The sequence below is a fragment of the Miscanthus floridulus genome, chromosome 13, assembly GCF_019320115.1.
Source record: "Miscanthus floridulus cultivar M001 chromosome 13, ASM1932011v1, whole genome shotgun sequence".
NCBI lineage: Eukaryota > Viridiplantae > Streptophyta > Magnoliopsida > Poales > Poaceae > Miscanthus > Miscanthus floridulus.
In genome coordinates, this window is record NC_089592.1 from 331,327 (window position 1) to 402,178 (window position 70,852).

The window sequence follows — 70,852 nt, forward strand, 5'->3', positions numbered from 1 at the left end:
CATCGTATCCTAATGGTACCTTCCTGTAGGTGTGCAGGGCATGGTCCTTGATACTATGGTTGACTCAAATGTCCTGTCTTACCCATTGCTCATCATTATAAAGGAGCAGGGTGCAGTCGTCGGGCGAGGCAGAGCTAGCCTCGGGACGTCGGGTGAGGCAAAGCTAGCCCTCAGCCGTTGGGTGAGATGGAGCCAACCCTCAGTCATTGGGCGAGGTAGAGCTAGCCCTCAGCCATCGGGTGAGGCCGAGCCAGCCCTCAACCATCGGGCGAGGCGAAGCTAGTCCTCAGCCGTTGAGTGAGGCAGAGCCTACCCTGGGACATCGGACGAGGAGGAGCCAACCCTTAGCTGTCAGGCAAGGCAGAGCTAATCTTCAGTCCTCTGGGTAAGAAGTGTAGCTATGTTCTTGTCTGTTTGGAAGCACCAGCATTTGAATGTTATTAGTTCCACCTCATTGGGTACCCCAGTATTAGGTCCTCGATAGAAGTATATGGGACGCTGCACCTTGAGGGCGTGTCCCTCTTCTTCCTGTTCTACCACCAGGGCAGCGTTGACCACTTGTGTGGTGGCCATAATGTAAAGCAGGAGTGGTTCCCCATCGATTGGTGGGACCAGAATTAGGGCTCTCATTGGGATTCCCTTGACCTTGTCATGTGCCTCCTAAGCCTTAGGCATCCACGCAAATCGGTCGGTTTTCTTTAGAAGCTGGTATAGGGGGAGGCCTCATTCGTCGAGGCACGAGATAAAATGGCTAAGCATGGTGAGGCACCCCTTAACTCATTGTACTCCCTTTAGATTCTAAATCAGGCCCATCCTCATGATGGCCTTGATCTTCTTTGGGTTGGCTTTGATGCCATGCTTGAAGACGATGGACCCAAGCAGCATACCCCTCAGGACCCCAAAAACACATTTCTCAAGGTTGAGTTTGATGCCATTTGCCTAGAGTTTTGTGAAGGTTTGCTCTAGGTTTGCTGCAAGCTAGTTAGCCTATTTGGACTTGACCATGATATCATCTATGTAGCCTCAATGGTTCGCCCAATGAGGTCCCCAAAACACTTGATCATACAATGCTGGTATGTAGCCCCTGTGATTTTTAGACCGAACGACATTGTGACATAGCAAAACAATCTAAATGGGGTGATGAAAGAAGTCATGAGCTGGTCATATTCTTTCATCGCAATCTAATAGTACCTGGAGTATGCATTAAGGAAGTAGAGGGTTTTGCACATCCTTTGGACATGCCTTGTTGAGACTCATGTAGTCAACACACATTCTCTATTTCCCATTCTTTTTTCATATGAGGATGGGATGGGCTAACCACTTGGGATGATACACTTCCTTAATGAACCTAGCCACCAAAAGCTTCGTGATCTCCTCGTCGATGGCCCTGCACTTCTCCTCATCGAAGTGACGCAGGCGCTGCTTTATTGGCTTAGAGCCTAGCCTGATCTTCAAGGCATGCTCGGTGACTTCCCTCGGAATGCCTGGCATGTCTGAGGGTTTCCATGCGAAGATATCTCTGTTGGCGTGGAGGAAGTCGATGAGCGTGCTTTCCTATTTGGCAAAAAGTGTGGTGTCAATGCGTACCACTTTATCCTCGGAGCTATTAGGGTTTATGAGGACCTCTTTGATGCCCTCTGTGGGCTCAAAAGATCTGGTCGGCCGCTTAGAGTCAGGTGTTTCCTTGGCGGTCTCCTCCTTCATGACCACGAGCTCCTCAGAGGCGATAATCGCCGAGGCATTCTCACAGCACTCAACTTTGCACTCGTAAGCGCGCTGAAGGAGGTGTCGATGGTGATGACCCCATGCGGGCCTAGCATCTTGAGCTTCAAGTAAGTGTAGTTGGGGATGACCATGAACTTCGATAGCATGGCCGTCCTAGGATGGCGTGGTAGGCTCCGTGGAACCCGACCACCTTGAAGGTGAGGGTCTTCATCCTATAGTTGGCCGAATCCCCAAAGGTGAAGGCAGGTCGATCTGCCCGAGTGGTATGTCCTGTTTCCCTAGCATGATGTCATGGAAAGGTGCCCTAGTCAGTCAGATGCACGACCGATCAACTCCCATGGCATCAAGCGTGTCGGCGTACATGATGTTGAGGCCGCTGCCTCCATCCATTAGCACCTTGGTGAGTCACTTTGTGCCAACGATCGGGTCGACCATGAGCAAGTACCTTCCCGGCCGTGGGATGCTCTCTAGGTGGTCAAATTGGTCAAAGGTGATTGTGGACTCTAACCACCGAAGGAAAGATGGCGTGGCTGGCTCAGTCGTGTAGACCTCACGACACATGAGCTTTTGGCGACGCTTGGAGTCATAAGTTGCTATCCCACCAAAGATCATGAGGCAGCCATCAGGCGCCAAAAAGCCACCATCCTTCCCCTCGGTGTCGTCTGCTGCCAACTCAGGCTTCTTCCCCTGGTCCCCCATTTTGGAGCCGCCAGACAGGAAACGCTCCATGAGGGCGCAGTCCATGTATAGGTGCTTGATGGGGAAGGCGTGGTTTGCGCATGGCCCCTTGAGTAGCTTCTTGAAGTGGTTGGGAGCACCCTCAGTGGGTGCTCAGTCACCTTTCTGCTCGACAGCAGCCATGAGCGAGCCCCTGTTTCGCTGCTTGTTCTTCTTCTTGCTCAAGCGGTTGGAGGCGCCCTCACTGGCGTCCTCGTCCCGCTTCGCTTTGCCCTTAGGGGCGGTTGAAAATCGCTCTGACCACCTCCTCGCCTGAGGTGTGGTTGGTCACGATGTCGAGGAGCTCCTTGGTGGTCTAAGGGCCCTTGCATCCTAGCTTCTAGACTAGGGACTCACAGGTGGTCCTAGACAGGAAGGCTCCGATGATGTTGGCGTCGGCGACGTTGGGCAACTCGTTACATTACCTGAAGAAGCATCAGATGTACTCATGAATAGTTCCCCTAGACTTCTATCAACAATTCTTCAGATCCTAGGGGTTCCTAGGGCGCACGTAGGTGCCCTTGAAATTTCCCACAAAGATCTCTTTTAGGTCCGCCTAGCTTTGAATCTGGTTGGGCGGAAGGTGCTCTAGCCATGTTCATGTTGAATTGGCCAGGAACAAGGGGAGGTTACATATAATGAAGTAATCACTATCCACACCGCTAGCTTGACAAGCAATCTAGTAATCCTTGAGCCATAGGCCGATGTTTGTTTCTCCGAAGTATTTTGAGATGTTGGTCGATGGTCGATATCGCGGCGGGAAAGTCACGTTTAGGATGTGCTGGTTGAAAGCCTGGGGCCCTAACAGATTGGGGCTCAGGCTCTGGTCCTCGCTGCCATCATAGCATCCACCACGATGAGGGTGGTAACCACAGCCAGCCTCCTCTCTCTTGTTCCCTCGTCCATGCCTACGGGCGTCTAGGGTGTTATGTGCATCACGGTTGGGGCCGAGACACTCATGCACCGAGACCATGGCAAGCCCCCCGCCATCATGTGGTGCCTGGTGGATGGATACATCCCGACCATGTCGTCCCAAAGACACATGCTTACTGGCATCGAGCTCGTGTCATCAAGATAATGAGCTTTCTACCGTGCACTCGAGCAACGTACGGATCTCATGATGGGCCCGATGGTCTTCATGTGTCGTGAGCTCTGGGAGCCCTCAGAGCAAGGCCATCGCAGTAGCTATGTTCTGGCTTGCCTAGGCGAAGTGCGGGAGGCCTTCATTGTCCTCGATGATCCTCTAATTTACGTCGTGGGTGATGGCACTCACACGGCCACCGTCTCCATGGTGTTCGATCTCATGCTTGAGCTCCACACACTCCTGCTCCAGCTGGAGTCACGCATCATCGATCTCCTTGTGCCGTGCCCTCAGCTGCTCTACCCATAGGCCAGGCAGGTGCCCTGCATCTCCCTAGACATCATCATTGGGGTCATTCATAGGAGTAGCCCCTCCCTCATATATGGATGCTTTTAGCATGCCCCTCGGGGGTGCCTGCCATGAAGCATTCTCGCGAGGGGTGATGGCTTCCCCTGCTGGAGTCAGAGTTAGAGATCGTCTCTGAATCTCCCACGAGAAGGTCTTGGAAAGATTCCATGACATAGTTTATCATACCCATGAATTCATCGTCCATGGGGGATAGGTGCATGTGTCGTGCCGTGAGGTGTCCAATGGTCCTTGTGGCGTTGCGTAGACTGAATGGGAATGCTATCGGGGCGCTCCGGGTGAGGTATTCTAGGGAGAGCGGTTCCTCTCCAGCAAGCTACGTCATGACATTAGCGAATGAGAAGGTTAGGCAATGCAGGTCCTCCCAGGATGGTTGGGGTCCAAGGAAGGCATCGAGCTGGCGCTCTAGCCTCCCGTAATCGAAGCTGAGGAGCTGGTCACTCCTAGGGGCATGGGCCTCTAGGGAGTGCAACTATAGCTCTTCGAGGGCCTCGACAGTTGTGTCGAGGCTGATGGAGCGAAGAAGTTGGATGGGGGCGGGAGCCCACGCCAGCTCTCCCTTTGTGGTGACGAAGAAATCCAAGCTCCCAAAGCGTACGTGCGTGCCTGGGCCCCAGCTGACGCCGTGGCTAGCCATCCGTGGCCTGTTGTGGATGACGAGACGCGTAAAAGGCCCCTACCTGGCGCACCAACTTGTCGATGTTTTGAACCATCGACTAGTAAATTTGTGTTTGCACGTCTAGCCCGGATGGTGTGCTCGAAGGACACAAGGGTTTATACTGGTTTGGGTGGAATGTCCCTACATCCAGTTTGAGGCTGCTCGTGTTACCGACACTTGTTTGTAGTGGGGGTTACAAACGGGCGAGAGAGGGAGAAGGTCCTAAGTCTCTGATGGAAAGGATCAAATAGAGTTGAGTCTAGTTGAACTCGTTTAGTTGTTCAGCGTTGAGCCGGGCCCTTAACGGGGCGTCCTGCTTCCCCTTTTATAGTTGAAGGGGAAGATGCAGGTTACACGAGAGAGAGAGAGAGAGAGAGAAGCGAGGAGGAAGGCCTCCAGGGTCACGGCGCCCTTCATTTCCTTTACATGGATCCACCGGTCCTGTAGATGATGATGGGGATGGCTCTATGTCACTACCTAGTTCATCACTGGTGCTATACGTGTGGGCGTCGTTAGCCGGTCGTGGTGCTCCATTCTCCCCGGTGGGCGGCATGGTTAGCAGATACCCTCGTCGAAAGTCGTACGGGGATTAGGTAGCATAGCGTCGGCACACCTGACACTATTGGTGATGTGGTCGTGGGTCACATCAAGATGCGCCTACTCTCTTTTCTGGTGTTAGAAGTTTGACCCTGGGTTCATACTCTTAGACCCGTAGTGGTTGGAGACGGTACGGACCCCCGTCGGGCGAGGCAAAATCCCCCTTTGAGGGGTCTAGCGAGGCGAAGCCCGTACCCAAGGGGTCGGGCGAGACGGAGCCCGCACCCTCGGGGTCAGGGGTTAGATGTGACGGGGCCCATGCCCGAGGGGTCTGGCAAGACGGAGCCCGCACCCTCGGGATCGGGCGAGATGGAGTCCGCGTCCTTAGGGTCGGGCGACATAGAGCCCGCGCCCTTGGGGTCGGGCGTGATGGAGCCCGCGCCCTCGGGGTCGGGCGGGACGGAGCCCGTACTTTCGGGGTCAGGCGAGACCAAAATACGCTCTTGACCATCCAGGCGAGTTAGCATTCGCGTACATCAACTTCCTTTTTTCAAGTATCCCTAATACCGATACCCGACACGCGGTCACGGAGAGTTTTCGCGGTGCTACGGTGAGATAAATTTTTTCTTTTTTATTAGAAGGGTTGTGGGTGAGTGAATGAGCAGATAAGATGCGGTTATTGGGCTGCGTCGTGGCCCACCGTCGGCACCGTCCGGGTGGACGGATGCTCTAGACCCAACATTATCGTTGGGTTTATTGTACCTCTAGCAGAGCTAGTTTGATAGAGCTCCATCTGATTTTGATTCTCTATAGAAGCTGATTCTACGAGAGAAGTGTTTCTGTGGCTAAAAGGGATTCTCTTTGATTCTTTTAGCATAAACTCTCAAAATTATGATGGAGAATCACTTCACGGAATCAGAAGACGCTACATTTTTCAGCTCCCAGACTCTTAGTTTATTTCAGGGAATCATTTCAGAGTTAAGAGAGAATCACTTCTCCGGAAAACTGTTTGTCAGAGCTTCTACATGCCCACAGTCTAGCGCTGCCTCCTTTAAACAATAGAAAGAGATTAATGTAATATGTAAGGAGTCTTGCTATATATATATATTTTTTAAATCTAGCAAACCTTTTAAAACAAAACGGCATGCTGTTACCGGCAATCTTACATTCTTGGGTTGGTCGGGTCCATCAAAGACATATAAGTAGTCATCTTAACTCTTGATTGATTTTGTTTTGCGTGAGGGTGCATTATCTTTAGATCTTCTTCTGTCTCACATCCAAAGCATAGGTACGTGATCAGCTCAGCTCACAGAGCTATGGTACCGCTGTGTATAGGTGGGGTAGGGGTCCTGAGATTTTCTCTGTCTATGTGAAAAAATCTTCTTATTAAGCTAGAATACCGGAAGTTATCTGGCCACCGCAAATCAAGTTTTTTTATTATCTCAATTCGTTTTAGTAATGTTGTAAAAAACACGTCTTTATCGGATAGGGATGCAGGTGACTAACTTATGAACGTATCAAAGCCTCCTCTGTATAGGCGCAAGGGCGCTACTATTAGCAAAAATGACCAAGCCACATGCTCCCTGTCCACTCTTCCCTTTATCCATTTTTAATAGACCACGGCTTAAGGCCTCCTTTAGAATACATGATTTTTTTTCTACCAAATTTCTGTGTTCTAAAGGGATGCTACATGTATATGACATTATTGTCTACAAACATCTATTGGCTGAAACTCTAGATTACGCCACCTACGTTTAAAGTCATAACTAGTTGTTCGTATTACACTGGTGACCCAAGTTTACCTCATCTGAGTTTCACATTACATATCGTTACCCACGCTAAAGCGGCTACCTCATCGTTGGCCAATGCTGTCCACCACCTATCCCCGTCTCCTCCAGCTCACCCTACCTTAACCATCACCGCCACTAGGCCCCACTACGGATCCTTCTTATCGTTTGTCCAATGTCGCTCCCATGGTGGCGCCTTCGCTGCCATACGTCGACAACCACCGTACCATATATACCACCAACCTTTGAACCCTTAAGAAAACTCCTAAACCACAATCCATGTTGTAACGTGCCCCCATCTACCTTTTGGGTTTGAGTTGCAGGTCGATCACTCGCACGACAAAGGTGCCTATTATAGGATATAAGATAAAGCACTCTCGTTGCACTCACATTTTGAGTTCTTGACACGTGTCCGTGCGTATGTGACAAAAACTTGGGCTGAAACACGAACGCCAAACAAAAATCTGGATGTACATGGAATGGATCCTTGGGCTGCACCGCTGCATGCAGGTTAGTGGAGCGCGACGTGTATCTAGGGATGAAAATAGACAGAAACCCCTCTTTTGCACTCTTTCTTTTCTCTATTTTTCTGGTGGAAGCGAGATCTATGTTTGGAAGCCAGTTCGGCTGGAGCGGTTGGCTGGCTGGTGCTGGCCAGCCCTCTCACACGCGCACTGTTCACATGAACCATGTTTCCAGTCAGGAACAGTATTTTTCTCTCACACAAACCAGCCAGCAGTACTTCCTCACGAACTAGCAACGAAAAACCAACAGTTTCGAACAGGCTGTGGAAAAGTCAGGATAAAAAATGGGATCAAAATACATATGCATGTATGAAGTTACACGGTATTGTTAAAGTGATTAGTCTAATATTCACTTGTATATCATGTATGGTGGAAACCCCCTCTCTTCTGTTTTTTTTCCAAACAAAGTAGAAAAATGGAAAATTATGTTTGATTTCAGTGGCGGATGCAGAACATGATTGAAGGGAAGGCTAGTCGCTTCTTCTTCCTCTCTCTCTCTCTCCATTTTTCTTCTTTCCTCCACCTCTTCTTCTCCTTCACCCTCCCCATATTTCCATTGATGCATAGCCCCTCTCCATTTTTCTTCTTTCCTCCACCTCTTCTTCTCCCTCACCCTCCCCATATTTCCATTGATGCATAGCCGCCCCCCCCCCCCCCCCCCCCCCCCCCCGATCCACCCCTGTCTGGTTTCATCCCTACATGTACATGTACCCATGCATGCCCCTGCCATTGCCCACCAAACCACATGCACAGGTGCACACAAGGGGCGGATACTGCAGACATGGCAGATCGAATCATGCAGCAGCCATGAGCCCATGACCGTGTTGAATGAGTAGTTGGAGCACACCCTCCACCCGGCCATCTGCAAAAGACTTGACCGCTACTCCGATCCGATCCATATATACGTAGCCACATTGTTGCCGATCGATCGAGAGACATTACTACATGCTAGTAGCTTAGCTGCAGGTCGAGTGAAGGAGTTAAGGGTGTACGTACGGTGGTACACAGACGTACGCTACCATGGCTTTTTCCAGCAGCCGGCTCGCCGAGGCCTCGCTGCTGCTCCTCGTCGTCATCCTCCTAGCCGCCGTCGGAGTTTCTGCTTCTGCCGAGGCGGAGATGAGTGCGAAGACCGTCGCGGCGGTGGCTGCCCCTGCCCGGAGGAAGGACGATGTCGTCACCACCAGCAGCTGCAGCAGCAGTGGATCATCCTCGCCATCGTCGTCACCCTCTCCAGCAGCGGGAGGAGGAGGAGCAGAGAAGAAGGAGAGCAAGGACGATAACGGGAACAAGGAGAAGGAGAAGGAGAAGCCCAAGGGCAGCGCGACGTCGACGAAGAAGCCATCGCCGCCGGCCAAGTGCGTGACGAGCAAGGACTGCCACCTGAAGCGGCTGGTGTGCGCAAAGAAGTGCACCATGGCCGCCCACAAGAAGTGCGCCGCCAAGTGTTCCCATTCCTGCAACGCCCTCCCCATCTGCACCTGAATACCTGATGGGTGATTGTTGGAGCCCTTAGCTTCTTGCATGTACTGTACGTCCAATTGGATTCACAGCCAAGACGCATGCACGATACTGATCGAATAAGCTGGAGTCCTCGTTCTTCCTTCTCGCACTGGATACTGGAGTAGAGTAGCTAGCTAGGATCATCGAGTCTCTCCCCTTTCCTGTTCTCACCTTCGAGTGTCCTACTCCTACTTCCTGCCTCCTTATGTGTGCCAGAAATGTCTGACCGTGTTTTCTAGTATTTGCCTGCTGCTTTCCTTGTCTTTTGTCACTGCTAGTGCTGGATTGTTTTGCTTATTTTCCTATCCGGATGACGATTCAGGGGCAGGAAATCATGCAATGCAAGTAGTCATGCCTTTACAATTTCCCACCTATGACAGACTCAGGGGCAGTAGGTTGTCCTTGTACATACATACAAGATACAGCCTATGAATCCATCACCGTCATATTTACAGCTTACAGGTAGTTACGTCAGGGAAGCAAGCAAGCACAATAATCCATCCACAAGGCCATAACTATAACCACCTTGATTACTTACACCTCCACCCCAGTGATTCATATAAATAAAAAAGACATGGTCAAATAAAGCCGACCAACCAACATTACAGACAACACACCATTCAGTTTCAATTCTAGCTCTAGCCCTACTCGTATTTGGAAGACAATGCTTCATGGCCCCTGTGTCAGTCTTCGCAACTCGCTCTCCTCGTCCAGTGTCTCCATCAGTAGCAGGGGCGCATACTGTGCGCTCCCCTGATGCTCTTCCGAGTCCTGGCAGAATGACAGGACCATAGTGTCGATCGACATCTCCACCACTGCAAAGAAAAGCTTTGCAACTATATAACCCAGCGCCCATGATAACTGCCAAAAAAAGAGAGAATGTTGAGCGTTCATCACTCATCAGCTTCTTCATCCAAATTGCACCAAGATAGAGGAACTCAGCCATATGCTGCAAAGATTGATGATCACTTACCAGCACGGGGACTAGTGGCGATGATATCTTGTTATGGCCAGATCTGTACTTGTGCTTATCCAACATAAGGAAGGCAAACAGTGCACACAACAGGCTAACACAAAGCTTGCCCAACAAAAGAATCACATCCCCAATGACATTCACTTTCCCAATACGCAATATGTTGTTCATGATTAACTCAGTTGCTAGCACGGAAGCCTTGCAGAATCCTTTCCCTGTAATGGCAATCTGTAGTACAAAATCCCAAAATATATTTAGCAACCTATTGGGGTCAGAATAACAAGCATTTTCCATCATACTGCTACAAATGCACGCTAAACTAATTGGGAGGAAACTTGAAATTAGCACATATATAACGCCTTCTAATCACAAATCTAGCTATAGACACAGAATGTTGATACCTACCATGACATAAGCATTTTGATTCACTGATTTCAGGGTCCAATCAATGCAGCCTAAGCAGCACTGAGATGAGGATGATACTGTCTTCCCAAACCTGCTTTCACGGGCAGAATCAACAAATTTCAGCCTGCGGCGTAGTGACTCGAGTATGAATCGCACCCACTCTACGATGGACACAATCAGCGAGCCCAGAGCCACAGATCCCAGGCTATAGAGCAATAAGCGCTTCAGGGAAGATACCACAGGATGGAAAGGGATATCATGCTGCATCACAAATGTGACACCAAACATCAGTCACATGAAAAATAGTATCCCTCTGGTAAAGCCATAAAAGGAGCACCAGTGCATTGTGGAGTCATAAGTAGAGATATCAATGTGAGGAGAGGTAGAGGAAGACCGAAGCTGACATAGGGGGAGGCAATAAAAAGAGATTTGAAAGGTTGGGATATACCTAGAGATCTTTGTTTGGATAGGAGTGCTTGGAAAGCAGCTATTGACGTGCCTGAACCGTGACTAGGGGCTCATGTTGGGTTTCAACTCTAGCCTACCCCAACTTGCTTGGGACTAAAAGGCTTTGTTGTTGTTGGTAAAGCCATAAAGGAGATGAAAATCCTCAGAAAATTGAGATCTATTTTGTACTTGCAATTCTTTACCACAAACCAGAGTTAGGTTTCTGAGATACTTACCGATATTTCACCACGTGCCCAGTAGTATGAAGCAACTGATCCAGCAATTATAGTCGAAGAACACCCGATGAAAAATTGTGTTGCCCAGTAACAACCAAAAAGATGGAAAAGAATGGCGATCCCAATATGTGGGGTGTAATGGATACTATAGCCACAACAGCTGTCACAATTTACTTTACCAAGTTTGAGATCATAGGAACAGCAATCATTATTACAGTCATTTCGTATAACTTGACCGGCGCTGAAAAGATGAAGCGTTGCTGAAAACCAGAACATGTAAAAGATAGCGAGGATGAAGTATGGCACAACTGGAAAAATAATAAGTGCCTGGACTTCGCCAATGACCTTTGCAGCAACCTAAATCAAGTTAACTCAGATAAGTGCTCTAAAAATACAATGGAAAAGCAAATGAGAAAAACTTTGTAAATGATGTCATATGAACAGTTTGACGCATTGTCATGCAATCAGCTATGCATTAATGCATATGTTAGCTGTAACCCCCCAGTAAAATATCCATTTAATAAAATGGTTCACATGTGAAACCAATAGATTCAGCACTGTACATACCTTGAGGACAGATGTTGCTATCATAATGCGCCGAGCAATAGCTATTGAAGTCAGGAAAGCAAGTATCATTATCACTGTCATCAAGACGGAAGCAGCATGAAGGTGATTTATCTCCTGATTAAAGATGGACGATGAGATAATGAGCAGCTTAACAGGATATTGCTCAAAATGGCACCAACATCGGGCAGAAAACATACCCGTCCACCTATGCTAACATAAGGATCACTTTCACCAATTACAACAGTCAAAGGATCATGGCCAATCCAACCAGTTGTGACATCGTGTATAAGATTAAGTGTGTGAAACAATAACGGTCATACTATGATACTTAGTGTGTCTATAGTGAGAAGTATCCCACCTTTTATATAGAAGAACATTGTAACAGATATCACAAGAGCATTGAAGACCACCACTGTTATCCAAGACATCCCAGCAACAAAAAAGCGAATCATGAGTAACCAGATCACAGATAGGAACACAGGGAGTAATCCCCCACAAAGGATTAACACAGGCCAGGACTTCCCAATATCTGCAACATATCTCTGCAAAAAAATGGAAAATATCACTTTTAAAAAGGAAACATAGTTTTGAGTTCAGATAAGTTACAAGCAGACAGGCCGGTTGATATCTAATAAATAACAGTTTTGTTTTGCATATTCATCGCAGGTGTCTGCTACCATCTTCTTGTTCTGGATGATTCATAGAATCCTTCGTGTAACTTATAGGGAAAAACATGCCCCTCCTTATCAAAACACTTTCTTTAACTTCTATTAAACCTGTTGCACACATGTGAAAAGGAGCAGCATTTCTTTTGTTGCTAAATTATTGATACAAATAAAGTAAATTGACAGAGCGCAAGTAGTTCCAGGAGCATCACAAACCTTGATGACGGCAGATTTGCTGTTGATTGCATCATGAATTGTTTTATCTATTAGCATGTTTTCATCGATGCTGACACCACCCATGGCCTTCCAATGCTTCAAAGAGGCATTGGATGCCCGTGCAATAAACTGGCAGCTCCAGTAGACTGAAGTGACATAGAGATCAAAATTAGTGACCAGTGGTCAATTTCTTAAAAGTTGGTATGATGCTGCTAGACATCGAAGACCTGATACTCATGTGAGACTTACCATTTACACTTGGAAAGATGACAGGGTAACAAGGACCCTGCAGCTGAAGAGAACTATTCCTCATGTCTGGTGTGAGGTACTCGAAGTAATCGTAGTCCCTGTCAATCCAATCATCGACAGAGAGGCGTATGTCACCTTCTGGATAATCGCAAACAAAATTCAAGCCATCTTCAGCAGGAAGTGGGCATTCCATCAGGCAGATGGCTTTAGCATCTGGTAGCTCACGTGACTGGTTTTGAGCCCACTTTGGTAGACCTGGTTGGGGTTCACCCAATAGCGAACATCCAACTCACGCAAATCAGGATCGCCATGCCTGCTGCCACATATGTTCCCTTTGTAGTCCAGTCCATACGTCAGCCTGTACAATCAAAGAGGAACAAATCATATATATATATATATATATAGAGAGAGAGAGAGAGAGAGTAGTTATTATCCGGATGATAAGAGTATGTTGTTCCAGAGAGGAAATTGGAATCTTCTTAAGAGAAGTGATATTAAATTTGAGGCCGGCAAGGGCTCTAGCTTTTGCACAAGAGATTTTTCAGTGTTTACTACTAGCGTGAATGTGGCCTCAGATTCAAGCGGCAGTAACAGCAAGAGGTTCCAGTATTCCAGTGGGGATAGTGATAGAAGTGGTGAATGCAGGAAGTAAAACCGATAAGGTGGAGCATTGAGGACTGAGGTAAAGGAGAAGAGTATATAGGACAGAAGATTGATCCCTGGACCTGAATGGTATTTACTTCACTGTTGGTGGTTGGTTGCTGGTAGCTGGTGATTGCCGTAGCAGAAGCAAAAGTTCGCAACAATATGAAATCCATGATATGGAACTGTCACCACGAAAAATGTAGGCTTTCCCTTTCTTGTGGTTGGAACTTGCAAGAACACCCAACCACGACACGAGTTACGTTGTTTTTCAGGTGTGCAATTAGCCTCAGCTGCAGATTGCGTAGGTGGTTTTTTTACTGGATGCAGTCAGTTTGAGTACGAACGAAGCAGCTGCAGATTCCACTACTGTCTACTAATTAAGTAATTAGTATAACTGTCTAATTAGTGAGAGTAACTAGGGTACAGCAACCAGGAATAGCAGTGTCAAGGAGTTGCAGAAGAAGGGAGGAAGTGCCGTCGACTGAAGAAGTCCAATGAAACAGCAGGAAAATGGGGGTGGAAATGCAGGAAAATGGAGGCGGCGGGAATTAAAGAGGAAGAGGCGACATTGATCGACCATCTTGCCTCTGTAGCAGCCCTCCAAAGCAGACAGGCAGGCAGGCATGGAAGTCGAAATGCGAGATAGCGAATGCTGGTGGATATTCGATTTCAGCAGGGGTAAGGGAAATTTAATGTCTGAGTTGAGCTTGGCTGGTGGTAAGGGTTCATGGTAGAATGGCGAGCGCTTAGCTAGCGGACAAGGAAATGAATAGATCTACTAGTCTAGTACTTGATCAACACAGCGAATCGAGGGAGGAAGCAGGCAGACACAGACAGGCAGGGGAGCAAGGCGATGAAGCTGAGTGTGAGTGAGAAGAGTACCTGAGTGGGTTGCCCTGGTTGAATCCGAAGCTGGAGTTGCGAAGAGGAAGAGGAAGGGCCAGTCCCGGCACTTGCGGTCATGGCGAATGACGCTTCCTCCGGGCCCGGGGTCTTGTTCGTCGTCCCCGGCAGCGGCCGAGGGGTAGCGGCCAATGATGGCGCCTAGAGGACCTCCTCCGCCCAATACCATTCTGGCTCTACTCCTCCTCGTCGCTTTTGGTGTCGGCGTCGGTGGTGGTGGTGAGGTACCCTGTTGCTCAGTTGCCTGCCAGCGAAAGCTCTTGGGGAGGGAGAGGGGGTTTCGTTCGTTTCGGCCCGGGGTGGCCTGGGGGACTGAACTGAACTGAAGGGAGCTTTGAGTGACGTCACTCTCTCCGCTACTGTATACTGTATATCTAGTGCTGTGAACCGTGAAACGTGTCTCCCAACTCCGGTCGCAGTCTCCTGTCCTCCCTCGATTATCTCTCCTAGTCTCAGTTAGCTATATTACGACAAATTAACCCTATAAATCAGCCGTAGCAGTAATAAGTCCTGCCGATCAAAGCCATAAGCAGAAACCTCCTAATTAATCTAATAATATATCTGTGGCTCCTAATTAATTTATTGTTAGAATATATTTCGTAATTAATATAATAATATTATTTCGTATTATAAATAGTGATATTTTTTTTTATCTATAATTGATAGAACCGAAGGTAATAAAATGTAACATTGTGCTAGAATTGCAAGACGGAGGAGTATAATAACACGATCGTGTGGCGATTTCGGTCTTTTCCAATCTATCTGTTCTACGGTAATATCCAGCTTCTACCACACTATTCTCCTGGTAAAGGCTTATAAACCTATGTTCCCCCTAAAGCCTGGAGAAATTAGAGTGGACTGGCAGCGACGAGTGTCTTTTCAACCTTCAAAGTACTACATAGAAAGGTTGCTTGCATGTGCCTCTTTCTTTATCATGGCCTTTTCATCAAAGCTTTGGTGGACGACGAACAATCGAAGAAAGAAGACGATCAAACAAGCATCTTGTCTTAGGATGTCTGCTACTCCGCAAAATCTGCATACAACATGCTACATACGGGTTCTACTTCGTTCTCCATTCCATAGGCATAACTTGATTTGGAAGACATGAGCTCCCTCAATTGTAAAAATCTGGCATTCCGATGCAGGCATTGGACAGGATCGAGATAGGCAAGCAAGGCATGGACTGAAGGCGAGGGAGCGTTGTTTCCTTTGCGACCAAGCGCGGGAAACATTATCGCCACATGCCCATTCACTAGGGAGCTTTGGCATTGTACTGAGTCCTCGGTGGCGGTGGCTACGTTCTCTCTATATGATGGTCACCAACGTTCGGGCATGGACTCCCTATTCACGTTGGTTTCTTGGCAAGTTTGGAAGGAGCGGAATGCCGGATGCTTCCGAGTAGCGCCGAGGCCGATCGTTGGATAGAAGCTGGTGCGAGCGGGCTTGGAGCCTTGGCTGGTAGGTTCTCTCTGTGAGTGTTGCTGGAATGCAAGACGACGACGACGATGCGACTCAACAGCGAGCTTCAGCCGTCCGTGACTCTTGGTCATGGCATGGTAAACTTTCAAGCCAGGTCCAAGGGAGTGGAAACTAAAGCTGGTGGGCCGGCGGCTGGACCGGGCCCCCATACCCAATCTGCTTGATTTCGCCGAGCAGACAGATCGGGTCGGGTCCTCCGCCGGAGCCGGCGACGAACAAGCATGGTGAAGGCGGTGGTCGGCGACGAGGCGCACCTCAAGGCCTTCGAGGAAACGCTCGCCTCGTCCTCCTCTCCTCCACCTGAAGCCCAGGTCGGCCACTCCATTCCCTTCCCTCCGCTGCGTACTTGCGGCTCCCTCACTCTCAGCATCGATCCATCGTGAGACACCCTCTGATCTGGTTTCATCTGTTAATTCCCAGGTGGGCCTCGTCGTCGGCAAGCTCAGCGCTTCCTCCGACCGTGCCCTCGTCTACGCCCTGCTCCCCACGCCGCTCACCGACGCCGCCGCCCCCGCATGCTCCCTCCGCGCCGCCCCCAAGTCCAAGCCTTCCAAGGGCGGCGGCAGAGGCTCTTCCTCCTCCTCCTCCTCCTCGGACGCCTCTCTCGACTTCGATGTCGAATGGATCGCCGAGCACGCGCGGCAGGTACTGTACTATACGCTCCCTCCCATGCCACACTCACACTATCAGTTCTTATTATTCAGCGATTTCTTTCAATCTGCTGCGTATTACTAGTAAATACATGCTGTTAGGTGTCTAGGATGCTGCTCGGTGGTATGAGTGTCATAGGTGCTTACGTATGGGCTTCCGAGGCATCATTCAAGGCCACATCCCCTGCTGTCCTGTCGCAGGTTTGCACTATCAGCTTCTTCGTTTCATTGGTTCCCCCTTATGCTAATGCTATGGTTCAGTCAATCAACCGGTGGCTCTTCCTTCAGCTGCCAGGCTCCGCTTGCTCATACCATGCTTTCGAAGGCTTGGATGTGAATTATTTACCTGTGGCATGCCATCTTTCAGGTTATTCGAGCGATTTCCCAAGCCTGCTATGGCAGTGCATCCGGTCAGAGGCTGCTCATTCACATTTCTTACAGTCCTCGAAGGTGCTGTCTTATATTCCTAGATGCTATTAACTTTGGTGCTCTTCTTCTCAAAATAAAATATGTTTGGTTGTCCACTACTCATCTGCATAGTAGTTTTTGAATTCTTGATTAACTCCATTTATGTATATCGTTGTCCTTTCGGATACCAACAGGGAGTATTTCCCCCCCCCCCCCCCCCCCCCCCCCTGAAATCTTGTTTCTTCAGTCACATTTCATCCTTTTATGGAGTTATCAGCTAATGTTAATGGACTGCGATTTATTTATGAAATATATGTTTTCGTTTGTTACAGATGGGCCTGTCGTATATGCGAGGTTGCATCAGCAAGTCTGCGTCCGTGTGATTTTAAATACAGCAAACTATTATCTTCTCTTCAAACTTTCAGATGCACATATAGTTTTGAGATAAGGTACTAAATTTGGTATTTCTTGTATCTTTATGACACAGACAGACAATACCAGTTTATCTGGTTTGAGTCTCTAATTACTACACTTATTGGCATAGGCTAACATCTGTTCAAGCTGAGCCGTTTAAAAGAGTTATTTTGAAGGCAATCAGTCATCTCACAGAGGAAGTGCAGAATGCCAGAGCTTTGGTCGATGGGCATCTGGTAAGTTACAATTCTTAGCCTCTATTGCAGATCTGCAGTTGGAGAAGTACACAGATGCCGATGCCACAAACTTAGGAATGCTCATCACCTAGATCTGCAGTAGCTTAAAAGGTTTTATTGACTTTCGTAGACCTGCTCTCAGAAGCTCTAAGGTCAAACTGATTCACTTCATATGACAATCAGCAATCTGAATAAAGGGCGCGTACCCAGTGCTGCCACACATGGTGCGTTCTGGGGAAATGAATTTCTGAATTGAATTGAAGTTCCAATAGGCAATTCTTAAAGTGGACTGTCCACTACATAAATTAATATTCCATATAAATTATGCCATTCCCTTGAACCCATTGCCGATAATTCATCATATCATATTATGTAAGAACATCTAACATCTGCACTTGAAATAATAAAATAAAATTTATTAACTGAATGAGCCATAGCATAAAAAGCACAAAAAAGGTTACCCATTCACACCTTTTTTTTTTCTTCTTCTGTAGCTTCCAGCTTCTAGGAGCCACTGGTATACATGCTTATTAGTTCAACACTCAAAACTAATTACAAACAGAGTTGCTGATTATATTTGAGAATGCTGCTCCTTCTACAACAGCTTGCTAATTATGCATTTTTGCACCTACTTTTTCCAAGCAGTTTTCAGAAGACATGAACATTAGTACAGAGGGCCCACACCAAGTTGATTTTCTTGTGCCATTCAATAATGATGCGCCTGTTGAAGGTGTGCCTCAGCTTATGCCGTTTCCTGTTCTGTTTGATGGCACATTTCTGTTGATGTCGTTATGAGGGCCTAACATTGTACGGTTGCACTAAAGATTGCAGTTTAGAGGGAGTTGCTGGGCTTATTCGCTTTGTCGGATCTGTCAGCGCCTTGGCGTATTTAGGCCCCAGAGAATCTATTTCAGAAGCTATATCTGATCTAAAGGTAGTTCAAATATCAATCTCAACTGTTTTGTATTTTTCACCTAGTTGCATTGTTTTCCATGCTGTGTGTATACGTAATATCAGTTTCAGTTTGTTACAAGCGCTTTATAGGCAGTTGTCTTTGGCAATCTACTTCATATGCATTTGTTTGAGTCCTCCATGTAAGACTTCAGAAGGGATTGTTGATGCATTGGTGATCAAAACATGACGCGACTTTTTTTTTTTGGTATTTTTCAGTTGAATTTTGAATCTCAAGATTCTTGTTCGAAATTAGTTTGATTGGTTTCAGTACATATGATGTTTTTGTAGAGTGGGCATTGATTTGACTGATGTAGATTCTGGCGGAGGGGCAGAAGTTTAATTTAGCTCGCACTATTGCATAAGCATAGCTGAAGCCAATTCTTGTTTGAAGCATCATTTTAGTTACGAAAACTAACAACTTTTTGTATGTGCTGCTTCTCTTCCTCTGTATCTAGGCAGACATCATTACAAGTCTAAAAAGCAGGTTGGATATAATCCTCGATGAGGCAGATGATGGCCCTGCCACTGATGAATTGGAGAAATCACCATCTCAGAAGACTACTCAAGTTATATTTCATGAGTTGAGGTACATATGCTGTAGATAGCCTTTATTATATGCTGTAGAACATATTGAGTCATTGCATAATGACATTATTGTATTGAGCTTAATAGGCTTCCTTTCCTCTGTTGATGATAGACAACAAGTCTCACAACTGATTATCCGTTTTCCCCTTCAAACAGAGAACCTTGCAGTTTCTCATTCCCAAGAAGAGTTCTGATACCTTGGTTGAGTGGCACCTATGTTTGTGATTACTTGCAACAATCAGAGACAACAGAGGTAGTTTTGCAGTGCCCACAATATTTCATTTCCTCTCCTTGAGTCCTACTAGAGTGGAAGTGTGTAGCATTCTCAATTCTGCTAAAACACCTGACACCCTTTTGGCTCACATGACTTTCAGGATGCAATGGATCGCTGCAAGGAAGTGTTAGCACTGGAAACAGCCGTGGAGAGCTCTGCAATCCTCGAATCAGAAAGTGCAGCAGCTTGTAGCACACTAGAATCCTTTTGGGATATGGTGCCTGGATCTCGCAGCGGAGGACATGGTGGATCCAGCAAGCTGAAGGACAGTCATTCTGTACAGAACGATGATTCAAGCAAAAGGCAAGGTGGTGGGAATTTCAACATCGTAGCTGCTCTGATCGTGCTACTGGTTGCTCTGATAGCTGGATTGGTATTCACTTTCTCTGCTGGTTCCAATACCTGAACCCACCTGCACTATAACTGTGTTGTACCACCAGTAGATGTGATACCAAAGATGCTATATACTGTTAAAATGGAGAGTTGATTTTATTTTATGTTAGAAACTGTGTTTACTTATTTTTTAATTTCCTGTTGCCCTTGTTTGCAGCTAAGCTAAATGTGCTTACTCGCTAAATGTCTATAGGACTATATACTTATCTTCTGTGTTGTGCCTGCCTGAGAATGAATGCTATCTGTCTAGGCTGCCAATTGGATTTCCCCGTCCAACTGAAGACAATCCAAAGGTTTGTTCTCCTTCGATACACATGGCAAGTACACTGCAAATCCCTGTTAAAGCCTTGTTTGGAAGCGCATGTATTCATCTTAATTTATATGTGTTGAAGTAGATTGGTTTAAAATTAAACTAAGTTCTGTTTCGTTCCACTCCAATACATGTGGATTGAAGTGAATACACATGCATCCAAACAAGGCCTAAACGACTAAAAGCCGATGAAAGCCGATTATTAAAATGGAAAGAAGGCAATGATCGATGCCGCAGCCGTTACTTGTTTTTTTGTTCAATGAAATCCAGCTGAAAACAAATTTGCATGAAAAATGAACCGAGCAAGGAAATGAAGCAAGCAAATCTGATCGACGGAGACGTGACGAGGTCTCCCGCCTATTTGGATCCTGGCTCAGGCACGACACGAGGCCACGCGGCGAACCAAATTCCCATCCCACACGGCGAACCAAATTCCCATCCCACATATAAATCCAAGGTCTGCCTTGGACCCTTGGTCATGTTGCTCTGCACTGCATCGCTGCCTTCATCTGCAGCTCTGCCCGTGCTCAGGGCATGGCCGATGGCCCGTCAGCCTGAGCTAGCTAAGGTGAGAGTGAGGGGCATGCTCAGCTTGAGCAAACATACATCATTGTACATATCACATATGCTCCCGTCATACTAATCGGTGACTGGATCTGTTTACATCCAATCCAATCCAATACAATGTTAGTACAGCTCGTCTCTTGTACTGTTTAGAAACAATCTGAGCTCCCTTGCTTTCCTGTCGTGTTCGGGAGACTGACTGCTATCAGCCTCACAATCCTGGTCAGGCTTCTTATCATTCCTTCTACTATTATCCACTTTAACCGGTGAAGGAGAAGAGAGATCGATCATGGCGGGTTCTACTACTTCACTACTCTGTCCATCGCTTCTCGGTGACGAATCAGTTTCGCCTGCCATCCCAGTCCCATGCCTGAACAATGGTGATTCTTCCACCAGCACATCACAGCCACTTGTTCCAGGTACGTTCATGCTTGCAACAGGAGGGTTCTTTCTCGGGCAAATTGCTTATATCCCAGAGGGCTCTTCTTTCTGCTTCCATACGCAGTGGCGGTCCTTCTGGAGCAGCCTGGGGTTTATGAGCAGCACAAGGCGAGGGTGATGACAGATCAATTGGCTCATGATCCAGTGCCGAATTCTTCACGTCGCACAAAACAGTATTTCCTTTTGACTCCATTGATCCAATCAGCAGGATTTGGCGCTGCAGATCAATCCCATCCATGGTTACTGTGTCTGAATCACTGAACTTTCTGGATCTGGCAATCTTACAAGATCGTATAGGTGGTGATGGAGGAGACAGATCAACAAAATCCTGGAGCGGTGCCACCATCTGTATATCTGCTGTCTGAGTCTGAGGGCCATTGGCTGTAGGTTCAAACATTACATTAAGTCCACATGCATACTGCATACATATCATAAGTTATTGGGGAGAATCACAAGCTAAGTCTTCTTTTGCTTCTGGTGCTCATTGCAGGACTTGCTGGATGGTTTTTCTTGCTTCTAGTGCTCATGAATGAGCTGATTTGGCTTTACTTGTTCTTTTTTGGGTTCTCCTCTACATAAGCAATAAGAAAAAAAAAATATCACATGCATTTTCTTGCATAATTCAAGAAATAAAGAGCAAACAGGACATTTACCTTATTATCTTCATAGCTTCTATATCCTGTGGTTTACCCTTCTTGCGATTATGCCAATGATGGTCATAGTCCTAGCAAATAGGACATTTATGCACAAGTCTTATGGTGTTTCTTAAACATTGACATTAAATCTTGGTCACATTTTACTTCTGGGAAGGTTTTCAAAACATCATCATAATATTGCACATGTGCAACTTCTAAATAGCCAGGAGGGTACCGCTCAACAATTGATTCAACAAAATCCTTATAATTTGTCAAATCTGAATCAAGAACCTTCTCAAAGTTAAAATATCTGACATCTTTTCTTGCTTTTTTGGGGTTACCAAGCAGTTTAATTTTGAGGTTATTTGAATTCATACCATTACAATTTTCGAAGTTTAGAGAAGTATCATTACAATTCACCTATTCCGAATGTCGCCATTACAATTCTTCCCCAGTTTGAAATATGCCATGGTATACGTTCGGAGAGGTCTTAGACCCACCTGCAGGCGTATACGGTGTCATCGTATTCTGGTATGGACAAAATTATCCCTCCACCATACTCTCTTTATATGTCACTGACATGTGGACCCCACCAGTCATCATCTACCTCCTCCCTTCCCCATCTGCTTCACTTCTCCGTGGCCATGGCGTCCACCATGTCTGCCTCCTGGCAGGCGCCGGGGGACACGACGGTGGCCGTGCTCGAGGGCACTGCCTCGGCGGGGGCAGTGGCGTCCACCGCGCCGCCCCACCCAGCTCGCGGCCTCGCCTGGATGCGCCTTGCTGCGCCGCCACAACCCGTGTCTAGTCGCCCTACTCCAGGCCTCGCCGGCGTTCGGCCACGTCACGCCGCTCCGCCCTGCTTGCAGCCTCGCCCGAACACACACCCCATGCCTCCTTGGCCATCTCCACCAGCACCTCCTGCGCTAGCGACAATGGCGGGGCAGAGCTCCCGCGCGGCCATGGTGAGGCGGACCTCCAGGAGCACGTGCTCGCCATCGCGCGCTCCTCCTCTTGAACTCATGGATATTCGGACCACGAATCTTCTGCATCACATACGGTGTCAGGTCTCTGCGCGGACGTGCTTGACGGCCAACTCCAAGTCGGTCAAGCATCCACCATGGCCGCGCGGGAGCTCTGGCGAGCGGCGAGTCGCATCGGCATTGGTTTTCTTCCTCCGATCTTCTCTGATCTCTGAGCCTCTGACTCCGCGCCCACAGTGCCGCTGCCTCTGGCTGGCAGCCAACCACCTCCCGATCTGGGCGCTGAGCTCGCCTCCACCAAGGTGACGCATGGATCCTGCCTCGCCGGTGGCCGCCGAGCTCTGGCCGAGTGTGTGAGGGAGGGGCGCGGCCAGCGCCATGGAGTTGGGGAAGAAGCTGCCAATCTGCCTTGGAGAAGATGGAGAAGGAAGTAGGAGGAAGATGACTAGTGGGGTCCACACGTCAATGACATAGAGAGAGTAAGATGGAATGGTAGTTTTATCCATACAAAAATATGATGACGTCGTGTGCGCCTGTAGTTGGGCCCAGGCCTCGTCAAATGTATACCGTGGCATATTTCATACGATGGAAGAATCGTGACGGTAAGGTTTAAAATAGGTGAATAGTAATGGTATTTTTCAAACTTCAAAAATTGTAATGATACCAATAAAAAACCCCTTAATTTTGAGATAGAAAGTTGAATTTTGATCCAGCCTATACGTGAAGTCAGGAACCAGTTTAGCACATGCACTGATCTCATACCATCATCCTACCACTACAAATCTTACTGAGCTGGAGCAGAAGCACGGGGAACTCACCCTTCAATCGAGTCAATACGTGCTCTAAGCTGTGATTCCGCCTCCGTCGGTCCTTCCCCAACTTCGCCCTCGGCCTGGAGGGGCCACGCCTCCGCCTCCGCCTCGTCCCCGGCCATTGCGTCGCGCCTAAATACGAATTTAGGATTTTTGGTGGAAAACCTACCTTCAACAGTCGGTAAATTGAGGTCTTTCTTTGGGCGGACTGCCGGCACCTACCCCTTTCCTCTCCTTCCTCTCCAATCCGATCCGGTTCATCTTGAATCCAGTCTCATCCCATCCAAATCAGTGATTGATTGCTGCTTGCCTGATCTACCGATTCATCCGCTTGGCTCCGCCTGGGATTGTCTCCTGCCCAAGATTCTCTCTCCTTTCCCCTTTCCCAAATCCCTCAGCAATGAGTAGTAGGCGGAATGCCGGTTTCTCTCTCCTTTCCCCTTTCCCAAATCCCTCAGCAATCCACCGATCATCCATGCACCTTCTGCAAAATTAACCTCCAAATCAACATCAGCACCACTCAGATCCAATCTTCTGCTTGCCGCTCCAAATCATCGGATCCTCATAGTGAAGGGGCAGCCAAAGAGCTCTGGTCAAAAAATGCGGAGACTCCAGACTTGAGCCATGGGGCGGCGCTAGGGTTCGCCCGCCGGCGCCACCGCCGCCGCCGCAGTCGTCTCCGGCTACCCCAGTATCTTCCTTCGCCCCCGAGCCTGGCGTGCTCACTGCTCAGCCCTAGCCACGCCTCGTGAGTTGCTGCTGCTGCCGCCGCCGCAGTCACCGCTTCCAGGGCCTGCTGCCGCCGACGCCACCCCCGTGCGCTGCCTTTTCGCTGCCTACGTGTGCCGTCGCTGAGCTTGGTGAGCCTACCAGATAGGCTCTTGTACAGTGTTTTGTTCCTCTGTTTCTCTATTGCTTCTCTACTCGCTTCAGTGCTCTGGCTTTCCCTGTATGGTGTTCGTCAGCTTCTTCTTCAAGAATCAGTTCAGCTGATCCGAGTTTTTGAATGTTCATCTTATTTCACCCTCCTGGCTATGAGTCTCCTGAGTTGGAATTGTCGAGGCTCAGGTGGGAGCCTTCGCAGTACTACGATGCAGCACCTTAAGCGCCTAATGGAGATCCCCATCATCAGCACACTACTTCTATATGGCATGATGTCAGTTCGTTTATTTTCGATAATCAGAATAAGCCAACTTTCTGTACGGGAGATCTGAACCAAATCATGCATTCTAATGAAAGATGGAGATCTGAACCAATTTTCTTGACTGTTGGCGTGCGGTTGCCGACGTTGGGATCACGCCGGTTGAACGCGAGCGCCACGTGGACGGCGATCTGCGACCGGATGCTGGCCTAGTACATCCGGTCACTCTGACCGGTGCGTCCGGTCGCCTCGAGTTTCGCCCGGTGAAGGGGCAACGACTCTTTTGAGTTGTGGGGGTATAAATAGAAGTGTTGGACGGCCTTTGGCCAGTAGCTGAGCACATTAGAGCCTTGGTGGCTTATGTGGTGGTGCTTGGAAGCCCTCTAACTCAAGCTTGATAGTGTTCATCTGATCGAGTGAGTGAGCGATTCTAGTGCGATTGCATTGTAAGGTTGCATCGAGTGTCACTAGGTGATCGAGTTGTAAGCCGGTGGTGCTTGTTACTCTTGGAGGTTGTCACCTCTTAGACGGCTTGGTGGCTTGTGACTCCATCGAAGCACGCGAGAAGATCGTGCGGTGCTCCGGAGGAGGATTTGTGAGGGGAATTGTGCTCACCCCGCGGGGATCGTGAAGAGCAACTCTAATAGAGCGTGTCATTGAGCTCCCCTCATTTTTGGGGTTGGTTCTTGCGGTGCCTGACGTGCGGGTTTGGCGGGTGATGCCAATTAGCCGTTGAACCACCAAGTGAACGGTCGACACAACAGGGACTAGCGTGTTGGCAAGCACGTGAACCTCGGGATAAAATCATCGTGTCATCTTTGTCTTCCCATTGGTTTGCATCATCGTCACACAAGATTGTATTTACTTCACATACTTTGTGTTTGTGTAGTTGCTCTTGTAGTTAGTTTGCTTGTGTAGCTTGCTAGTTATCTTCTTGTTTTTATAGCATAGAAGTAGCACCCTTGCGTGATTAATTTGGTTTGAGTAACCTTGTTAGCCACATTGCTTAGTTTGTGTAGCTAAGTATTTTGCACTGTCTAATTTGACATTAGTTGCATTGTTATGGAGTATTGCTAGTAAGCTTAGGAGCTTTGTGCTTTTACTTGCTAGATTGTGTAGGAGCTCCCCCGTTGTTTGGAGTACTAGTGGCATATGTTTGTGTTGCCTTGCTCCTAGAATTGGTTAGGTGAGCTCTAGTTAGCCCGACACCTTTGTTGCCCAATTAGGATCTCTATAAGGTTCTTGTGAACTTAGATAGATGGGTGTAGTCTTAGTTAGACCGATAGTTTTAATTCCGTATTTGTTTTGGTTAGCCGACGCGATTAAATTTAAAAAGGACTATTCACCCCTCTCTAGTCCGCTATCTCGACCCTACAACCTTCAAGCAACTCATGTTGAATTTCAAATATTTTATGTTCGCTATCCTCCTTATATTTGATGAGTATCCTGTAGGCACTTTTAGTTCATGGAAGAACCGTAAGAGCCTCTCTTTCACCTTTGTTTGTAATGACCAGGATGCAACTGGTAGTTTCTTTTTGCCATCGGGTAGTATTAAGAGATGCAGCTCCGCCCTCACACCCATAGCTTCTAAGTTCATACAACATTGAAGTGAATCTTTCCCCTTGCCCTTCGATTGCATTAAGGTACCCAGTAAGCTCTCCGTGATGTTTTTAGTAATGTGCATCCCATCAAGTGCGTGCCGAACATGCAACGTCCTCCATTAAGGCAACTTCCAAAACACAGATTTTTTTTCCACGCAGATTTCGTCAAAGCAGGTACACTTCCTGCGCCCTTTCCTAGGATGATCTTGAGTTTGTTTACGATTTTGATGATCTGCCTTCCAGTTTTGAACTGAGGCGGTTGTCGTTCTTCTACTATCCCATCGAAGGGTTTTTTTGTTCTTGCGGTACGGGTGCGTAGATGGTAGGAACCTACGATGACCCATGTAAACCATCTTCTTGCTATGTTTCATAAATTTAGCGGAAGTGCCATCCAAGCAAACCACACATCCTTTGTAACCCTTTGTCACTTGTCCAGATAACGAACCAAGGCCTGGTAGGTCGGTGATTGTTACGAACAGCAGCGCTTTCAATTTAAAGTGCTCTTTCTTGTACTTGTCCCACACTCTCTCACCTTTCCTCCACAATTGCAGTAGCTCCTCCATTAACGGCTGCAAGAAGACATTGATGTCGTTTCTAGGTTGCCTTGGCCCTTGGATCAGTATCGGCATCATAAGGTGCATTCGTTTCATACACAGTCAAGGCGGAAGGTTGTATATGCAAAGAGTCACTGGCTAAGTGCTATGATTGTCGCTAACCATGTTAAACGGGTTCATCCCATCCGTGCTCAAACCAAACCTTATGTTCCTTATTTCATTGGAAAACGACAGCTTATAACTGTGATTAATAGTTCTCCACTGGACACCATCAGTCGGGTGTCGCAACTTACCATCATTCACTCGACCTTCCGCATGTCACCTCATCAGTTTCGCTGTCTTTGTTGTGGCAAACAAATGCTTTAAGCGAGGAATTATAGGGAAATACCACATCACCTTCATGACCATTCTTTTCTCGTAGCCACCTTGCATCATGGCATCATTGCCAGTTTTGTATCGTGAGGCATGGCACCGAGGACATGAATCCAAGTCTTCGTAATCTCCGTGAAACAATATGCAGTCATTGGGACAAGCATGTATTTTCTGTACTTCGAGTCCCAATGGGCAGTTCATTTGCTTGGCCTCGTGCATGTTCTAAGGCAACTCATTCTGGCTTGGAACAAACTTCTATAGTAGGGATAAGACATCATTGAACCCAGTGTCCGACATTCTATTCCTTGCTTTCATCTCCAGAAGCAAAATAGCAGCTTCCAACTTTGTCACAGTTGAACCATTGTACAATGGAGTTTTTGCATGCTTCCTCATCTCCAACTTCTTTTGGTTTTTTTCATCAAGGAAATCTGGCTTCCCAGCATCAATCATCTGGTATAGAGCATCTACCACTTCATTATATGCCAAACTCTCGTTCCCCGGGACGACGATAGTTTCTTCAACACCTTACCGTTTTGTTCTCGTTCATGTGCCCTGTTTCGCCTACAATTGTATCCCTCTTGTGATTCCGTATACCCATTGAAGCTTGTTCGTCGGGTGGGTTCTCACCTTCTTTCCCATGTCTCGTCCAAACCATATAGTTTGGCATGAAGCCCCTCCAAAGCCGATGACCCCTGATCACCTCCATGCTATATGTTGACGGTAGTTAACAAACATTGTAAATCGTCAATATAACTTTTATAAGGGCATGAAAATAATCACCAACATAGGTTTAGGGGTTTAAACTAATAAATTTCATGAGTTTTTGTGAATCTGTGTTTTTAGCAGGGTTTATCCAGAAAATCATCAAGGTGGACCTAGATGTCAAAAGTAATCATGCTTATCCGTGGTGAAAAGAACTCCAGAAGGTTCTAGAGGACACCAGAAGCCAAACCATCGAAGAAGACCACGAGACACCGCCAGGTGGGGCCGGTCGGCCTGTGGGGGTCCACTGTCAGCCTCCTTCGAATGTCGGTTCTCCACCGCCTTAGGGTTTGCATCTACGCCGTTTTTTCAAATCGGTTTGATTCGAGGGCTCAAAATTGATGCTACGGCCTATATATACCAGCCTCTACCCCCTCCCTCAGGCATTGCATTCAGTAAAAGAAGACAGAAACCCTAATCATCCTTAGAGCTCTACCATATTTTAGGGCATAGCTAGCTAGGCTAGGTCTAGAGGAAGGCAAGCTTCGCTTGGATTCTAGATCTTGTAAAGAGCGTGGCTTGGTAAAGCCCCTTGTATCCTCTTTTGTATCTTTCATTATTCATATGATTGGTACAATTGATTCGACATTGTTATTAATATTATTCATGTTCGTAGTTATCATGTTTATTGTCTACTTTGATTATATGCTTAGTATAGTTAGATTATCATCAATGTTCCAAAAGACGCTGCTAGGCTCCCGCTTACGCGCGCTTATGCGCTAGGCGGAGGGGCACCGCCTCGCCTATGGGGGTAGGCGGAGGAAAGGCGTTGTGCCCCCAGATCTAGGGCTTCCCTACCTGTGGGAGGGACAATGGGTGGCGGTGAGCGCACCAGGAGGAGGCTAGCGGCGGGCACGAACGTGGCCAGGAGGCCATGGGCGATAGGAGGAGGCTGGGGTGCGACCGGGGGAACGCGATCTGCGAGCGCAGTTGGGAGGTGGCGAGCGTCTGGGAGCAGAGGCAGACACAGCTAGCAGGCAGCGTCGGAGAAGGAGAGAGGAGGTGGGCATCACCGGAGAAGGAGGGAGGAGGCAGTCGTCGTCGGAGACGAGAGTAGAGGCGTCGGGTAGAGGAATCACGATCACGGAGGGAGGCGGAGAAGGCAGAGTCACGACTCTGGTTCCTGCGACTAGGAGGAGGGTGGTGGATGGATAAGGTGGGCTAGGCTTTTTCTACGGGCCTTTATTTCCAACTTAAGTTCACAAATTTCTTATTTATTCCTTTACTTGAGATAATTTAAGGTAATATATACCTGTATGTATACAAAAATTAGAACGCCTAGAAAAACACCTAGGCTAGCCTAGTCTCGTTTAGGCTCTAGGCCATGGGTCATCGCCTAGATACCGCTTAACGCCTTCTTGAACATTGATTATCATCATGTTCAAGCATAAGTTCATATAGCGCTCGCTCCAAGGTACCAAGGGTGAGTGGTCGACATTGTGTAAGCGTGGTGCTTATACGTTGTTTACCTATAGATGCACTCTATATTCCGGGCCATGTGGTAGATCGTGGATGTGACACTCCCGTTAAGTCCTTTGTAATCCACTCTCCGAATATAGGACAAGTAGGATCTAGTTATGAAGGAAGACAAGCTCTGTTCTTAATCTTCCTTAGTAATATCTCTTATGTGTATATATGAAGTTGATCTTAGGCATGACTACTAAGTGTAATTGCACTAATCGATGGATGCTTTGACTTGTAATTAGGAATGACTTATGAATTATTCCTCTAATATTCTATCTAGCCATGCTAATGCCATAGAAATAAGTACTCGGAGTGATCATTTATCATTTACCATTACTTATCATATTTATCTCTTGACTTACCCCTGTGTGAGTAGAATATTGGTTATGGTTTATTTCTCCATCATACGTATAAGTTATCAATATATTCCAACTGTTCGTCCTTCTCTGTGGTAAAAATATAAATAACGATACCTGGAATACTCACGGGTGAAGTGCTACAATGATATATTGTCTGTGCGCTTGCAGATCCCTTTCATATATATATATATATATATATATATATATATATATATATATATATATATTCTTTCTAGTCACATAAAATATTAGAAGTACTTCTTAGTATCATTCTAGTAGTGATGCTAGGTAGTACCAGCAAGCATTTCTGACATCATCGCTAGGGATGACAACTTAGTAAAAGTGATGCTAAGAAATGTCAGTAAACATTAGGTGGCTAGTTAAACAAGTGACAAGTTAATAAATACCAACACTATTGCACTGCTTAAGATTTTTGCAATCCCTGTTGTTGACGGTTCGTATGTGTGTACATAGGAAAGGGGATTCTGCAAGCGCACAGAACTATCGTGTAGCACTTCGCTTGGTGAGAACCAAGTGTTGAATTTATATTTTCCCAAAGGAAGGCGGTTCAGCGTGTCAACAAATGTGGCTAGGTAGACTAGGTAGGTAGGTCAAACAACTTGGGGTTTGGTGGATAAGGAACGTAAAAGAAAAGATAAAAAGGTTGACCACGCAAATAGAGGTAACTAGAAGCGTAGTGTAGCTGTGTAAGAAGTAGAGTATATAATCTTAAGCAACAAAAGTAACTTAATGATAGTGAGATCGTCCTTAGTACGAGGGGCGAACTTGCCCTGAATTCAATCAGGCACAAAGCATAACGAGCCCTACGTTTTAATAACTAGACCCAACATGGTGGAATACAGAGGAAGGACAGGGCTATCACCACCTGCCACTGCCACAATCTATCCGGTGATCTAGCCGTACCTACAGGCAAGATATAGCCTAAGCACCATGCTTAATCTATAAATTCGCTATTTCGATCCGAGCTCTGATGAAATAAGATTGAAACACCCTAATCAGACGGTAGAACAAGTATTAACGATGAACGAACTAAACACTAAGATAATAATGATGCAAATGCCAAAGGACAAGCACCTAGGCGCACTAATGATATACAAGAGCAAGACGGGACTTGAACTAAGCGAAGCTATATTACTAAATAAAGTACTTGACAAAGTAAAGTTGTCGGGTTCATAAACCCGGGGTCCCTCGCGGACTAGTTTCCTTGCAAAGGCTCGGCCCAAGCAGGCAACGCGCAACTCATGGGTCGGCCCAAGTATCTAAACAGCAGGCCAGAAAGGCGATCCAATCACCGACCGGAAGGTCTAGCCGAGGGAGAGCAGCGCCCGTTTTTGGACTCTGGCCCACCTCTCCGACCGGAGCGCTCACTTCGGTCTCCAGCGCCTCCGGATGGCCTCTCCGACTGGAAGGCCTAGCCAAAGCACCACTTCCGACTTCGACCCCATGTCTCTGACCGGGGTACGCAAAAAACCCACTCGTTGTTCTTCTCCAACTGGCGCAATCAGAGCCGACTAGGACCAACCGACCGGGGACCCCCGCTCGGAGAGGATCAGGGAACGAACGGAGAAAACAAGGCAGGGCGCACAAGTCAAACTACGATACCAGGGACCATACCCTGTACGCCTGTAGAAACAGTACTCTGCAACCTTCCCGACACACAGTGTTGTAGGTGCCGACATTTTCCCTATAGTATTATGGGCGCCATTAAACTCCCATACGGTAAGGGGGTGGGGCCATCGGGCGACACCCCTAGGCATCGGCCGATGTGGCACTATGGGCCCACGGCCCCTGCCACGTCCACTTGCCTCCTTTGCTCCTTATTTGTCTATTTTTGTGATTTTTCCTGCATATAAATAAATTTTCCAAGTACAAGTGGAACTAGGTGAATTATAAACCAAATATGACACATGTGATGATGTTTTACCTTGGTTTGGGTGGAATATTGATGGTCAAATTGGGTGTTTAGTGACCATCAACAAGCTCCCCCAAGCTACACCTGCGTGGGTACTTTATGAAACCAAGAGCCTCAACATTATGCTCCTTGTAAGCACTCACGACACTGATAAACGAGTCAAGACCTTGCACGAATGCAAATGAACTGCGATTCATATACATGCATCCACGATCCATCTATGTACAACAAAGGTAGATCATATAGCACGAAGAAATAAAAAATGAACGCGGAGGTCTCGTTGAGCAAGAACATCGATAACACAATAATAAGCACAATAGCAAGAATCAAGTAATTGAATATGTGAAGAAAATTTTGCGGACCTCAGATCAGTTAAGTGATGAGCCGGCTTTGATTTGGACACAACCTTCAATAGATATTGGGGAACTAGCAATGGTCAAGGAAAGGGGAATAATGGGATTCACTTTGGGTATGGCTATGGCAGCAGATGGCTTTAAAGTAAGGCAACCTACGCCATTAACCCGGCGGTGGAAATACTCTTTACCGCCGGCTTTCGGCATTGAAAAGAATGGACACCGTGCCAAAACGCCATTATATCAGGCATAAGGGTTGTATGAAAGTGTGAGCAGCATGGGCCGTCAAGCACTGGTCTGTTACGACCCTGTTTGGACTTGTTTCAAATTCTTAAAAGCTGGCCTGTTTGGATCCCACCCAGTTTACAAAGCCAAGGTTCTTAAAAACTGCAAATGTGCAAACATGCGTCGACAAACCAAGGTGGTCATGGGTAAACATCTTTGCAAGAATGGATTTACGACAGACTATACCAGGTGGATCTACCATGGTGAAGCCGATCGTGGGAGAGACGAGGTTGTGAGACAACGCATCAAGGCTCTCTAGGTTATTTCTGTTTTATTCATCGTTCGTTGATTGTTACGTACTTTAGCTTTGCATTGTAATATTGGGATGAAATATTATAGGCCCAGGTGAAAGCAGAAACGAAGTAACGGGAGGAGATGGAGGTGAGGATAGAGGAGATGATTCAACAGAGGGTGGCGGCCGAGCGGTAGAACATGGAGGAAGAACAACGGCTGACGATGGAGCATATGATTCAGTAGAGGATAGAGGCCAAGCGGCAGAGGATAGAGGAAGAAAATCGATTGAGCATGGACCAAATATTCCAATATATGTAGAATTTTGTATCGAGTATGATTAATATATCTTAGAAAAATCATATCTTTTTTTGTGGAATTAAATGAAGATAGTTTTTATATAAAAATTATAGATCTCGACGAGATCTACAACTTTATAGTTTTGAGTTTTTTCATTTGAAGTCGTTAAGATGCTAAAAAAATTAATGACATATTTAGACTTAAGGGTATTTTCGTCTTTTCACACCCGCAGTTTGACGGCGTTAGAGCCCAAACTGACAGCAGTGGCATGGAAGGCACAAAAAAAAGTTAGAGCAGTGGAGCTGAAGACCGCTGAACTTTTTCAGGGGCACACAGGGCATTGCGATCTTTTTTAATGGCACACAAGGAATTCCCCCAAAGATTTTAGGGGGACAGAGACAAAGCATCAGCAGCATTTATGGTGCGTTTGGTTGGGCTTTTGGCTTTGCCTTTTAACCCCAAAAACCAAAAGCCCAATCAAAGGGGTTGTTTTTTGAGGCTGTTTTTTCAGAAGCAGCTGCTTTTTCGTAGTACATTTTTGAAAGCTAGTTTGACCCTGCTTTTGGCTTTTGGCTTTCTGCTTTTCGAAATTGGTGGAATAAAAAACTCTTCCATAGTTGTTTCAAGAGAGATAAAGATAGAAGGTATATTTTATACTTGTTTAACCAAACAGCTTTCAGCTTTTCTACAGCTCATAGTCCACAACAGCTTTCCCACAGCTCACAGCCCACAACAGCTTTTTTCCACAGTCACAGCTCAACCAAACACACCCTTAATCCCAGGCGGCGCCTATAAGTAGCCAATTATACTGAAGGAATCGCCCCATCTGAAGGCAAGAGGGAGAAATGAAGAAATTTTAGGCTGATTTGTTATTTGATTCAACACGGCCATTAGGCATTGCCATTTCCTTTCGGGTCCAGAAAGAAATTAAAAAAAAAAGAGAGAAACCTGAGACGAAGATAAGGCTGCAGTTGAGGGAGAGGAGGGCTCGGATGCGGTGGAAGAGGTTCTTGAGGTAGACCTTGTCCTTGAGGAAGGCCAGGGAGCGGTTGGCGCTGCAGAATTGCACGAGCCAGCAGGAAAGATCCACGCAAACCTTCTTGTTCCTGATTCCAGCACCATTCATATGAAGAGGGGGATGAACCCGCCGCCTCGGTTTGGGGTTTGGGAAGGGGATGGGGATACAAATACAAATACAGTGGGAGCAGACTGCTGATCTACTTACTGGAGGTGCTGGAGCGGGAGCTTCTTCTTGCAGGAGTCGAGGATGTCCCAGAGGTTCTTCACCCCCATCGCCGCCGCTGCAGCTGGAGGTCGCCTGAGCCGGAGAAGACAAGAAGCTTCTAACGGAAAAAAGATTGGCGGAGGGCGTAGGGTCGCGAATTCCTTTGCTTTTGTGGGAACGAACGGGACGAAATTTCAATTGCGTTCAAATACGCTTTTACACCCTGATTGCGGAAATTAGTCAATGGCGCTATTGGAGTCGTTGGGAAATTACTCGCCAAAGAATTCTTATCTGCCATTGAAATATTACTTGATGGTTGATGCCGTCACTGAAGTTGTGTGTCTCGTGTCTGCCACTTTCATATACTCCATTCGTTCTAAATTACAAGACGTTTTGACATTTCTAGATACATAATTTTTACGCAAACACACCTCCAACTTAAATATTGGCAGAGTACCACGAAAACAGGCTCTTTTGCTGTAGCACACCGTTTTCATTAAAATATCATTGAAGGATCCGAATATGCAATGCTCATGTCTTAAACATTAGTCTCAACATGTTAGTTGAATATAAACAACAATTGTTGGTCTACTTTATTTTTTTGGAAAGGTTTGCAGACTTCCATCAAAGCAATGAATATGGGCTACTTCCATATAACTAGGACGTAATGGTCTGCAATTTCTTCCATATAACTACTTTATGTATGGATAAAGGAATATAGAGTAATTGATAAAGTTGTCACAACCAAATAATGTCAGTATTGCATTAATAAGTGAACAAAGAGAGAACTTAAAGATAAAGGTATGTTTGGATCACCTAAAACTAAAGTTTAGTTGGACTAAAATTTAGTGACCTAAAGTTTAGTTAGGTGGTTTTTTTGCTATCAACTAAACTTTAGGTGAGTCATTCTTAGAAAGACTACAATACCCTTTACATATGTGAGAGAGGAGAGAGAAAAGGGTAGATGGGAGGCCATTCCATGTCTTTTCGTGTTTTTTTGCCAATGTTTAGTCCGGTTTAGCTCACCTTTATCAATTAGTGAACTAACAACTAGTTGGAGTTGGTCTAAAGTTCATTCCACCTATTTGGATGGATTAGCTCTACACAAACACTGTCACTGTCGATTCAGAAACCACCATCACCGTCGATTTCACGATTCAACAGTGAAAGTGGACGGTGATGCTCACCTTCATCACCACCGGTGAAAATCAAATGAAAACATTTAAAAAAGTACATGTGCATCATGCTTGCTACCTTCTGGAGAGAGAGAGAGAGAGAGAGAGAGAGAGAGAGGCCTAGGAGGCAGAGTGCGTGGGTGCGGGTAAGGCCGTATGGGAGAGAGTGTGGGCTAGGATTTGTGTCGCTTATATACTCGTTTTCAGTTTTCATCGCCGGTTCAAGACACAAAACATGGGTGCCATTTTCGAACAGACGGTGCTAATGATTTTCACCGCTGGTTTGTAACGAAGCGGCAATGGTATATTTTGACCAACAGTTTTAATAGAATCGATAGTAAAAATAGCATTGACGAACATCATTTCTGTAGTAGCGTAGGAATAAAATTTAGATGAGTAGGAATTGGTTCATTATATCAAACATGTCCTAAGTAATTTTGATTAATTGTAAGTACTGAAAATGAACTTCTAACATTTTTATGAGATTTTTAGTCATACAGAAGCGCGGATTAATGGACTACTATAGGATTTTACATCGTGTCGATGGTAAAAAAAGCACATTGCACGCCTTTACAACATATTATAGGTAGAAATACAGTTCTGTACCACACAGTAATTAGTAATTTGTACTGTACACAGCATCATATGTTTCATCATATATAGCACAAGTCGGCCGTATATATATGACGAGAGTACCTCGTAGCATGACGTGTCATCGATCAAGATGGCAGCTTGACGCTCACATAATGGTGTTGTACCTGGTCCCGTCGATGTTGACGGTGGCAAACACGACGGCGACGCCGAGGAGGAGCACGATGACGGCGGTGAAGTTGACGAGCAGCGCCTCTGCACCGTACTTGGGCAGGAGCAGGGGCGGGCCCTGCATGAAGGTGAGCTTCTCGAGGAAGCCGAGCTGCGCGGTGCCGATGGCGAGCACGAAGATGAGGAGGCCGAAGACGGCGTGCCATGGCAGCGTTCTGCGCCTGGTGGCAGGGGAGGCGCCGGGGAAGAAGTAGGTGAGGAATCCGGCGGTCCACTGGACGCCGTAGAGGGTGATGGCGGCGATGCCGACCCAGGAGTGCAGCGAGTAGAGGTTGGGGATGCCGCTCTCGACGTGGAACTTGAAGACGGCATAGACGCCGAGGACGCCGGCGGCGAGGCCCGCGGCGTGCAGCGCAAGGTGCACCTTCTTCCTGGCGTCGCGGGCGAGCGGGAGGGAGCGGTAGCTGAGGATAGCTTCTCCGGCGAGGACGATGGGGCCGAGGACCATGAGCACGGGGTGGACGTTGAAGATGAGCGGCTTGTCCTGGGAGCGGAGGGCGAGGCCGCCGCGGAAGTGGATGCACCAGAGGAGCACCAGCACGATGGCGGCCACGGCCAGGACGTGCGCCACCAGCGTTCGCGCGTCCACCGCCGCCTTGTTGGACGCCGGAGCACCCTTCATGTCCATGGATGGATTATGGATTATTACAGCTCGTTGCGGTGGCGGCAATGGCACGTACGGCGAGTCTTATGGTGAGCGGATCAGCTAGGAAGGAATAGAAAGGATCGGATCGGATCGGAGCTCAAGGAAAAGGAAAGGTGAGAAGCAGTCAAGCAGCCTGCATTAAAACTGTAGAGAGCAGGAGATGGCAGGCAGTTAAATGGGTGTGGACGTGGTTGCTCTCTCGGCCGCTATTACCGGTAACCAGCCAGCCACAAACCAATAAATAAACGCAGCTAGCTATGTCCTTTTTCTTTCTCGATCTGGGTTCCTTTTTTTTCAGTCTGTTCTGTGGTTTCGGTAGATTTCCAGTTAGTAGTTTAATTTAACAGGAGGTAATAGAAAAAAAACATTTTATATCACAACTGGCAAATTAAAGTTTTTATTACACAGCACACACAAAGAATAAGGCACCGGACCACTAGCGATGCCAGAGGAGAAAAGGTTTGGTTATTTATACCAGCTAAAGCTCCTGTTTGGATCCTTCTAATAACTAATAGTTAGTTGCTAAAAATTAGTTGACTTAAATTAAACGTACGCAATCTATCTGGCTAACAATCATCGTCTAAGAAAAAACCAGACATTTGTAAAACAGTAGCACCGACATATACTCTCTTTTTTTTTGAAAGACTCAGGAGGGCTTTTTGGCCCCTACTGCAATATATTAAAGAAAATTGAAGTTTTCTACAGAAAAGAAAGAGAGGGCCGCCTGAACCGACATATACCTTTGCTTGAGTCACTGTGACGACTCTAAAAATAATATAATTTGATTTCTTTCATTGCACCAAGAGCCGATATATCGAGCAGGAGATTCCTCAATCAAGAAAGGAAAAAAGACATTCAAGAAAAAATGAATAGTGGACGCAGAAATTGTGACACAGCTTGGACGGGAAAAGCTTACTGCTGTCGTATACATCCATGTCAGCACTTCGGTACTATATCGCTACATCCACAAGTCGAGAACTCGATCGAAGTGCACATAGCTCGATTGTCTATTTGGTATTTCTTCCTGACTCTACTTGAAGCTAAAACAAGAAAATTACACTATTCAGGTGACTCCCCGCGTAATTAAAAAAACCAATCCCTTACAACTAGTTAAATGGGGTTGAGAAAACATAATTCCTGATTAAGGGGTTGTTTGGCAATGCTCATTGGAGCAGATTCTCCTTGAGAATCACACCTTTTTTTAGCTAAACAGCGGAACTCCGTACACATTCTGAGCAAGGAACTAAAACAATCTGCAATCCCGCCAGAATCACTCTAGAATTAATTCTCAACTACTCCGTGCCCTGCTCACTCCACCAGAGAATAGGAGCTAGAGCTAAGATCAGGGAGTGGAGCTCTACCAAACATACCATAAAATAGATGAGTGCTTCAACATATTGACAAAAAAATCGTCCTATATATTACCTTTTCTCCATTTCTTCTCTCTTTTACATATATATACCCTTTAGTTTAAACCTTATTTCAACGACATAAAAAATCCAAACTTTTCTTATTCTACCACATACACGACTCGACAACATTTCAATCCATAATTTTGAATTCTAATTTAAAATAAAGTTCAAACAAAATATAGGTTTGAATGCACAAAATAGTAATCCACATAAACTGGTAAACATGCAAAAAAAATGAGAAATCTATTCCCCATGGATTTGCCACCCATGCTTAACAAGGTCACCATTGAAGTTGTTCATGTGTTGCACAATCTTCGATCTTTCGATGTATTTCCAAAAAATTCTTGATTTGGTCGATTCATCTCAAGCCTCATATGTGTCCCCATATAGTTATAGTTGAAGTCTTTCGACTGCCCTTGCTTGTTCTCTATTATCATGTTGCGCATTATTACACATGTTGTCATGATGTGCCACAAAGTATTTTGGTCCCAAAATCTAGCAAGTCCACAGACAATTGCAAAACGAGATTGCAACACCCAAAATGCTCGCTCAATGTCCTTCCTTTGTGCTTCTTGAGCCTTGGCAAAGTGTACTCCTCTTTTTATTTTGAGGGTTGCGTATTGTCGTGACAAAAGTTGACCATGAGGGACATATGCCATCTGCACGATAATAGCCCATTGTGTATTGGTGACCATTGACTTGAAAGTTTACTGTGGAGCATCTCCATCCGCTAGCCATGCAAATAGCGGTGACCTTTGTAGGACATTGGTATCATTATGAGACCTAGGCAATCCAAAGTGCACATGCTAAATTCATAGATCAAAGGATGTGACAGCTTCAAGAATGATTGTTGGATCATGATAATGCCCTTTAAATTGTCCATGCCATGCCATAGGGCAATTCTTCGACTTCCAATGTATGCATCCAAGCATCCCTAGGAACCCTCTTAGTTAACCAATTCCCATAAGCCTTGCAATGTCCTCTGTAGTTGGTGCTTAGAAATATTCATGTCCAAGTACCTTAATGATAAATATTCTTGTCCACATACCTTAATTATAGTTTTCACAAAATTTCCAAAAACTCAATATGGTTGTGCTCTCCGCAATTTGAAGTGAGTCATCAAGAGAATCAGCTGGGACACCATATGCCAGCATGCAAAATGTTGTTCTAATCTTCTTCAAAGCATTATGGCCAAGGTCCCCGACTGCATTGCGTTTCTACTTGAAGTATGAACACGGGGATTCCACATCATCCATACACGAGGACCCCTGCAAAGTAATCCACCACCCACAAGCCTATTATGGCCTAGATGCTTGTCCCGATGTACCATCTTGTGCCCTGCCATACCAGATACCATCGCCATAATTGGGCTGCTTGTTGCTCTCCACATGAGCAATCATCAAAGCCACAGCCGTGTCCAAGTCATCATCGGACCCATCATCAGAGTATTCAAAGAACTTCCAAAGCAAACTCATCTGCTATGACAAATAGAAAGTTGTTTATTAAAGTACAAAACCAATAGAATATCATATTACAGAGTTTGGCCAAATATAAATAGAAATAGGTTTCATATTAGTTTAAATCACACAACTATAACTGTAGAACACTCCTGGGTAATGAATCAATTTAAATCACATAGTACCTTGCTATGACATAGCAATAATACTATCAGAAAAGCAAAAGCAGAACATGTGTTGTGTGAATAGCCTTGGACCTTTGTTCAACTAGTTAACTATTTGTTTGTAACATTAAGGATCACCATGTGAACACAACATCGCACTGAGAATGTCTACACGCTGATTGGTAGAAGAAATTTGCACATTTTTGCAAAATGTCCCTGAAAAATTACATCTTTGTAGTTGCGGAGTATACATGAATGTCACATCTAAGCAGCGGCTAATTATCTACTAAAGTATAAAAAAATTCAAATGACTAAAACCTAACCAATTGCTACCCATATCTGACTAATATCCACCCATATCTAACCAATTGCTAGGGAACAATAGACCATGGAGGAGCACAGGGCATTGCTCACTTTATGAGGCATTTAGAGGAAAGAGGGCCATCCTGTTGGTGGGAGAGCTCATGTCCACTTTGTTAGTTGCTAGTGGCGGCGGCGCAGGCCCTTGGTAGTGGTAGTAGACGGGGAGTGCCCCCCTGGTGGAGGCAGTGCGGGTTGAAAGGATGGTAACGCCTAAGACGGGGGGGGGGGGGGGGGGGGGGCTGAATGAGATAAACCATGCATTGAATTCACATCTCATGTTCGAAGCTCCATCGTGCCCTTGCCCTCAAAGTCTAGATATGGGTAAACCATGGGTAGCAAGCATCTCAGCCAAAGCTTTCTTTAATGCATCTGAAGTTGTTTCCTCGACATGTTTAAGACCCATAAATCTTTCAACAACCATTTCTTTTTTTTAACAAACCCGTAACACACATTGGAAATTACAGTTGGTAGAAACCTTAGGTCATTAATGCAAATATAAATAAAATTCATAATTAAACTACTAACCATACAAGTACAACCATTTGCTCGGCTACTAAGATATCACGAGATTCATCAATTAGAACAGAAGAATAGACTATCTCCAATTTCATCCTTTATCACTTCAGTGACATCTTCTGCACAAATTCGTGTAAGATCCTTTTGAATCTTGCAGGCGTGCATTTTGTTGACACAACTCATCAAATGCAACTCTTACTTATTCTTTTTTTTTGTAACAATCAATCATTTCTAGGAAATTTCTTTTAAGGAAGAGGCAGATTCGTCATGCCCACGAAATGCATGACCCTGTGAAATGAGAAAGCTTGCAACATCTAAAGCAACAGTCAAATGAACTTCATATAACATTTCTGCGGCCTTAGAATTAGCATATAACTTATGGGGATACTTGCTCTTTGATTCTTAAAATCTTCAACATTTAATCTTGCGTTGTTGTGGCAACTAGAAACTCCACCAACATGACCCGTCAGTCCTCTAGATGAATGCTTCCCATCGTTATACCCTATCTTTGTGAAGTCCTCATGACCAAAATTTTCATGATCAGGTCCCTGCCTAAAAATACAGCAATATATAAGCAAAATGCAACATCCTTTGCCACATTATACTCTAACCAATCATAGTCCCTAAACCATCTTGGGTGAAAGACTCTCCAATCATTTCCAATGTGCTTGTGAGGAAAATCATGCCCTATAGGTTGAGTGGGACCTCTCAATAAATAAGCCCTCCTAACCTCAGATTGAATGTTAGGTGAAATCTTTCAATTGATAATCTAAGAGCCGGATATAAGACAACATGAATGTGCGGGTTAAATTCCATAATAAGGCCAACACCCTCATTTATATGTTGTTCTTCTTGTAGCTTTGTATTTGGACCATGTGGATCTCGTCCTGTATTATCATTTGCAATTTCAGCTTGTGCTATACTAGCTACCATAGTTTCAATACCAACACTACTTTGAACAACTTTGGTCGTTCCTGAGGAACCAATGGTGTTGTGACTATCATGAGTGCTTGGACAACTAGCACCTGAGCCCCCATTCAAACTTGTAAAACAGTTCTTCAAATCTACACAAAAACTACTTGTACGTTATGCTACAGAGAAAGCTAAATTAACAACAATTTTAATAAAATAATGACAATGATCAGATTGTACCATTTGTTTTGGTTTTCTTGGTGACGGGGGTGCCAATGCCTGCTTCAGATCGGCTCCTTCCGCTTCCACTACCAGAGCCTTGGCTAACTCCCTTCATTGCCGGAGTAGGAGCAGTAGCATGCCCCAACATCAAGCCGCGACCATGTTTATCAAAAGGGATTGAGAGTTCTGATTTGAGGACTTGTACTAAAATATATGTAAAAACTCAGTCACTAAAAAAATGAGGCCGGGAATTCCTACCTAATAACATTACTCATAGGCTATATGAAGGCGCATGCGTGCATTGTGCGCTAGCTCCCAGAATTGCATGAGCACTTACAAGCGATAGCTTGGCTTTACCTCTATTACTTGTCTCCGCTACACTAGATGTTCCCGGCACTGGCCCGGCCCTAGCACGACATGGGTGTCACCGTGCCCAACCCTCGGCCTAGCGACGGCCCTGCGGGGACTCAGCCATGCACTGCTGGACGACATAGGTAAGATTATGTACACTGATACGGATGAGCCTGCTGGACAACTAAAGATCCCCTCCAGGAACATTCCAACACCCTGCACTGCGCACCTGCTCATCATGGACCCCGGAGCCACCAGAGTCACCCGCTGAAGCAGCACCAGCTAAGCACTGCGCACCTGCTCGTAGCAGCGAAGGCCAGCTGGTTGAAGGCGGCGGCCACTGATCTTCTCCAGCCCCAAGCTCATCTAAGTTGGGAAACGGCTGCACGATCCATTAGCCCGTGGAGGGAGCAGTTGGACTGGAGTCTATCCTAACTTGATTTGGGCAGCTGATACTTGATGTTAATTCAGTTGTATGATATTCATAGCCGATGAACTGTCTTCCCGTTCATTGTGTGATATTCCTTCAGTTGGGAGCAACTGACTTGGTGTTTGTTTATTCAGTTGCTAGTTCAGGCCAGGGTTTCATATATTGCTTCTGCCATTTGGTAGCATCAGGTACCATCAACCAACGTTGGAAAGCTAAGATCAAATTATGTTTAGTCACTTTCATATGATTCATTGAAAGAACAAAATGTACAAACAATAAAGGCATTAGGTGAAACATCTGAATATTTATCCAGAAATTTGGTAAAAGATGCCCATCCTATCATGTAGATCGACTCCCTAGGAGGTCAATGCAGGAACTATTACTATACACAGGAGCAAGAGAGCATGGTCGAGGAGTGTGCCACCTGCAATGTGATGTACTGTTGTATCATCTTTTTCGATTTCACAATGAAATTATTAGATCTTATCTCCATCTAAAGAAAGTAGCTCCACAAACAGCTCTTAATTAAGGAAGGAAAATTGGAGGAACATGGAAACACCAAAGCTATTGCTAGCAAGCATATTCAGGACATTTAATGTGATTCAATAGAGTTACAGTCCCTTTCTTTCGACTGATCCATGACACAACTCCATTTGCAATCTGAGGGCTAACCGAGTAACAGTGAGCTAGGTTGGCCATCGACAGATAATGTATTTCGTTTTCTTTTTCAAGTATAACAAAACCACATTTTTCTCATTTATTAGCCAGCATCGAATCAAAGATAATCCCGCCGAGATTGTTAGGAGAAAAATTGTATAATCTTAAGGAAAAACAGACGTTATAAATAACTAACAAAAATCGCTGACATGGTAACGGCCATTTTTCCTGTCTTATTTTCTTTCCAATGTTGACACATTGAACATTGCAACTCACTCGAGTCTGGTGGATCACGAAAGGCACGACAGCAAATTCGTGGCGTTGGTTCTCCACCAAGCTCTGCTTTCTCATCCCCGAGAAGATGTGGGAAGATGTGGCAGCATGGTGGGTACTTGCAGGGTTTTCTTGCCTCTTCACTGATGTATCAAGGAACGCCACCCAAGTGAAAGAGATGGCAACATCACACAGGAAATGTAGGTACTAACATTTGATTAGTATAGGTTATTAATTTCATTGAATGGGCACGCACCAGGCCACCACAGCACCACTGATGTTCCATGACCATGACTCGAGAGATGGTCAAAGCCTTCGAGGGCAATCTCTCATCGAGCATGGTAGGGCTGACATCAAGTTTAAGTGATAACAAATCTTGTAAAATAATTTTTTTGTCAAAATCCTAAGTACTCCCCCTTTTCCCAGACGGCAGATCAAGTTCCAGCAGCCATACATTCGGTAAAAATAAACCAATGCCTTGCACTAAAACCCATCAACATGTAAGGTGCTATTCTTCTGTAATCTTTCCCAAAACCATGTATCTGGCACAGAGCTCTCTACATTATCATGTAACCATTTCTTAGCCCAAAAGAGTTATACAAAGCAAATGCCCTAAACATTCTTTTATCCATATCCCCCTAGAACCAACCGCTACAAGTCACAGGAGTAAGACTAGCAAGAACACGGGGATTTACATGCACCGCTGTGGGTAACAGGGGTCATTTGAAGTCAGAGAAATCGGCTTGGGATGAAGTCATGAACCCTGATTGGGAAACTATAGAACTCCTCGTTCCTGGGGTCCGAGTAACCTTTATGACGACGCAGGAATGGCTGAAACCATGAGAGCCCCCGGTCGGACTCGTAGCCCCTGAACTCCAATGTGTTATCCACGACAGAAGCAAGAATTAGCGCCACCGTCGGGCCAGAAGCAAACACGGTGTTTATAATGTCGTTGAACTGCATAAATAAAGACATATTTAGATGTCGAAATTCTGGTATAGTCGTATAGAGTCCAAGATGCAACCTGACAACTGACATAACTGCAGCATCAAGTTGCAGACTCTGAGTGTACTAATGTGGCATGCAGAAAATTTAACACATGCATATGGTAGATGGGTGATGCAAACTATACAAACACTGAATGTAACAGATGTAAAAGGAGAAACTTCAAATACCCATCCAGCATTTGTCCGGGCAGGTCCACGGCCGTCGGCTGAAGAAGTGTATTCATTGAAGTATTGAGGGATTGAGATGCCAAGGAACAATGAGAGTCCAATGATACAGATGTTCCTCATCGAGTTCTGGTTGGCAAACTGCATGAATGAGACTCCCACAGCAGCTGACATCAACAAAAATTCACTGATAATTAGTCTATGAATGACGAATCTGTACTAAGTTTTGCCTCTAGACTTTATCCATACAACTATGTAAAAACACGAGAAGGAAGTTTGACTCACCTACAATGCCAAACAAGATGCAGTAAATTGCTGCAAAGATTGGCAGTGGAATTGATGCAAAGAAGGCCCCAAATTTCCCTGCAATAACAGTAGTTCACAATTTGAGCAAAAGAGTTGCAAATTCTCTCCTGGCAACCAAATAAAAAAACAAATTACCAAATATGGAGAAGAATATCATAAACCCAGTTGATATCTGGATCACTCTCCTACTTCCAACTTTGGTGAGCCCAAGGAGGCCAATATTTTCACTGCATTGAAGAAAAGAAAAAGAAAAAGAAAAAAGAACAACTTTTTCAGAACAAGCAGGTATGGTTAAGCATGTCTTCTAATAACAATCCTTATCTTAGTTGAGTCTTCTGGGGTAGCATGTTCTAGGTTCAACCATAAAACTTTTACATGCATTTTAGGAACCAAGGTGGAAATTTTGAAGGTGCTAGAATCTTATCTAGAATGAAAACTCTCGCAGATAGGGGAGAAAGGTAAGATTATGTACACTGATACGGATGAGCCTGCTGGACAACTAAAGATCCCCTCCAGGAACATTCCAACACCCTGCATGAGAACATTTTATCAGCAGGCTCGAAATTTTGTAAGCACAAGAAATGGTCACATCACATTAGTGTAACATATCCACCAGTCAAAGCATTTTGGTAAGTAACAACAAAGGAAAACTTACGAAGGACCAAATTTAGAATCTCATTTTGTCAAAGATTAGTAACAGAGAAGTATCTACTGGATCCACATCAGATGGAAGGACAGCAATAAACAATGTAACAATACATTAGTAGCACTAGTCTTTCAAGAGGAAACTCTGGTATAGATCCAACCTGCAAGCCAACGCTCCGACTAAGGACATGAGCTGGAGGTGGTGTAGCACCCGCTAGACGAGCAGTAGCAAAGTGTGCTCCAGTTGACTACAACAGACATAACATATTTAAAAAAGAATACCAAAAAGAAGATAAAAGAAGGATCTAGAGATAGAAAAGCATCAGGCTTTTAAGTCTTAACCTCAAAGGCTGCAACAAGTACAGCACCCATCATCCCAAATGAATGACCAGCAGTGAAGATTGGAGGACCCCATTGGAATGGCAATGGAATTTTAATCCTACAAGAATATGCATGCAGAAAGTAGATTAAAATGGTTTCTCCAAAAAAATGATGGTCTTGAAATCTTGATCGAAGAATCATCTTTATGGGCATACCATGGTGCCGATGACATGAGGAAAGACTTATCAGTGCGGCAGTGCTGCTGTGTCTTAAGTGAAACATGGTCGTATGCACCCGCAGCAGTAAGGATAGCTGCAAAGGCCCACACAATGCCGATACAAAGAAGCAACGAATACCTCTCAAACAAGAAGGTGACCCGTTGATGGATATAACTGAAGTAATTTGGCACATACTGCATACACAATATCACATCATTGATCTCCTAGCTAGTTTTATAACAGCAAATAACGCAGGGCTATGCTAGGAATAAATGTTTCACTTAAAATACATTTGACAGAGATTAAGCCATTACCTGTTGCACAATCACCGCAAGAATTAGCATTGGAAGCCCAATCTCCACACATTTCCCAACCTAAATTGACAATCAAACATTATAAGGTTCCTTTCTTTTTCTTTTTCCTTTTTTTCCTCATGAGCTGCTCTGTTTTGCTGTAGAAGTACAGAAACATACCTGGGGAAAGCCAAGTTGGAATAGTCCAAGACCAACAACACAAACAACAGGGGTCATTATTACAGGACTGAACTTCCTGCAAAGAATATCATTTGAGTGTTAATATTTTGGCAAATACAACATGCGAGGATATTATTCTCACCCTAAGAGCAAGTACTATAAGATCCATACTTGGCATATGCCCCCCATATCGTGCTGAACCCAAGAATCATGTTGAGGATGGAAGCCACAATCAGAGCTCCTTGTGCTGTTCTCATTGTGTGTTTAAATCTCTGCAAACGCCCTAATAGGTTACAATTATTTGTATTACAAAGTAAAATATATTTAAGAAGTCAATCATAAAGAATTGATTATGCTCCAAACAAATTTACCCACACCCCAATAAGAAAAATGGATGAGCATCCACTTCAAACTCAAAAGTGTAAGTTAAAGCAAATGAGCCATTATACCTCTTGATTATTCAGCAAGTCATTTGATTTGACCTCTCTTGCTATTGACAGCACTGGGACAACAAATGCAAAAGAGGCATTCATAACTGTTGGAAGTCTCGTTCCAATAAGTGTTTGCAGCAGTGTATTTATGCCACTCATAAAGAGGAACGATTGAATAACTCGAGCCTTGTCACCCTGTCCGTAACAAGCACTAATGTGAGGAGGAAAAACACTAACCCTTCAAAAGGAAACAAATAACTGCCAGCCAAAGCACTGAACACTTACAGCGTTACCACCCATTGCAGGAACAATAACAGATGCAAGCATGACAGTAGAACCCAACATCACAAGATAGTGAAGGAATGCAAGTGCAGCCACCTGAACTGAAGATTAAAACAACAATAACGAGTTAGTAAGGACAAAGTTTCCATAACGTAATCATGTCTACGACGCACAGTAATTCAATTTCCAGCAGTTCAGTTCATACCTAAACATCTAAGGTAGCGTACTTGATATCCAAAGAGAACCACTAAAGGGGATGCACCTTCAAAAAGTGGAGTAATACTACATCTACAAACAAGTTATACGAAAACTATACTTACGTGCTGACATGGCTAACCACCACCACTACCACGTGAAACCTTTTAATTGGTAAGTTCAAATTAGCATGCATGGCTACTACTATCCACGTCAGCATGTAGGTAGCATTTTGTGGAACATTTTTGTAGGTGTAGCATTACTTTTAAAAAACGGTTGGGTACAAAATTTGCCCACTTGATTATCTAAATACGGAAATTTATGATCCGTGCAGCTTCCTTTTGATAATTTATCAATGCAGCAATTAATAGCCATTTGTTTCTATTGCAATCGCCGAATGGTTCAAGTCATTATGTTCCATGTCTAAATGACCAAGTCATTATGTTCCATGTCAAATGACCAAACTACTCTATTCCAATCAGAGACTTTCCATTCTGCGTGCGAATAGCTACTACAATAGCACAATAAAAAAAGGTAAACAACAAAGTCTTAGGTAAAACAGGGGCATGCACAACATCACTACTGCCAATAAACTTAAATATAACAGAGGGAATTCGCAAAACCCTAGATTAAGGAGGTCGCAAACAAAAGTAAGAGAAAGGTAACGTTTATTAGCATGTCAAATATAATACGAGCATGACACAAGTAACAGAAACCCGCCACTCAAAAATCCATGCAACGTGCCAATAACATGCGCAGATAACATCTAACCGGCACCAAAAAAAAAAACAAATATTTCAACCGTCATAGTCAAAATTACTATCTAGATATGTTAGGGGAATAATAAGAAATGCCACTTACAAGAACAGAGCAAATGTTACCTATATATACACAGAAAAGCATTGAGCTCCCTTACTCTAATCTAGTACACCAAAATAAAGTATGTCTATCAATCAACTTAAATATACCAGAGGAAATTCGCAAAGCCCTAGATTAAGGAGGTTGCAAACTAAAGTAAGAGAACGGAAACATTTATTAGCATGCCAAGTATAATACGGGCATGTAACGGAAACCCGCCACTCAAAATCCATTCAACATGCCAATAACGTGTGCAGATAACATCTAGCTGGCACCAAAACATCAAATCATTCAACCGACATAGTCAAAATTACTATCCAGATATGTCAGGGGATAATAAGAAATGCCATTTACAAAAACAGAGCAAACATTACCTATATACATACACATGAAATCATTGAGCTCCCTGACTCTAATCTACTACACCAAAATAAAGCATGTCTGTCAATCAACTTAAATATACCAAAGGGAATTCGCAAAACCCTAGATTAAGGCGGTGGCAAACAAAAGTAAGAGAAAAGAAACATTTATTAGCATGTCGAGTATAATACGGACATGATCCAAGTAATGGAAACCTGCCACTGGCCACTCAAAATCCATTCAACATGCCAATAACATGTGCAGATAACATCTAATGGGCAACAAAAAATCAAATTTCAATTGACATAGTCAAAATTACTATCCAGATATGCTAGAGGAATAATAGGAAACGCCATTTACAAGAACAGAGCAAACGATACCTATATATATACACATAAAAGCATTGAGCTCCCTAACTCTAATCTAGTACACCAAAATAAAGCATGTCTGTCAATCAACTTAAATATACCAGAGGGAATTTGCAAAACCCTAGATTAAGGAGGTCGCAAACAAAAGTAAGAGAAATGAAACATTTATTAGCATGTCAAGTATAATATGGACATGACACAAATAACGGAAACCCGCCACTCAAAATCCATTCAACATGCCAGTAACATGTGCAGATAACATCTAACCAGCAACAAAACATCAAATCTTTCAACCGACATAGTCAAAATTACTATCCAGATACGTCAGGAGATTAAAAGAAACGCCATTTACAACAAATAGAGCAAACGTTACCTATATATACACATAAATGCATCGAGCTTCCTGACTCTATATCCAGATATGTAAGGGGAATAACAAGAAGCACCATTTACAATAACAGAGCAAGCATTAGCCATAGAGAGAATTCCTTATTTGACACCAGACAAATGACCCGTTCCTTTTTTGGCCCTCAAAAAAATTTCGTTCCCTATTTGACACCGAGTTCAACTTTCATTCCTTATACGACACTCCGTTAGATTTTCCATCCGGAAACCGTTAACTGCCATGTGAAAAGACGATTTTGCCCATATGGTGCTGGAGATGACAGTTAGAAAACCTAAAGTTTTTTTTTGAAAAAAAAGAAACAGAGGCTCTTAACAACAAGAGCCTCTGTTTCTTTTTTTTCAAAAAAAAACTTTAGGTTTTCTAACTGTCATCTCCAGCACCATATGGGCAAAATCGTCTTTTCACATGGCAGTTAACGGTTTCCGGATGGAAAATCTAACGGAGTGTCGTATAAGGAATGAAAGTTGAACTCGGTGTCAAATAGGGAACGAAATTTTTTTGAGGGCCAAAAAAGGAACGGGTCATTTGTCTGATGTCAAATAAGGAATTCTCCCTTAGCCATAGGCCCCGTTTGGCAAAGCTCCCAGAGCTGATTCTCTGCTGAATCCAGCGACAGTTTTTCAGAGAAGCGATTCTCTGCTGATTCCGTGAAGTGATTCTCTGAAATGAACTAGGAGGCTGAGAGCCGGAAAAAGTAGCTTCTCATCATTCTGTGAAGTGATTCTCCATCATGATTTCAAGAGTTTATACTAGAGAATCAAAGAGAATCACTTTCAGCTACAGAATCACTCCTCTCAGAGAATCAGCTTCCATAGAGAATCAGAATAAGATGGAGCTCTACCAAACAGGCCCATATATACACACACAGAAGCAGTGAGCTCCATGACCCTAATCTAGTACATGCACCAAAATAAAAGCAGGTCAGGGTGCCCCTGCTCATGCCCTTACCCCAGGACGGATTCGAGTGGACGCAGTAGTTGAGATGGTGGAACTGCTCGTGGGGTGGGTGGATGGCACCTGCGCCGACGGGCGGCACCATCATGGCCTGCATCGGCATCATGGGCGGCGGCGGCGGCTCGTTCGTCTCTCCCATTGGATCAGCAACGCGAACTTCCACTTCACCGACTGAACTGCTGCAACAAGAGAAAGAGGAATTGAATTATAAACCTAAAACAGGGTTCCAAGAAGCGGCACTAAGCGCATGCTTCAGCGCGCTCAGGGCGGGAGGGGCGGAGCGGAGGAGGTGGATGCGCGCCGTCACCCGGCGGCGCGACGGGAGGTGTGGGGGCGGTGGTGGTAGGGAGCGGTGCGGCGGCGGAGAAGGTAGAAGACTCCCTCAATCTCTCTGGATGCTTCCTCCTGCCTTTTGCTTTTGAGAGGTTGGAGAGAAACCCGCAGCACCCTGAACTTAAGAATTCCCGTGTCTTTATTTCCTGGATTTTTTTATGCGGGTTTTGTTTTTTTTTTTTCGACTTTGCTCTTTATTTTAGTGCGCTGCTGGGTTTTCAATACTTGCATCCTTTTCATTGCATTTGTTTAGCTAAACTTCTTTGAACAACAAGCTGTCGCGAATCTTTGGAGTGAAGCACACCATCCCATCAGTCCTCTTCTTCCTCTGCTTGTCCCTGTCTCGCTAATTCTGTCCCCTCTCGCTAAAAAAGGAGGAATCAGTGAAGGTCTGGTCTTTTGATTCCTCAAGATTTGCCTCCGAATCTTCCCTGAAATCTGAATCTTTTTTTGCCTCCATGGAGTCTCTTGCTGCGTGCCACTCCATCTAAGTGAGTCTAGCGCGAGACACTAGAAGCAGCGAAGGTGAAGTCTTTCGCCCCGTTTGGCCGGGCTCCGGCGGCGGCCTGTCGACGGTTGGGTGGCTGACACCTGGTTATTATTCATCGGAGCCGTTTTTCTCTCTTCTTCTTTCCTCTCTCACGGACACCACCGGAGCCGGAGAAGCTCGATTTTCTGGCTCTACGGCTCCAGCTCCTGTAGACACCGGCCGACACCCGCCTACAGTGCAGGAGCCGGAGCCTGCAGGAGCCCTGCCAAACGGGACCTTTGTGTTCTCTTTGCTGAGCAATCTCCAGAAAAATGTTGCCGATTTTCGGTTTCTCCCCTTTCTAAATGTTTGAGGAAGAAAAGGTAGCAAGCATTGAGTGCTGCTGTGACCATCGGTTTCTTTGCTGGTTTCTCCCCGACGCGAATTGCTTGACATTTGCTATTACATCTTTTTAATTAATTGTTGTAACTACGCCACCTCAAATCTGAGTAATTACTAGTAGAAAGCTTCCAGGAAAGAGGTGTTCTTTTAGGTTTATAATTCGATTCCTCTTTCTCCTGTTGAGCAGTCCAGTCGGAGAAACGAAAGTTCACGTTGCGTTGCTGATCCAATGGGAGAGACGAACGAGCCGCTGCCGCCGCCCATGATGCCGATGCAGGCCTTGATGGTGCCGCCCGTCGACGCAGGCGCCATCCACCCGCCCCACGAGCAGTTCCACCATCTCAACTACTGCATCCACTCAAATCCGTCCTGGGGTAAGGGCATGAGCAGAGGTACCCTTACCTGCTTAGGCATGTACTAGATTAGGATCATGGAGCTCACTGCTTCTGTGCGTACATATATAGGTAAAGTTTATTCTGTTTTTGTAAATAGCGTTTCTTATTATCTCCTAACGTATTTGATAGTAATTTTGACTACGTCGGTTCAAAGATTTGACGTGATGTTGCCGGTTAGATGTTATTTGCACATGTTATTGGCATGTTGAATGGATTTTGAGTGGTGGGTTTCTGTTACTTGTGTCATGTCCTTATTATACTCGACATGCTAATAAAGATTTATTTTCTCTTACTTGTGTTTGCCACCACCTTAATCTAGGGTTTTTCGAATTCCCTCTGCTATATTTAAGTTGATTGACAGGCATGCTTTATTTTGGTATAATAGATTACAGTCAGGGAGCTCAATGCTTTTATGTGTATGTATATAGGTAGTGTTTGCTCTGTTTTTGTAAATGGCGTTTTTTATCATCCCCTGACATATCTGGATAGTAATTTTGACTATGTCAGTTGAAAGATTTGATGTTTTGCTGCTGGTCAGATGTTATCTGCACATGTTATTGGCATGTTGAATGGATTTTGAATGGCGGGTTCCCATTACTTGTGTCATGTCCGTATTATACTCAGACATGCTAATAAATGTTTCTTTTCTCTAACTTTTGTTTGCCATTGCCTTAATCTTGGGTTTTTCGAATTCCCTCTGCTATATTTAAGTTGATTGACAGGCATGCTTTATTTTGGTGTAGTAGATTAGAGTCAGGGAGCTTAATGCTTTTATGTGTATGTATATAGGTAACGTTTGCTCAGTTTTTGTAAATGGCATTTCTTATTACCCCCTGACATATCTAGATAGTAATTTTGACTATGTCGGTTGAAAGATTTGACGTTTTGTTGCCGGTTAGATGTTATCCGCACATGCTATTTGCATGTTGAATGGAATGAGTGGCGGGTTTCCGTTACTGGTGTCATGTCCGTATTATACTCAAATGGTAATAAATGTTTCTTTTCTGTTACTTTTGTTTTCCACCACCTTAATCTAGGGGTTTTCGAATTCCCTTTGCTATATTTAAGTTGATTGACAAACATGCTTCATTTTGGTGTACTAGATTAGGGTCAGGGAGCTCAATGATTTTATGTGTATGCATATAGGTAACGATTGCTTTGTTTTTGTAAATGACATTTCTTATTATCCCCTGACATATCTAGATAGTAATTGATTATGTTGGTTGAAAGATTTGATGTGTTGAAAGATTTGATGTTTTGGTGCTAGTTAGATGTTATCTGCACTTTATTGGCATGTTGAATGGATTTTGAGTGGTGGATTTCCGTTACTTGTGTCATGCCCATATTATACTTGACATGCTAATAAATGTTTCCGTTCTCTTGCTTTTGTTTGTGACCTTTTTAATCCAGGGTATTGCAAATTCCCTCTGGTATATTTAAGTTGAGATAGTAGTACTTTATTTTGCTGTACTAGATTAGAGTCAGGGAGCTCAATGCTTTATGTGTGTGTATATATATAGGTAATGTTTGCTTTGTTCTTCTAAATGGCCTTTCTTATTATCCCTTGACATATCTGGATACTAATTTTGACTATGTTGGTTGGAAGATTTGATGTTTTGTTGCCAGTTCGATGTTATCTGCACATGATATTGACATGCTAAATGGATTTTGAGAGGCATGTTTCCGTTACTTGTGTCACTCCCGTATTATATTTGAGATGCTAATAAATGTTTCATTTCTCTTACTTTTGTTTGCTACCTCCTTAATCTAGGGTTTTGCGAATTTCCTCTGGTATGTTAAGTTGATTGGTAGACATACTTTATTTTGGTCTACTACTAGATTGGAGTCAGGGAGCTCAATGTTGTTCTGTGCATATATAGGTAACGTTTGCTCTGTTCTTGTAAATGGCGTTTCTTATTATCCCCCTAACATATCTAGATAGTAATTTTGACTATGTCGGTTGAAAGATTTCTTTTTTTGTGCCAGTTAGATGTTATCCACGCATGTTATTGGCACGTTGCATTGATTTTGAGTGGCGGGTTTCCATTACTTGTGTCATTTCTGTATTATATTTGACATGCTAATAAATGTTTCCTTTCTCTTACTTTTGTTTGCGACCTCCTTATTCTAGGGTTTTTCGAATTCCCTCTAGTATATATATAAGTTGATTGACAGTAGTGATGTTGTGCTAGCCCCTGTTTTACCTAAGACTTTGTTGTTTACCTTTGTATATTGTGCTATTGTAGTAGCTTTTTGCATGCAGAGTGGAATTATGTAGTCTTTGATTGGAATAGAGTAGTTTGGTCATTAGACATGGAACATAATGACTTAACCATTCGACAGTTGCAATAGAAACAAATAGCTATGAATTGCTGTTGTTTACACCAAAATTTGGAAAGAAGGATTGCAGGAACTCGAAGCTCCCAAGATCGTGTCATCAAGGAATCGATTGTATAAAGGCGATATCAGCTGATTCAAATGTAGCGCTGGAATCGGCTCTCTTCAGATAGCGTCAACAGATAACGACAAAAGCTACGGTTGGCGCCGGAAGAAATATGTTGGACTCTACAAAAAGAGAAAGATTAGGGTCTAAATTATCTTAAATTAGGAATGTTTTATTCTATACCAAAGATTGTAATGAGTCATACTTAAGTAGGATTCATGTTTAGGCTCCGGGTATAAATATTGGACCCCGACTATTGTAAAAGGACATCCAATCAATCAAACACAAGTTATTTACTTTTTTGGCTCCGGCCACCCCTTAGGAGTAGGAGTAGAGTAGATCTCGGCAAGTTCTTCAGCAAGCAGGGCTGCATCGGTCCAGCCGACTTTCGGTTTGTCTGTAAGTACCGTCATGGTTTATACTTTGGTTTGTACGGCTGCATCGATCCGGTCGACCTCCACTACGAACCTTAGTATAAGCTAGTTATCGACTCTTATCTAGTTCAAGTATGGCTGCATCGATCCAGTCGACCTCCATTGCTTGAACTAGATTAAGGTCAAGTTATTGGCTCTACCTAAGAGTGGCAAACTTTGGTAGATTCATTAAGTTACTGATCTTGCTGATGTTCTTATCGTCATTAGTTTGTAGCAACATCAACCTGCCCGGTCGAGATCAATTTAGATCAGCCTCATATCCTTTGAGTCCATCGTTTGCTTTGTCACAACACGATACTTCTTACAATGAACAACGGGTTATGTCTTATCGGCTGTTCTATTTCGATCTTGGTCACGCATAGTATGCGGTTAAGGCACGTATGATCTTGGAGAGGTTTGCTGGTTAGTTAAATCTGGTCTATGGTTCACTATTATGGCTGTAACAATCCGGTCGATCCCCACTGATAGCACTGTAGATTGGAGGATGCGAGTTAGTAGATCTATTCTTGATTAGACATGACCTTGACTGTTTGCTATGCCTGCATCGGCTAAATAGCCGATCACCTATGCGTTAACGCCTACAACATGTTTATATGATTCTGTTAAACATGAATAGATCTATTTACTTTAAAGGTTTGATTTGTTGTCTTTATCATGACTACATCGATCTAGTCGAACCCCACTGTTAGAGATAGTAGGTTAGGTCTGATGAGTCCATAGGTTTATCCATGTGAAATAGTCGATTGTTCATATGCTATAGTTCTTTTCACCTGAATCGACTATCTGAGCCTTCACGTATAGCATGTCTTTTGGAAAGCCTGTCGAAGTATGGATGTTTTTACGGATTCCTCGGTTTTAGTTTGTTACTATCATCATAGCTGCCATCGATTCGGTCGAACCTCACTGTTGGTGGTAACAGATTAGATTCAGGGTGTTTGTAGGTCCATTCATATCAGATAGTTGATTTGTTCGCATGCTATATCCTTTATCGTTAGATTCATCGGCTCAATGCTTTATACTGATAACATCTGTCTAGCTGATGATCTCATTTACATCTATGTGTACTGTACCTGTCAACATAAAGTCAAAATGCTACCCATGAGCTTTAAAGTCCGTAACAGCCGATTTCTGTGTGTATCAGCATTTAGTCGCTTTTCATGTCTGGCTGCTCCCGAAGCGGCACACTTGGAACTGTCTGGGCATAGACCGGCATGTTCCACCTTAAATTATTGATAAACTTTCTCTCCTTGTCAATTGCAGGGTCAAATTGACTGGCACGCCTTGGGAGGAATACGTAGGATCGGTTATCCTTGCGTTGAAGCCAAGCGGATCTCTAGCTCCGTCAAGCAGATCCTTCCGGCTTACCACGTGTCGACGCATTTTCGTGCCGACACACGTTTTGGCACGCCTGGTGGGACCCCACAATCGTTATGGCGGCTCACAACAATAATGACATCCTTATGGTGCCTTATGACGACCTACCTGATGGAGATAAAGATGTCATCAACAAAGCTATAGAAAAATTTCAGAACAAGTGTTTGTTGTCCTACACCAAGACATGTGACTATAATTGTTCAGAAATATCCACTACCGAGAGTTCTGTTGCATGGGCAGACAGATGCAGATGAAGTAGAAGACAAGTGTTTCTTCGTGGAAGCTGTAAACAAATTTGTTCATGATATCATATCGAACCATAATGAAGTCTTCTTAAACACATTCCACAATACCATGAAAGAAGTGTTTCATGGGTTTCCAGTTGATCAGGTTGGGCTGGCTTATTACAACATTCCACATCCGTCGACTCAGGGGACTAATCGAGCCGGTACTAGCCATCAAGAAGTAGCACCAGCCAGTAATGATGATGTCCAGATAGTTCAGAGTTAATCCAAGCAAGTTCAAGGTGCTACTAATAATCAGATATAGCATAATCCTAGGTCGTTAGTGTAGCATGTGTAACAGCTGACAGGGCAAGGTAGAATCAAATGGTCAATTTTGGCACATCAGGCCAAATACCATCATCGGTTCAAAGGATATCGCTATCAATTCAAAGGATTCATAGAGATATAGATCCTAACATCTATAATCAAAGACTTCAAGCAGCAAACCAACAAATGACCCAACAGATGGAGATTCCATAAGGGTATCATTATGGCACAGATTACAATACTCTTCACATGATTCTGAATCTAGGGTACCAAGGTACTCAAAATTTTAATCCATAGATGGGTCAGCAGTTGTAGAGAAACCCAAATTCAAATGCTGATGAGTTATTGCTGAGAGTGACCGAGATGATGAAGAATCAGTTCGGTTTGAAACCAAAAGGGGAGACCTTCTAGTACAAACACCCATATCTAGAATGGTACGATTTGGTCGCTCTTCCTATAAATTACAGGCTTCTAGAGTTTGCTACGTTCACTAGCCAAGACAACACAAGCACAATAGAACATGTCAGTCGGTATCTTACACAGTTGGGCGAAGCGTCCATTGAAGAGGCCCATCGAGTTCATTTCTTCTCTTTGTCTCTGTTAGGGCCAGCCTTTACTTGGTTTTCATCACTGCCAGTTAACTCCATTGCCAATTGGGCTGACCTAGAGAAGAAGCTTTATACATATTTTTATACTGGGACTAGAGAAAAGAAGATCACTGACTTGATGACCATAAGGCATAGAACTAATGAATCAGGCACCGAATTTCTTCAGAGGTTCCAAGAGACTAGAAATTTGTGCTTCTCATTGAACTTGACCAATGATCAACTTGCTGCTTTGACCATTCAAGGAATGTTGCCAACGTGGAGAGAGAAGCTGCTGAGACAATAATTTGACAACTTGGGTCAGTTGGCTCAATGAGTGGTAGTGCTCAATAACCAATTTCAGAATATGCGAAGAGACATCCAATTCCAGAAAAGTACCACAATGGCTGAAGCCTATAATCCATATCTAGTCGATGACGACTATGAGGACGACGAAGAAGAAGAGGTTGCTGCGGCCAAATGGAATTGGGGTAAGAAGACAGTAATGGTGCAAAATCCTTAGGGAAGAGGAGTCGAAGATAGCTATGATTTCGACATTACAAAGTTAGACAAACTCTTCGATTTCTTGCTTGAGAAAGGACAGATCAAGTTGCCTGACAATCATGTTATGCTACCTCCCGATCAGTTGAAGAATAAGAAGTTCTGCAAATTTCACAATGCCACTTCTCATTCTACTAATGAGTGCAGAGTTTTCCAGCAACATATATAGAGGGTATTCAACAAGGAAGGCTCAAATTTGATACGCCTCGAAAGATGAAAGTTGATGATAATCCTTTCCCTAGAGATCAAAACATGGTTGATGCTAGGCTACTCAAAGGGAAGACTAAAGTCCTAACATCAGTTAGATCAAAAGAAACTGGAACAGTCGATCCCGAGATGCAAATATCGGTTGATGAATACAGAGAAATTAGAAGGCATCGTGACCAACAAAAGAGTTAGGGAGAAACATCAAAGGATGGGGCGACAAGGCCGTGTGTTACATCTTGAATTTTGTTGAATAAATGGCAGCGGTAGAAGGAAAAGGATTATCAGCGTTGGTTAGAAGAGCAAGAATACCAGCATCAATAGGAGAAAGAGAGGTATAAAAGAAAACAAGCCAAATCATATTGGAATTGTCCTTTCTTCAGACATTGCTGGAACGAAGGTTTGAAATTGTCTACCAGAAATAACTGTCTAGAGTGCAGTGAGCAATATTGGAAATTCAGGCAATCTCAAGCCAATCGCCAGTCTATCCATGCTCAAGATGAGTATCATCATAATAACATGGATCGGCGCCTAAAAAATAGGAATGTTCATGATCGGCTAGAAAAGCGAGTTGTTGATCAAAACTGGGCTGATTATGAAGAAGAAAGTAATGAAGAAGAATATGTTTGGCAGGAAGGCTAATGGTGTCCAGAAGGTCTGACAAGAAGCCAGAAAAGAAGAGTGCAACGACTAAGGAACAAAAAACTAGAATAGGCTCAAGCATCTAGTAGACCTCAAGTGTGGCGTGCTAAGTGAATAGTCGATAGAAGGCAACCATCGGCTAATATTCAAATGGCTTTCTATTATCATCAGAATTCAGAGCTCCAGCAGATCAAGAAGTTTACTTAGATTCTGATGAATCGAAGTATGAGGAGATAGTTGCCAAGTTGTCAGTTATACAGCAGGCTATATTCGATAAGCCAGTCAAGCATCGACACTTAAAGGCTTTGTATGTAAAAGGTTTTGTTGATGGGAAGCCGATGAACAAGATGTTGCTAGATGGAGGTGCTTCTATCAATCTTATACCTTACACCACTTTTCGTAACCTTGGCAAGGGACCAGAAGATTTAATTGAAACTGATATGATGCTTAAGGATTTTGGGGTAATGTGTCTAAGACCCAGGGGGCAATGAACGTCGAACTGACAATCAGGAGTAAGACTCTGCTCACCACATTCTTCGTCATGGATGGAAAATGTTCATACATCTTACTCCTTGGCCGTGATTGGATTCATGCAAACTGCTGTGTGCCATCAACCATGCACCAATGTTTGATTCAATGGCATGGAAGTGATGTCGAGCTGGTTCGTGCTGATAAATCTGTGAGTATCACAATAGCCGATCCAGCATTTTGGGAGCTAGAAGACTTGAGTGCTTTTCTGGCAAGTTATGGGAAGGAGGCTTTATCAGAATCAATAATGAAAGCCAATAGCCGATCCAAGTAGTTGGCTTTGAAAATTTGTTTTAATGGATAATCCAATAGGACATGGCTTCACGTCAGCCGATGAATTAGAAGAGGTAGATATTGGTTCTAGAGATAGGCCTAGGCCGACATATGTAAGTGCCAAGTTGGATCCTGAGTATAAGCAAGAGTTAGTCGATTTATTAAAGGAATTTAAAGACTATTTTGCTTGGAAATACTATGAGATGCCTGGTCTAGACCGATCGATTATTGAACATCAGTTGCCAATCAAACCTGGATATCGGCCGTTTAAACAGGCTTCGAGGAGATTTAACCCAAACGTGCTTGATGATATCAAAAAGGAGACTAAAAGATTACTAGAAGCAAAGTTTATCCGACCGTGCCGATATGTAGAGTGGATATCGAATGTTGTTCCTGTGTATAAGAAGAATGGGAAGTTAAGAGTTTGCATCGATTTTAGAGATCTGAACAAGGCTACACCCATGGATGGTTATCCGATACCGATAGTCGATATGTTGGTACACGCAGCAGCAGGGCATAAGGTTATTAGCTTCATGGACGGCAATGTAGGATATAACCAAATTTTCATGGCTGAGGAAGACATAGCAAAGACAGCTTTCAGATGCCCTAGTGTAATCGGTTTATTTGAATGGGTTGTAATGACCTTTGGTCTGAAGAATGCCGGTGCAACTTATTAGAGGGCAATGAATTATATTTTTCATAAGTTGATCGGCAGGATTGTTGAAATCTACATTGATGATGTGATGATAAAATTTGAGGGGTACAAGGAACATCTGGCTGATTTACGAGAGACTCTGGAGTGCACAAGAAAACATAGTCTAAAGATGAATCCTAATAAGTGTGCCTTTAGAGTATCAGCTGGACAATTCTTGGGTTTCATGGTCCACGAGAGAGGAATCGAAGTTGGTAAAAAAGCATAAAAGCAATTGATGAGGTAGTGCCCCCAACTACTAAAACAGAGTTACAATCTTTGCTTGGTAAAATTAATTTTATCAGGAGGTTTATTTTGAATTTGTCAGAGAGAGTTCTGTCGTTTTCTCTCTTGTTGAAGTTAAAAAATGATCAAGAATTTAAATGGAGTGACGTACAACAAAAAGCATTTGAGGAGATTGTAGGGTACCATGATGCCTAAGAGGGGGGGTGAATTAGGCAACTTAAAATTCTAACTCTAAACTATAGCCTCTTTTCTAACACTAGCAAAACCTATGCAAAAGATAAACTATCTAAATGTGCAACTACGGTTTTGCTAGTGTATTGCTATCTCTACCGCAAAAAGGAGTAATACAATCAATGTAAATGCGGAAGCTAAAGAGCAAGGTAGAGATATACATACTCCCATCGACGACTCCGATATTTTTACTGGGGTATCGAGAAGCGCGCAAGCTTCCCCCTAGTTCTCGTTGGAGCCCCTCGCAAGGGCCAAGCTCCCGGTCGGGTAACTTCGTGGATAGCTTCAGGCCTTCCCCACGCGCAAGTGGATCTCCGACGTGCCTTTTGGCAAGCCTCTCCCAGATGCTCTCTGCCGTCTTCACTATCAAGCTTTTGGCCATAACGCCGTGGGCCTTGTTCCCTCTGGTACACGGTGGCGGCCACACCACAATCACGGTTGGTGTGATCTCGTAAGATTACAAGCCCCTCCGATGTACAACAATGGTATGCGCATGCACCGAGTGGTAAGAGGTATGCAAACCTCACTAAACACTAGGCCTAAACCTAGAGCAAGCGCATAAGCGATGGTCTAATCAACCTAAGCACTTCGCAAAAGCACCTACGCTAATCACCTAATGAATGACTAAGCACTATGCAAGTGGAGATTACTAAAATGGTGTATCAACACCCTTGATATGTTCCCTCAGCTCCACACCCTTCAAATGGCCAGTTGGGGGGTCTATTTATAAGCCCCACTGAGAAAGTAGCCGTTGGGGACAAAATCCCGCTTTTTTGCTACTGACCGGATGCTGATCACGTCCTGACCGAACGCATCTGGTCGTCTCGACCGTTGGAGCCACGATCAACTGATCGGATGCTGCCAGCGTCCGATCACATGCCACTGGACGCGTCCGGTCGCAATTTTGCCACTCTGAAACCTCTCTGTACTCGATCGGACTCTACTGTTCTACGTCTGGTCGATTTGCTTGTTTAGCGTCCGATCGCTGCTATTGCCGAGCCTCTTGATCGGGGCATCCGGTCACTATGCTACCAGCATCCGGTCACCTCTGTGAGCTTGTTTCTTCGCGATCTTTGTGTCCGGCTTGGTTCCTATCTTCGTGCTTGGAGTTTGCTTGATATCTTGGGTCTTCTCTTGTGCTTCTAAGGTCTTGCTTATGGTGTTGATCATCGGATCATCACGTCGCCTTCGTCCGAGTCACGTCTGCACCCTATTGAACTACAAAACAATCACTTGCAAATTTATTAGTCCAATTTGGTTGTGTTGGTCATCAAACACCAAAATCCAAAGTAAATGGGCCTATGGTCCATTTTCCTTACAATCTCCCCCTTTTTGTTGATTGATGACAACACGACCAAAGCAAGCAAATAATAAAAATTTCAAATTTAAAAAGTATCTACTTGCTAGGATGCAATGCAAGGGGCAAGGTTATATGATGCTAAAAGATACTACTTGTAAGACTAGAAGATACCATTGAGTAGAAGATACCACTTGAACACTTATCTTGCCCTTGCAAAAATCCCCATGTGGTATTATGGATATAAGCCTTGCTTCCTACAATTTTACCCCATTACATAGGCTAATCCATAATCCACTATCCTCCCTTTCTCGGACCATTACCACTTGTAAATTATTATGATCTAGCTTTTGGTCCTACAAATTAATGCTTGCATTTGGTCCTCTAAATTCTCCCCCTTTGGAATCAAACACCGAAAAGGAAGACATTAGTAGCATAAGGGAGGGTCAAACTTTATGATCCTTTGTATGTAGAGTGGAATAGGTCACAAAATTTGACTCTCACATTATATAGACTAAGCTCTCCCTAAATATATGCATACATATGGTAGAAGGCAAAGCATATGCATAATTGGCAAATTTTTACACAAGGGAATTTAATCTATATAATGCATGGAGAAAGCATATAAATATTAAAATGAAATCATCATGAGGATATTGGCTTAGAAATACCACATGTGGAAACCAATTTGATTTCTACCACTTGCAATAGGTGGTGGATATTTGAAATATGATGCTTAACTTCAGGGACTCCATTTTCCTTGCAATGAGACTACTACACACATGATAAACTTGAAAAGGTGTTAGTCTCAAAGCATCCAACTTGTAGAGTAACATCTCCCTAAATTTGTGCACACAAGTATGGAATACTTGTAGGAACACATGGACATTGATTTTAGAATAAAAATACCACTTGAAAGATGACATCACATGAATGTGAGAGTCATTTTCGAAGGCGATATTTGGAAGAAATTATCTACAATTTGGACTTTGGCACATGTTAGATGAACAATCGAAAGACAAGCTATGTGCCGTGCTCCTAAACAATTTTAAACTATGTAAGTTTGCTCCAAGGGTTAAGAATGAAACCTAGTAAGCCTACCATAAGATATACCTAGTGTATGCATGACAAAAGATATAAGCATGCAAATGCAAACCGAGGTAGGAAGAGTAACTAGATGCTTAAAGATGTCACTTGTAGGAAATTAAAACTAGTACCACTTGAAGCAAATTGAATCTACTTACCTAACATGGAAAGGGGAATTTGGGTCCATAGTATTCACTAACCTACTTGGCAATGATTATGTCCATCATGATGCACCCCATGAAATGCACCCATACTTTGCCAAGTCTCCAAATTCCCCGAGGTCCATCGGACTTCTCACTTCCCTTTTGGGATCCAAACCTTCTTGGTGCTCTTCATGTTGAAAATGATTTCCTTTGGCACCCAAAAGTGTTTGACCCCATTGTTGGCTTGCTTGTTCACCTTGATGGCCACCACCTTGTCATTTTTCTTCTTCTTTAACAAGTATGGTGTGGAGACCTTCTTGTCCACCTTGTTGGTGTAGGTGTTAGAGAGCTTGCTTGTTTGCTTCTTCTCTTTATTCTTTGCTCCTCCCCCATTCTTCACCTTGCACTCATAGGACTTGTGACCTTCCTTGTGGCATACGTAGCAAACCACAGTTTGTCCTTCATCAAGCTTCTTCACTCCCTTGACGGTGTTATCTTGATGAAGTTGAGCTTGCTTCACCTTGCCTTTCACTTGAGTCAAGTCTTTGGTGAGGCGAGCTACTTCTTGCTTGAGTTGCACATTCTCCTTTGCAACCTCTTGTGTGCATGTATCTACAACAACTTTCTCAACACAAACTTGGTTGCACAAAGGTGAGTCTAAACATAAATCAATACAAGAAGTAGAGACATCCTTTTTAGACATGTTAAGGATATAACTTTTCTTTTTATATGCCTTGATGGGGGTTGTACTAATGGCTTCAAGATTAGCAACTTTATTAGTTAGCTCATCACAATGTTTGCATATGGTTTCCATTTTAGCAAGCAAACTTTTATAAGCATCTTGTGAGCTACCTAATTTTTCTTTTAATTTTTTATTTTTCTTTACATGTTGCTCATCATTGATTGTGCATGCATTTGTTGTTGCACTAGCCTCAAGTTGCTCAATTTTAGTAGATAGTTCAACATTGAGATTAACAAAGTTCTCATATTGTTCAAGCAAGGTTTTGTATGCTTCTTGTGAACTATCTAGCTTTTCTTTTAATTTTTCGAGCTTCTTTTGTTGACTAGTGTAGACTTTAGCATAATTAAGATTTTGTTGCACAATTTCATCATAAGAAGGCATTTCATCATCACTCTCACTCTCACTAGAGGGTGAGCTTTCGTTACCTCGTGCCATAAGGCACATGCGAGAAGAGCTTGATGATGAGTGCTTACATCCTCGCCTCTTGTGATGGTGTTCTTCTTCACTTGAAGAATCATCCCATGACCTTATTGATGTGAGGGCTTAGTTCTTGCATGCCTTATTCTTTGTCTTGGGTGTGGGCTTGTTTGGATAAACTTCCACAAAGTGCCCCAACTCACCGCATCCATGGCATCCTCTCTTTCTTTGCTCATTTCTTTGATTGGTGAAAATGAGATCTTGGATTTGGATGGGCACACCCTTGACATTGAGCCTTTGGATCATCTTCTCCATCTTGTTGATTAGTTTGATTGATTCTTCATCAAGGTCGAAGGTGGAGGAGGAGGATTGATCATCTTCACTTGAATATTCTTCATCATCATCATCCTCATCTTCTTCTTCATCTTCACTTGAGGAGCTTGAGCTTGAGCTTGTCTCAACTTGCTTGCCCTTCATCTTCTTTTTCTCGCTACATGCGAGAGCTTTGCCTTTGCTCAATGAAGAGGCTTCGTCTTGACCCATCTTACGTGACATTTCAAATGCCACTATCTTGCCAATGACTATGCTCAGGGTCATGGTGCTCAAGTTCTCCATGTTGTGAAGGATGGTGATGATGCTTGCATATTTCTTTTGTGGTAGCACAGAGATGATCTTCCTCACGATGTCCGCATAGCTTTGTTAATCCTATTGAATGGAGCTCATTGATAATTAGATTCAAACGAGATTACAAATCACCAACAAGCTCATCATCATTCATTTCAAAGGAATCATAATTTTGTTTAGCTAGACAATATTTTTGCTCACGAACATTACTTGTGCCGTCATGGAGCTCTTGAAGTTTTAACCAAATTTCATGTGCCATATTTAAAGTGAATACTTGGTTAAACACATCCATGCTAAATGATTCAAACAAGCAATTCGCTCTGTGGTTATTCCCCCTTGTTGCTCGGGGAGTTTGGTCGTCTGCACCGCCGGGACTTCCGTCGTTGCCCGTACATAACTTTCCCTTGCTTGCTGCTCGGGGACTTTAGCATCCGTCGATGGCTCCTTCGTGCTCGACGGATGCGCTGACTGGTCCTCATCATCGTTCGACCACTCCAGCACTACGGTTCTTCATGGTCGAGCGGTTCGGTCATCACCAAGCGAGATGCCGCCCAATTTGTGTGTAGTAGAGCTTGTAGTTTTTCTCCTTTTTTGGACTGGCTCATCTACTGCCGGTCTTTTCCCACGGATCTTCTTCGATACTAGGGATGGACTATCCAATGAGGTGCTTAGCTCCTCCTCTTCGGGCTGTAGCGGCCGCCGGATGTCTACTCCTTTCGGCCAATCGGCTCTCGGCACGCTTGAAAAGTATATTGCCCTATCCTGCGAATGGATCTTTACATAAGTAAGTCAGTCCTTTGCTCGGCAATTGATGCCTGATCAATACGAAGTGAAATGGTTACCTTAGGAGGCGGATTGGTGCAGTTGAAAGCCTTCGTTCCTTGTGGCTAGCTAAATGAGACATTGGAAGTGAATAGGTCCATGGCACGGTCTATTACTTCTTTCTTCGTCAGACGGTCTGTGCTTTCCCGAGTACCATCGTTGTCACCTTTATAGTCGAACGCTGGGTGGGCCCTCTCTTTGCGGGGCTGGATGTGTCGCACTATGAAGCTAGCTACAACCAGTTCACCCCTAAGCTCCTCACCCTTAATCAAGTCCAGAAGTTCCATTACTTGCTCCATGCCAGCATTGTTGGGTCTCTCCGACCAGTTACTATGGTTCACCGGGATGTGGTGGACGTCACATCGAATCATTGGGTGACTTTGTTTGATGTAAAACCACCTGGTGTTCCAACCTTTTAGGGAGGTGTTCAGCGGGACGCTAATGTATTCGCTGGCCATCCCATCCCTGAGCTGTAGGTACACGCCGCCGGCCACCTTAGAACCGCTCCCCCTTTCTTCTTCAGATAGAACAGGTGCCTGAAGAGGTTGAAATGTGGAAGAACACCAAGAAATGCCTCGTAGAAATGGATAAAGATCAACACGTGTAGTATGGTGTTGGGGTGCAGATTGCATAGGCTAATCGCCCAAAACTCCATAAGATCCCTCAGAAAGGGGTGGATAGGAAACCCTAATCCTCGCCAGAAATAATCTTCAAATACTACAGCCTCATCAGTATGAGGTGTTGGAAAGGGCTCACCACTAGCTGGCCACCATCCGGCAGTGAGATGGTCTGGGAGAACGCCTGCCGCCACCATCCTGTTGAGGTCCGCCGCCCCCGTCTTCGATGGCACCCACTCCTCTTCGCGGCTGGCTCCGGTGGCCGCCTTCCTCGGCTTTGCGGCTCCCTTTTTCGGTGCCATTCTCTCCGGTTTGGTCCTAGATCGGAGGTGACTACTCGTGTTGGTACGGAATGTGGAGCACAGGGATTGCGAATGAAGAGAACAGGGCAGAGTGGCAGAAGTAGGCGGCGAGGTGTGCGGCGGCGCTGTTATAAAGCACTTTCCCCACTTCCTTTGCATATGAGGGTTTTTGGGAAACCGTTCCCGCGATCAGCGCCACTACGACTTCTCCAACGTGGTTTAATGGGCCGCAACTTGGGCCTTCACGCAATAGCAGCCCACGTCGCTCAATTATTGCCGCCAAATAATCGCCAAATTCTCCGCAATTTAATGAGGCTCAGTAACCGATACTGTACAACCATTACTCCGATTTTTTCTCCACGGTTTAATTTATCCGATATTTTTGCCTGAAACACGGGGACTGGCTACCTGCTTGGCTGGTTTGCTACTTTCTGACCCTGGCACTATGTGACTACGTCACCTATTGTCAGGCTCGGGGACTAAGTGGGCACACTTCACCTTGCGGTGAGTGTGTTTGTTCTCGTCTCGAGGCTACGCTCGGGGACTGGCTACCTGCTCGGCTAGTTTGCTACTTTCTGACCCTGGCACTACGTGACTACGTCACCTACTATTAGGCTCAGGGACTAAGTGGGCACACTTCACCTTGTGGTGAGTGTGTTTGTTCTCGTCTCGAGGCTACGCTCGGGGGCTGTCTACCTGCTTGGCTGGTTTGCTACTTTCTGAACCTGGCACTACGTGACTACGTCACCTACTGTCAGGCTCGGGGACTAAGTGGACACACTTCACCTTGCGGTGAGTGTGTTTGTTCTCGTCTTGAGGCTACGCTCGGGGACTGGCTACCTGCTCGGCTAGTTTGCTACTTTCTGCCCTTGGCACTACGTGACTACGTCACCTACTGTCAGGCTCGGGGGCTAAGTGGGCACACTTCACCTTGTAGTGAGTGTGTTTGTTCTCGTCTCGAGGCTACGCTCGGGGACTGACTACCTGCTCGGCTGGTTTGCTACTTTTCTGACCCTAGCACTACGTGACTACGTCACCTACTGTCAGGTTTGGGGACTAAGTGGGCACACTTCATCTTGCGGTGAATGTGTTTTGTTTTTTCTAGAAGACTCCATGCGTCTAGAAGCTGAAAAAGGTTATCTCTTCCCTCGTGCTCAGACTCTAAGTGGGCACACTTAGTTTTACTGTGCAGAAATTTTCAATGCTGGACTTGAGCTCCTTACACCCTTATGTCAAGCCGTCTTCGGAACACACTGCTCGACGATGTTGCACGCTGCTCGGTAGCTGCTCACAACTGCTCGGCGATTCATTATGGTGGTCGGACCATGATCTAGACAGCTCGGTTTTGGTTCGCATCTGCTCGGAAAAGCTTAAGACGGCGTTGCACAACGGGTACAAGGCGCTCGGGGACTAGCTGTGGGGGGTACGACCCCGGATACCCATGGCAGACCACATGGGCTACGCCTCTAGGGGCGGCCCAGCCCACGAGGAGCCTTGCGGGGCACGATTCTGCTCACCGCCTCCCGCAAGACATGGGGAGGATATCCTGAAGATGTTACGAGATCTGTTAGGATATGTATGATCCTATGATTCTTGTAATCTGTTATTACTTTCCGGTTATCTCTCAGATCTAACCGACTTGTAACCCTGCCCCCGGACTATATAAGGCGGGCAGGGACCCCCTACAAAATCAGGACAAATCATACGATAGCTAATACAAACTAACAGACCATAGGAGTAAGGTATTACGTCATATTGACAGCCTGAACCTGTATAACTCGTGTGTCTCTGTTGCCTTCTTGTTCTTGATTACACGCTCCTCTGCCGATCAATCTACCTTCGCGGAATACCCCTCGGAGGACTGCCGACGATATTCTGTCGACAGCCACGGATGAGGAGACGCCATGAGAGAAGCAGGCAAATAGGCTAGCGGCCATGGCGCGGGCGGCGCATGCGCGGCCATCCCCCAAGCGCACGCGACTCCGGCGGCGCAAGCTCGATGGGACCTCGGCGAAGCGCGGCTCCACGAGCAGCTGCTCCCCCGACGCGGCGCCCATCAGCCATCAGCTCGTGGGGCTACGCCGCTTGTGGCGAGGGATCACGGAGCGGGCGGTGCCTCTGGAGAGAGAGAGAGAGAGAGAGAGAGAGAGAGAGAGAGAGAGAGAGAGAGAGGAAGGGGAGGGCGAGATGGAGGTGAGAGGCAGGCGAGGGAGAGCAGCGCTGGAGGAGGAGGGCGGCCGACGCCGCCCCACTCCACGTCGCCGTGGTCGCGTCGGGATAGAGAGAGTCCGACGATATACAGGTCTAATTTTGGTAAAGTTTGAGGGCTTTTTTGAAAACAAATATGAGACGAGACCTGGACTGCGGGTTGATTTGACTAAAGTTTGAGGGTTTTTTTTTGCAAAAAGACCGTGGCTCGCACCGTCTGCGCGCCTGATTGAAAAGCACCCGACGTGGTTCATATGGTAAGATTTGAATACCCGTTTTTGTAATACATGGCACCAATGTGTAGGTACGAGGGCCATGGGCCAGCCTATGGCTGGGCTATTTTGGCCTGGCACCGGCATGGCACCGTCTATGCTAATTGTGTATGTGCCAGCTCAGCCCATATAGCAAGTGTCATACTTGGGCTGAGAGTGTGGCCCGTAGTACAGGCACATAATGGCTTAATTAAAAAACAGTCGACCCGTTAGACTCATTAACCAATTTTTTTGTGGCCACTAATTTTTGTCTACAGTATGTCTATAGCCACGAATTTATACATATAATAAAAAAACTAATAAACAGTTTTATGTTTGGAGTCCTAAAATATTCCAAATTTTTTGAGACATTTTTTCACTTTAGTTGTTAAAGTCAAATATTTTTAACTTTAATCATCGATTTTAAAAGAAAGTTACATAGTTTCACAAGGTCGAGACCTCACCGGATTGATTGTGGAAGGAGACGACGTAAGTGGTTGCTGAGTAATTGGATGCATACAAGTGAGTTTCGAAGACCTCGTATCGAACGTGGATATATGGATCCGGTTTTTATATCGAAACCAGGTCGGGCACGGATGCGTGAGTGGTGGAAGATGATTTGAAAAGCGGACGCGGAAACGTGAGCAGGGATCGAGACTTGGTATCGTCCCGTTTGAATCTTTTTATAGGTGTAGAAGATACAATGATGAATCTAGAAACAAGACCCGGAGGGGGCGGTGTACTGTCTCAGATCCTGGACCGGTGGACGGGATCAGAGGGCAAATAGAGGCATCGAATTTGACAAGTATGCTACCGAGCTTCACCGGGTAAAATTCACTTCTTTGCATGAAGAGGGGCAAAAGTGTATTTTCATATAGCAACATAACAGCCATCTAACGGCCCAATGACGGGAGTGACATATATAGAAGGAGAAATAAATTTAAACAGTGGCGATTTTTTTGAAAGTTCAATCAATAAGTGCAAATGCTGTGTACATAAAAATGTAGGTATGTGCTTGTTTTGTGCGATGCTTTCTCTCTTGCAACAACCACTCAGATCAGTTTGTTTGGGCATGACAAGGCTCTTATGGCTTGGACTGGAGCGGGCCGGGCCATGTCCAATTGACCATGTGTTACTGCTATGTGTACTGCTAGTCTGCTACCTAATGGAAACCGCCTGTAGGAAATTGTATTTTTGAAACTCTGGTATTATTTATTCATTCATCTTTTGTGAGTTATAGTACAGACGCACATTAACAAGTATGCACATATAAGTATGAATGCACATATATACCTCTATGAAGTATGACCACACACACAACCTCCTGTAAGATTGAGCCGGTATATGTTGAGAGTGACGAATTTACCATAAATGCCTCGGTGTTGATGGACATGTCGTCTATCGCGCATTTGAAAAAATATCCATTATTAATACATACTCTGTATGTAAAAAAAAAGAATGAAATTTTCTATGATCATAAGACCATTACCAGTGGAGAGTTTCATGTCATTGTTTCTAAGACTGTCATATCATGTAAAATGAAATAAAATTTGGATGAAACATTCATCGTCGGCCCTCAATGTATAGTTTCATTCTACTGTATCATAGATATTCAATTTCATGACTCATATATTAGTCTAGATGAAACCCATTTATTCTCCCTCTCTTCTT

At 44.7% G+C, this 70,852-nt stretch overlaps 5 protein-coding genes and 2 pseudogenes across 5 annotated transcripts; 2 read left to right on the forward strand and 5 right to left on the reverse strand.

Annotated features, from left to right (window-relative positions):
- The first annotated feature begins 8,415 nt into the window (after positions 1 to 8,415).
- Positions 8,416 to 8,880, forward strand: LOC136500506 (uncharacterized). The gene has a single exon (XM_066495871.1). The coding sequence runs from the start codon at positions 8,416 to 8,418 to the stop codon at positions 8,878 to 8,880; it is 465 nt and encodes a 154-aa protein (XP_066351968.1).
- Positions 8,881 to 9,285: 405 nt separating this feature from the next.
- On the reverse strand, positions 9,286 to 14,533 carry LOC136501096 (choline transporter protein 1-like; annotated as a pseudogene).
- Positions 14,534 to 15,633: 1,100 nt separating this feature from the next.
- On the forward strand, positions 15,634 to 19,852 carry LOC136500573 (uncharacterized). The gene is made up of 11 exons (XM_066495949.1): positions 15,634 to 15,994; positions 16,104 to 16,328; positions 16,436 to 16,534; positions 16,701 to 16,783; positions 17,074 to 17,190; positions 17,286 to 17,391; positions 18,037 to 18,121; positions 18,216 to 18,325; positions 18,801 to 18,931; positions 19,087 to 19,183; positions 19,305 to 19,852. Exons 1-11 carry the CDS (start codon positions 15,905 to 15,907, stop codon positions 19,608 to 19,610), a joined length of 1,449 nt encoding a protein of 482 aa, XP_066352046.1. The 5' UTR covers positions 15,634 to 15,904; the 3' UTR covers positions 19,611 to 19,852.
- A 290-nt stretch (positions 19,853 to 20,142) lies between these two features.
- LOC136501128 (single-strand DNA endonuclease 1-like) lies at positions 20,143 to 24,902 on the reverse strand (annotated as a pseudogene).
- Positions 24,903 to 33,409: 8,507 nt separating this feature from the next.
- LOC136500983 (single-strand DNA endonuclease 1-like) lies at positions 33,410 to 35,354 on the reverse strand. The gene is made up of 3 exons (XM_066496474.1): positions 33,923 to 35,354; positions 33,646 to 33,803; positions 33,410 to 33,523 (listed from the first exon to the last, which is right to left on the reverse strand). Exons 1-3 carry the CDS (start codon positions 33,988 to 33,990, stop codon positions 33,501 to 33,503), a joined length of 249 nt encoding a protein of 82 aa, XP_066352571.1. The 5' UTR covers positions 33,991 to 35,354; the 3' UTR covers positions 33,410 to 33,500.
- A 250-nt stretch (positions 35,355 to 35,604) lies between these two features.
- On the reverse strand, positions 35,605 to 36,739 carry LOC136500982 (probable ascorbate-specific transmembrane electron transporter 1). The gene has a single exon (XM_066496473.1). The coding sequence runs from the start codon at positions 36,545 to 36,547 to the stop codon at positions 35,837 to 35,839; it is 711 nt and encodes a 236-aa protein (XP_066352570.1). The 5' UTR covers positions 36,548 to 36,739; the 3' UTR covers positions 35,605 to 35,836.
- A 7,049-nt stretch (positions 36,740 to 43,788) lies between these two features.
- On the reverse strand, positions 43,789 to 50,821 carry LOC136500561 (nucleobase-ascorbate transporter 3-like). The gene is made up of 15 exons (XM_066495932.1): positions 50,619 to 50,821; positions 50,306 to 50,490; positions 47,174 to 47,271; positions 46,907 to 47,083; positions 46,629 to 46,729; positions 46,458 to 46,533; positions 46,299 to 46,358; positions 45,982 to 46,178; positions 45,788 to 45,884; positions 45,607 to 45,693; positions 45,273 to 45,331; positions 44,936 to 45,027; positions 44,780 to 44,857; positions 44,498 to 44,661; positions 43,789 to 44,279 (listed from the first exon to the last, which is right to left on the reverse strand). Exons 2-15 carry the CDS (start codon positions 50,448 to 50,450, stop codon positions 44,052 to 44,054), a joined length of 1,659 nt encoding a protein of 552 aa, XP_066352029.1. The 5' UTR covers positions 50,451 to 50,490; positions 50,619 to 50,821; the 3' UTR covers positions 43,789 to 44,051.
- Positions 50,822 to 70,852: the final 20,031 nt, after the last annotated feature.

Bases quoted from the DNA above. Each gene is read 5' to 3' on its own strand.
- LOC136500506 (XM_066495871.1), top strand. From the start codon at position 8,416: ATGGCTTTTTCCAGCAGCCGGCTCGCCGAGGCCTCGCTGCTGCTCCTC.
- LOC136500573 (XM_066495949.1), top strand. From the start codon at position 15,905: ATGGTGAAGGCGGTGGTCGGCGACGAGGCGCACCTCAAGGCCTTCGAG. The intron at 16,329-16,435 runs GTACTGTACTAT...ACATGCTGTTAG, and splicing joins TCGCCGAGCACGCGCGGCAG to GTGTCTAGGATGCTGCTCGG. The intron at 16,784-17,073 runs GTGCTGTCTTAT...CGTTTGTTACAG, and splicing joins ATTTCTTACAGTCCTCGAAG to ATGGGCCTGTCGTATATGCG.
- LOC136500983 (XM_066496474.1), bottom strand. From the start codon at position 33,990: ATGGGGGTGAAGAACCTCTGGGACATCCTCGACTCCTGCAAGAAGAAG. The intron at 33,804-33,922 runs GTAAGTAGATCA...TGCTGGAATCAG, and splicing joins CTCCCGCTCCAGCACCTCCA to GAACAAGAAGGTTTGCGTGG. The intron at 33,524-33,645 runs GTTTCTCTCTTT...TCTTGCCTTCAG, and splicing joins CAGCCTTATCTTCGTCTCAG to ATGGGGCGATTCCTTCAGTA.
- LOC136500982 (XM_066496473.1), bottom strand. From the start codon at position 36,547: ATGGACATGAAGGGTGCTCCGGCGTCCAACAAGGCGGCGGTGGACGCG.
- LOC136500561 (XM_066495932.1), bottom strand. From the start codon at position 50,450: ATGGGAGAGACGAACGAGCCGCCGCCGCCGCCCATGATGCCGATGCAG. The intron at 45,694-45,787 runs GTTAAGACTTAA...TGTCTGTTGTAG, and splicing joins TACTTGTTGCAGCCTTTGAG to TCAACTGGAGCACACTTTGC. The intron at 45,028-45,272 runs GTACATAATCTT...TCTTCAATGCAG, and splicing joins GCAGGCTCATCCGTATCAGT to TGAAAATATTGGCCTCCTTG.